Below are 72,089 nucleotides of genomic sequence, written 5' to 3'. Positions count from 1 at the left end.
TTTTGGGGATCGTTGATTAGTGGTGATGAACAGCAAAGGCTTGTTAACTGGTTATCGGTCTCCATAACAGTTGTAAGTATGATGGATATATGGGAAGTTAGACTCTATTTAGGCTGTTTTGGGTGGGTAATAAATCTCATATACTCCATCTTGTTTTCTAATATACTGCACGCCTTTAAGCACAATATGACATATGCTCAAAATCGGGTTTGTCCAATCGCTATGCGTTATTCACGTGCAGTGATTTAACGAGCGCGATTATTTAGTCACGTGAGGACGCATAGTTGCCATGGCGCTAGTATTATCGTAAGAAAACCAGCCGCTTTTTCCGAGCCTACAGTAGAAACAGCCGTGGATGAGGTAAGTAATCTGAGTGTAATGTGAAATAGAGTCTAAAGCAGTTATACAGGCACATTGTGGAGTCTATGAAATTTATAAACCCTCAGGCCCTTAGTAGCGCCCTCGCTTCGCTCGTGCGCTACAGCCTGGCCCTTCAGGTTTATAAATTTCATAGACTCCACATTGTGCCCGTATAACTATTATTTTGGTGTTATTGCCATAGGGTTGGAGACCTGTTTAATCACATGACTTTGCTGATTGGCTTTCAATATAGACTGCATTGATGTCCTACCTCTTGACAGGTCACGTGATACCACCGAAACCACAAACAGGGATACCAGTGCCACATAAGCTGGTGAATGCCAGCATTGTATCCCTGGGTTTCCAGACTTCCCTTTCAGGTATTCCATATAAACAACATGTACTTTTGTTCACTGCTGGGACTCTACCTGTGAAATTGCTATACTCAAGCATGATGACTTACACTGATTGATGATTAGTACAAAAATTTTGTGACACATGTGGTTTCAATGATACCCCTACAGATACAAATGTATGACCTACTATATGGATTGTAAATTATCAGCTATAACACAGTTCAAAGTCTGGCCAGTAGTGAGTCAGATCCTGCATGATGATAGCCTTGCTGAGACAGCAGCCAGGTGTTGTGGAGCAGTCCTGATCTATAGCTGATAAGATGAACTCTTCCACCTGCCCAGAGTTTGTATAGCCGAATCTTGAATTCCCACCGTAGCTGCGGTAGTGGCAGCTCCTATTCGAAAACTGTGACCTGCATAGTCCTGAGCTGGGAGGCCAGCCTTAGTCAGTGCAGACCGAACTTCCTCCACAAATCTTGACTTCAGTAAAGGTGAGCCATCGTCACAGATGAACAGGGCACCTGGTTGGGGGCCTCGCCGTGCCAGATATGCTAACAATGCGGTCACTAGACAGATGTCATCCCCCGTTCTCCCTATGACAACATTGACACCTATTCTGCCCTGGTCAGTTTTTGAGTGTTTTAGTTTCAATGATATCACTGATGGATTGAAATTGTTGTCTGTCGAGAGGTCACTCAGGGACAAGTGTGTTCTGGGGTCGTATGTTGGACTGACTGTAATCTCTCCTGAGCGGCAGAAAGAGAAAAATGTCACTGATGAAGCTGCCCATAACATTGTGGTATTAAAAGAGGGTTCTGATTGAAACCAAACTCCCTTCAGTTTTCGAAGGATAGCTGGAGTTATTGGCAGCCGAGCACGGGGTGCTTTTCCCTTTTTTCCAGCTTCAATTTTGACACCTTTTAGTACCTGCCTTAGACATGGCATTTGGCCCACTTGAGGATCGCCTAGTCCATGAGAGATCTGTAGTTGCCGAACACCAGAAAGGTAGGTGCTTATGGAGTTGTGGGCCAAGCCCTGTTGACCGAGGCATGCTACAAAGTAACAGAGTGTACTCTCTTTGGCTGGTAGAGGATTGAGGTTGAAACTATTACAAAAAGTGAGATAGCGACGTTCAGCTGCAGCGTAGGTCTTGTGAGTAGAGGGAGCTAAAGCAGCTGCAAAGTATCCTCGAACAGCTTCATCCAGCTGATGGATGTCCAAGTGAGGTTCTGTGTCACCAGGGTGATTAGTGGGGGAGGAATTATTGAGGGATGAGACAGTACTTGGGGAGCCTGTGAAATGAAAGAAGATATGTTATTTCTAGATAAAGCATCAGCAAGTTTATTGTCTGTACCAGCTAGGTGAATTGCATGGAACCAGAAATTGTGATGGGCTGCAAAGAAGACCAATAAACGAATCAGGTGCATGAGGTGAAGGTCTTTGCAGAAGGTAAAGTTGATTGCTTCTACCACTGCCAAGTTATCTACTCTGAACAGCACTATCTTGCCTGACCAGAACTTTCCCCATATGGCAGCAGCAAAAATAACTGGGATCAATTCCTTGATAGCTATAGAGAGTGGCTGAAGTCTCTGACACCACTTTAAGGAAAACCAGTGTGGGGATCCGTAGGCTCCACAACCCCATGATCCTGATGCGTCCGAAAACACTGTCATGTCTGCGGTCTGTCTTTGCACATCCCACAGGATGGATATGCCATTCCATCTCTTGATGAAGAGGAACCACCACAAAAGATCTGCTTTTGCTGGAGCATTTAAGCGAATATTGTGAGATGGGTTGCTTCCAATCTCTTGTATGGAGTACAATCTGCAGAGGAAAGGTCTGCCTGGGCGGACCACTTTTGCAGCAAACTGGAGCATTCCCACCAAGCTCTGGAGTTCTTTCTTGCGAATGGACTTCTTCAGAATGCAACACCTTTCAACACAATCCCATAACAGCTCTTTAAGTATGATTAACTTTTCCTCTGGTAGTCTGAGCTGCAGTGCCACTGTGTCTACCTCTATGCCAAGGAAGGTCAAACACTGGGATGGACCTTCCAGTTTGGATAGTTCTAGTGGAACTCCTAACTCCTCAAATAAGGATACCAGAGGTCAAATCATTTAATGCAGAAAACACTATCCTCTGTATTGCCTATTCTACAAAGTGCAAGACGAAGCGCTGAAGTTATGAGAAGCCATATGACTGTGTATATGAATACTAATGCTGTTAGTGTATATACATAGCTGGTGCACTTTAAGAATAAACTGTACTACAGGATAAACTGTACTACAGGATAAGCTACATAATCTTATAGCTAACCATCAACTAATCAAACACCATAGATATTATAGTAACCACTCTGAAAAGTGTCTGAAGCTGACTATACATTTCTCAGCATTTATAGGCCACTTGCCTGCTACACTATGAGCATACTAGTCTTGTTGCCTAGCTACTAAAGTTTAGAAACATTGTGCAAATTCACCATGATGTATAAATTAAGTAAATCACTATTTTCCCTGAATATTTGTACGAACAATGTTTCTAAACTTTAGTAGCTAATCAACATAATGGGCTAGTGTGCTCATAGTGCAGCAGGCGAGTGGACTATAACCGAGAAATGTATAGTTAGCTTCATACACTTTTCAGAAGCACTTAATTGTATTTTCTAATTGGTTTAAACATTGTGTGAGACACCGTAACGGGGAAAAGGTGGATTGGCCATACAAGACTACTTGCAGAAATACCGAGTACAGGCATAAAATATATTGTTGTGAAGATTGTAAAATTCCAGGAAGAGTTGGATACCCTCCAGGTTCCAGATTCACTGCTTTTGCCTACCCCGAGGGGGGGAGGTATAAACAGTGACTGGGACCCAATGACCCACAGAGACTACACTTTCATGGAATTTTGCACACTTCACAATGTTTATATATATTCTGTACTTTTACTAGACACCTCTGCTAGTATGTATACACATTGAGCTGGATCCTCAAAATACCTTTTATAACTCATGGATGCAATTACACATGATCTTGAAATTTGGCTCATTTGTAGCACTGCTTGACGTGCTAAAAATATTTCATAATCTTTTTGTGTTAAATATCTGACACAATATTTCTGGCCAATTAAAATTTTCACCATACATTTCCTGTGGGAAAGCCATAAAATGCAGTGTCCATTACACCCCTTTCCCGAACTTGTAATGGAGCCAAACCATACGTGTTTGTTGTTGACACTTGCTGTCACCACTAATTATCTGGTTGGCTAAAATGTTAACTCTTGAGAATATATCCACTTTTAATTTTTAGCTGTTATTCAGGATCCATCTCAACTTGTACATACGATAATCAGAGTAGCTAATCTCACATGGCCAATCCACTTTCTGTCCATTGCACTGAATTATTTACACATTGTTTAATTCAATTAAAAATACAAAATGCCTCTGAAAATCACCTGCAATAGGCTACATGTGTTGCACCAGGTAAAGAGAATGCTAGCCTATCCTACATCACTGGTTAATAAAGTTCAGTACACAAGAAAATGATTTCAGTGAAGCGATTACTGCAAGATACACCAGCAACTCGATAAATGGACTTCTTGCCATTAAGTGCAGGGTAGAGCACAAAGGCAACGACCAAGCCCTTAATTAATTAATTAATACTACAGTTACTGAAGGAGTGAAGAATGAGTGGCCTATGAGGCACTTGTAATTTCTAGACATTGTACAAGGAATAATCATGATGACATTACAGAGGAAGACTGATCTGAGCTATTTGAGACTAGCCACTGTGACTAGCAAACGTATCTATGTAGTACTTGTACAAGGATAGAATGTATAAACATTGTGAAGTATGTGAAATTCCCAAAAATTCAACAAAATGTAGAGTCCCCTTGGATCCCCGATACCTGGGTCCACTGTTCATTCCTACCAGGATAAGGGAGATTCCAACAAATAACTGGATTTACAAAAAGAGTCTTACACTTCTATGAACTCACAACCTGAATATATTTCCATTTGTTAAGCTATGTTGGTGCTCATCACTGACCAAATTTCAAAGGTATAGCTTTATTCAAATGACTGTTAGCACACAACAAACACACTGATCATTATGAACTGTTAACAATTAATGATGTCACTATGACATGCTAGGTAAGTCTACTCTGAAACATTTGTGACCGCATTTGTGAAAAGAGGTCTTCCGCACACATCTAATTTACCAACTTTGACAATTTTTTGATCATTAGAGGGGCAAGTTGTACTAGTTTACTCCTTGGGTTGTAAGAATACAGTGTATCCTAGCAACCAAGTGACAATTGTTAGTAATACAAGCAATAAACCAAACAGGTTAACTTTATCCATTAGGCTCCATCTTTGTTCTTTGAAACATCATGTCTAACCAAACTATATTGCAGCATATACATGACCGGCTGAGCAAAACCCAGCCATTTTGCACATTCCTCAAATTCCATTTTATTGTATCTCTGCAATCTATAGTTACAAAAGAGTGGACAGCCAAAGTTTCAGCTTTTTGTGATCAATGGCCTTGGAGTTATAACACTTGATGGTTGGAACAGTGATAAACTTGATTTGTACAGCAAAAATATGGGAAATAAATTACAGGTGCTTAGATAATCCATCATACATAACTCTCTATTAAAACAAGCTACAAAGATGAGACTTGGCTCAATCTGTGCACCATGAACTGGTAAATCAATCAAAGTATAGTTTTTCCTATACTCCACCTTGTTGACAAAGAAGAATGCCATTCCAACTAGGAAATGACGACGGTGAACATTGTTTTTACCACATTGTAAAGAGAAACCCATAACTCACATATCCTTTGCTGTACAAACATAATTGTTAACATACTCTAAAGCATCAGAATACATTCATGGCCACCACCAGTTTTGTACCAAGGTTTTGTAAAGCTTAGGACCTGATAAGTGACCTTTTGTACACACTGAAATTAAAACTATACCACTGGATTCACCTGTTTATGGAGAGTAAGAAAGATTTTTGTTTCGTATCACGATTAAAGCGTGTGTAAAATTTTCATGTAGCACGCATATTTTTACACAGTGTATTTCAATAATAGTACCTTTGCAATAAAAAAGAAGATTTACAGGATAACTAAGGAAATTTGTTGTACCACCTTTCTCACAAGCCATAAATATCCATTTAATGCTTCATGGGAGTATACATGAAAATGTTTGTGGGTGCCTAATCGTCTGGATTGTACAATAGAAAGCCATGCTAGTTTGTTACACTGCTCCTATAAGAATACTGTGACTGCTCTATTAGAGTATCTTGATCTTGACTGCTCTATTAGATCTCAAATTATTGATGCTATTGTCCTAGGCTCTCCATCACAGCTATAGATAATTTTAGGGGGCTAAGCCTCCCATAATGTTTTCACATAGGCTACAGCCCCCCTTCTGCTCTGCCTCTGCCACTAATGGATTTACTGAGAGTGAAGTCCCACTTGTCTTTGTAATGCTTGGGCATTGTCTCTTTGAACGCTCTTTGTTCAGTTATCCCGCACATACCATTTTGTGCTGGGGATGGTTGGTAAGGACAGTCCATCAAGTCCAGGAAAAGAAACAAGCAAACAAAACCCTATATCAGTTGGTCCCAAAGTGTCCATTATATAGAGGTTCCACTGTGTACGTTTTTACTAATATCTGTATTATTGTGCATCCATCAATAATAATCCCTGCCTACCAGAAACCGTATTAGGAGATTTGACTTTTTTATAATCAAATTCCCTACTTATATGGTATCATTTGTCATCACATCTCCACCTTTACACTGGAGCTACATGTACTAAGGGGCATTGTTTGAATGCACTGTAGAGCTATACTTGCTATGATGATAAAAAAAAATATATATATATATATATATATGCTCTGAAACTATGACACCCTCTATTATTCCTGGGAGGGGAATATTATTGATAAGTGCATTAATACAAGTACACAAAAAATTGGTATTTTCAACTAGGGTAGGGACCATAGCACATCAATAAAAATTACTGAAACAAGCTGGAGTAGTGCACGATACTAAATCACAGTAAAACAATAAGAAGTGTTGTATCCCTACTGTGCTCCAAGTAACGCAAATGCACAGTAGGGATATAACACTTATTATTTTACTATGATTTAATATTGTGCACTACTCCAGCTTGTTTTAGTACTTTTTATTGATGTGCTATGGTCCCTACTCTAGTTAAGTTATTGTGTACTTGTTTGTTTACTTTTTTGTAAATAATTATTATGACTGGTGAACCCATGCATACCACTAACCACATCTCAAATGACACCGCGCCCCAGCTATATCAATTATCATCTGAAAAGTGAAGTATCCATCATCAGCTACAATATGTTCAATCCGTTACACAGCATTTCAAATCAAGAACTGTTTGAAAAACAGCTCTGCAACACGCATACCGAAAGAAAAAAGTAATGGTACCTAGTGCCCCAGTTATATCAATTATCATCTGAAAAATGAAGTATCCATTATGCTCTGTTGTCAGCTATGTTCAACCCGTTACACAGCAGTATAAATCAAGAACTGTTTGAAAAGCACATCTGTAGTCAAAGTAGCCACTATGAAAAATACGGACGATTTCCATTACGAAGGGAAACCATCATGTGCAACCGCCAAATTGACACTTTTTGCTGTGAGCAAAAATGAATGGGACACGAAGGAGGACACTGGTAAGTCGATGAAGAATGCATTGTACATACTGAGGTATGCCAAAAGGCACCTCTCAGGCCAAAGCAACATCGAACAGCGAAAAAATCAAGCCCGTAGCCTTAACCGTTATCGAGTTACGCTTGTCTGAAGGCATTAGTCAGCTACTTAGTCAGTCAGTTACTCTGTCAGTAGAAAATTCTGCTCAGTATTTTTGTAAATTCTGTAGCAACTTGTTGAAAGTATTTCGGGTCGATCTGAAGGCTTGGTTGGGCTTAGTTTTGCCTAACCAATACTGCCTCATTGTCGTCAGGGAAATTGAGGCTGGTTTTTGGTGATGTTATTTTGTGGTCCCTTCTACAATAGTACTGTATGATACAGACATCCACTTCCTGTTAAGAATATTAAACCTTGTCATCAGTGAGATGCATCCATAATAACAAAATGTAGTTACGTGGGTATGTAGGATCAGGGGCCCACAATCACCAATCTGCTATAATAGCTACACAGTGATCAAAAACATAATAATCATACTTTTTTGGCATTTTCAAATAATCAAAACGAATAATAGCTATTTCTCCAGAACAGATTAAGTAGGTGAGACTCAGTACATCGTGGCCAGAATTATTTTATATATGATGGTACAATGGGCACTGTGATTAAAATCAGTCTTTGGAGAGGCAGACTGTGAGCAATGTTTAGCTAAACAATAAAGACACATGGCATCAACCCTTTAAAAGAAGTGCTGCAATTTGGTAAGTGCTTTCAAAGGCAATATAAAGATGCAGCTGATGTAAGAAAGATGGTTCTTGCCACTGGTATTTAAATATGTAGTATTAGGCCTGAGCCTATTATGCTTTTAAAATTGCCTTTTATGCTTTGAGTAGTGCTCCAAACTTTTCCCTATCATTTGTCCAGTTGTGCCCCATTATGCCCCAAATAATTATGCTCTTAGAAAATTGTATCTTGACTGCTCTATTACGTTATCTAATGCATCTGTGAATGTTATATTAGGACATTCAACATGTGGTGACTGTTCAATTGGAGTATCTTGATCTTTAGCCATACTTCCCTTCACAAGTAGCTGTAAATTAGACCTAATTTATTACACTATCCTAATCTTCTTCTTACAAAGTATGCGTAATGTCAGTTTTTATATAACCATTAAACAAAATTTGTGCCTAATATACTGACATCAGTTACGCTCAATGCTTTGCTTACTATTATTCTGCTGGCATAATTGGCACAGGCATGTAGATAGTTTATAAACCAATGGATAAGCTGGCACCAGGGTAGGTTGAAATACTCTGAAGAACCAAACACCTGTACCACGACTTAACATGAACTGTTGATCTTTCAGAAATCTAAGTAAGGTTTATGAAACTGAAATTCCAATGATTCTACAAACACATGTAGGAGGATGTGAGATTAGGAACTAGCATGATGTAGTGAAGAAAAAGCGTGTAATCAAAAATAACTGTTTAACATATACTGTAGCTCTTTAAGACATGAAAGGTATAACAAAATGCGGTTCCTACAACAGTAGCTCCTTATCATTGAATAGGAGGCAGAAGCATGAGTGTTACTAGAGCTGTACCGATATGGGTTTTTGGCATGTACCGATATCTGATATGGATACCACCAAAAGAAGCTGATAACCGATAGTCGATCTGATATTTGCAATACAAACAAAAATCATAGATAATCTATGCAAAAGTGTAAATTTACCTACTCTACAACAACATGTGGATATATTCATTGCTCACTGTGCCTGTGGTGATAGTGGCTTGGGTTTCTATTGTGCAATCCAGACAATTAGTCACCCACAAACATTTTTATGCATACTCCAATGAAGCCTTAAATGCATTACTCCGCATTTTATTAGCTTGTGCGAAGGCTGGTACAGTAGGTTTCCTGTGACTGTTCTTTAATAATATGAAGGTACTATATAACTGCTTCATGTAAGACTGATAAGCTTTCCAGCAACAAACACTAGAATTGTGTGTATTTATATGGCTTCTCATAGCATAGCACTTGCTGTACAGTGAACAATAAGCCACTGCCACTAAACAGCCACATTGATAATGTAGAAATGCATAAACAATTGCTGTATAAATATCGGTAGCGATATCGGTTCTACTGTTCTGTATACCGATACCGACATTGGTAAAAACTGCTATATCGGTGGCCAATATTTTGGCCGATCCGATTATCGGTACAGCTCTAGTTATTAATGTATCCTAATTTTCCTTACATGCTAAGGGGATATGTTATGACTGTTAACAAGTGACCGAATTGTACAGGTGTCCTTGTTTTCAGGTGTCCTGGTTAACAGGTTCCAATACAGCTACATACCCACATGTACATGTATGGATTTGTTTCCATACATGACCCTAGTAGTTGACATGTTATCCTTATCAACATGTAGACACACTTCTAACATGATATGTAGTGGCTGTACAATGACAGCCATTATATGAATCATTTATGTAGACAAAGAAGATAGAATGATCTGCTGTGGTAGATGGAGGAGATGAACAATGGAGTAACCAAGAAGGAAATAGCTCAAGATGCAAGGTTAATCAAAGATAAATCTTATGAGGGTATATCTAAACAAGAGAATTGACTACATAAGCAATGGTAAGCTGGATGAGCGTTTGTAATTTAAAATACTGTACACTCACTTTCAGGCACCATCAACTAAAGTACACACGAGGCTTGTAGATGCTGTCAAGTGTTGAATATATGCTGCAATACTCAGGAGCTATTATATAATGGATAAATAAACCATACATAGTTGAGAGAAATTGTTCATCATTGGTTGGTATAACACAGTAAACACGATGTCATCAATACTGACTTTGTCTATTTTAGCCCTCACAAAGGGCAGTGAAGATGGCAACATTATACAGAATTCAAAATAAATTGTAGGAAGCAAAATTGGCTTACAAAACTAGCACATTTACAAATTTAAGTTTTCACTGTTTTGTTGGGAAGCATTTCAGAATATCGTATTCTATTTGGTCTCTATCAAATTAATTTTTCTGAAAATATACATAAGTGTGGAAAACAACAGAGCACGAAAATTGGAAATGTTAAAAGTTCAGTCGCTGACTAAAATTAGTTAAGAGTTAGAAAAACAATATTTCCCTAAAACTAACATGCTTGAATCTAAGCCACAAAGATATTAAACCTAGATGGTACAAAGTTAGACAGAGGGACTAAAGTTAAATAGGTCTGCACTTTGAAAAGAACTAAAGGAAGAAAGATAGCTAAATGTACAGTTAAGAAAAGACACTGAGGTATCAGTTAGGCACGTACTGTAAAGTTAGGTCTGAAACAGAAACACTTTAATTTAATGTTCAATAAAAAGAATTCTAGATGTATGTACAGCATCTAAAGGGAGGAAAAATGTTTCAGAATATATATCACAAGGTTTCACATCACCACTTCCAAGGTATCATTTTAATCCTTATTATGTCACAAGCATAATGACAAGATTAGCATAGGAAGAACACTTTGAAGGTTACAGGGCACTTTAAGACATGGATTATTTTTCTTTCAAATTTAACTTCAGTTTTTTGTACTGTGAGGGTTAACTGGGTTTCAGGGTTGAATTTCTCAGAAACATATGAAATGCCCATTGAATAGTGACAACCATGCATATGTGACCGGATTTACAAAAAGGGGTCTTCCACACATATCCAATTCTATGAGCTTGGAAGACTATAACTTTGTGTTCAAGGATGTAAGATACAAGCTTGAACTGTTTTCCATCCATTAACCTATACCGGTGTTCACTACTGACCAAATTTGAAGGCAATCACTTTTCCCAATATGAAGTTATGAATTGTTGAATTTGGTAAATTGGATGTGTGTGGAAGACCCCTTTTCGCAAATCCAGTCACATAATGTATATGCTATTGCTGGCCTTTACACACCATATCACAGGAGGGTCTATATCTACCTTACAAAAGTTACGTAGATTCTTTCTTGTACATTGCACTGTGTTCAGTAATGGTGAAAAATTTTTCCTTGCTGTTATGACAACCAGATGTAACTAGTTACTTTAGCAAAAGTAACTATATAGCTAGTTAAGTAGCTACGTAGTTACCCCAACTCTGATGACAACCATGCCACATATGGTTGTAAAGTATATGTCTACATATATATCTACAGAACACGACTACTAATAACCAGCAACCATTAGTGTTTGCTTCAGCATGCAATTCTAGTGATATTATTACTGTATGAATAGGTAGTGTGTAGTATCACAAACTGACAAGCCTTTCTGCCATGCCCATACATTCAATTTCACAATAATTTATACACAATTTTTTATACAATACACAATTACCAGTACACTAAACAATATAGTACGTACATACATTTGCATAACTACTAGTAGAAACATGTAAACACATTAACTACAAATCTACTAAATTGTTTTGCTTATGAAACTTGCTGGAAAGTATATCTAAAACTTCAAAGTTTTGAAGATTCATCAGGTAGAACTACCACAACCATTTGGCATATCATAATCGATTCCTACAACACTGTAAATAATCACAATTCCATGTATTCATTAATTTCTCACCCACCACTACACTAATGTGGACTTGCACACAGATTACAATTTTTAACTAGAAAGTAGATATTACATGACTTAGAGTACTACCTCCTATAGTCTTCCTTGATCTGGTCCTGACCAGCTGCTTACTATTGTAACTTTCTTAAGAGCTGTATCCAACGACTAATGGTCCAAAAAAAAAATGTGGTATCCTGCATGAGCGATGCCAGGAACTCTTTCCTACAATGATGAGATCAGAACCCTACTGACTACAAATACTACAATGCATATGCCATGGAAAGGTTTGATTATATAGGCAATACTACTTGCATGCTCTTTGACAGTCACACTCTCTCTAAGTCCTATCATACTCTTGGTCCTGTCATACTGCAATCACTGGTAGCCACTTTCATCAAACCTAAGACACTAAACATATGGTCTAGGAAACCCAGTGTCACCTCCCGAGTGGTAGATTCAACAGAGCTTAGTTTGCTGCATACTTGTAAGGTGGAAGGCTTGTGTCCAATGATGAACATCTGAAACCAATCATGGGAGTAGACTTGCACCACATGGTCAGCACTGCTTGACATCTCAACCCACATGGTCAGCACTGCTTGACATCTCAACCCACATGCACATACACTATTCCTGTTGTCACCAATTTGCAATGGTAGGACAATAAATATCCCAATCTGCTGAAGATTGACTGTCAGGCTGGCAGTTAATTATGATCCAAACTTTGCCTGGTATGTATATTGCTAATTTGCTACCCTGCACCTCACTCAAGCATGATAATATGGAACCACATCGCAGAGCTATGTAAATATCCATTGGAGTCATAGAGTGTTATATGCATATGTGATCACATAGGGTCAGTCTGGTCATCAATGCTTGACCATCCCACGCTAAACCCAAAATGCTGTCCACAGGTATAACCCATCTACTGGCCATGTCACTATGAAAGAGCTAATTGCTATGATGTAATCAGACTCCTACTGGAATATGATTATCTAGGGCAATACCACCTGCATTCCCTGTCCCTGTGACTATCACTCATATGCTAGCTAGTAACCGTCCTAACCTGGTAAACCTGCAGGAAGTTGAAAGGACTCTGAATGCCTCAAGGATTGTTGATTGAGTATGCATTAAGCCTGTAACATTACTGAAGAAACTCCAAGGAGAATTGAAAGATTGAGGAGTTGACATAGCTTGTAAAGAATTGTCCATGATATCTGAACGTAGTGTTACAGGAGCAGGAGACTTGTTTCACTGGCTGCTCATGATCATAGCCTTGTAGAACCAGAAAATCAACATGCTGCTTCAAGGTAACACTGTGACACTTCAGAACTATAATACTGCAGCACTCTACTATTGCAGCATTTTGTATAGTATATCAATAAAAGTCAAACCAGTTTGTCTCAAGTAATCCAAGGAAGGCTATGTCTACCCAAAGTACTAAATGTGAATAGTGGAATCAGTAAACATGTGAATCGCATTATCAATTTACCATATGACATTGTACCCTGAACGTGAGCAAAGGAAGGACTGCACTGAAGGCTTGAGTCTTGACAGAGGACACACTTTGCTATACAGATAATGCCAAAAGGCTGCTACCTTACTGCCACCGTAGTATCACTCTGCACATGCTTTAAATGCCCAAAGCACACAATACCTTAGCACAGTGCTAGAATAGCTACAATCTCTCAATTAGCCTTCAGTTGAACTATCTACTCCCACCCACTCACATAAATATGTATATAGCTACCCATAGTGTGTAGCAAGAAGTGACAGAAAAGAAATTATGGGGCAAAGAATTAAATCACACTTGTTCACTATTTACAACTGTACAATCTTCTGAATTTTCTATTAGGGTATAGCAAATATGGCTTGCAGCTGCTGTTGATGCTGAAAAGCTAGGACAAAATTTAACTGCAGTGTTAGTGGAACAAACTCTGCAGGTAGCTATCACTATGCATGCATGTAGTAGGCAGTGAGATAAAATAGTGAGAAGCAGGAGTAGCTAGCAGTAGCAGCATGCTGCAAACAACACTAACAGTTTGAAATCAGTGAACAAAGTGCACACATGTACATAGCTGCAGAGATTGGCATGATTATGGTAATTTTAATGGCAGATGGTATATGCATGCTGAAATAATTCTAGAAATTGGATTTTGTAGTAGTCTGAGAATAATGAAAAAATGTATTGTTTAATATGTCACACATTTGTGTGGCATATTAAACAATAAAATGTTATGCATATTAAAATGTCACACATTTGTGTGGCATTTGTCCAATCTAGTCATTGGCTTCATACTTCAATAAGATTCCATTCTTAATTCCATTCATGACTGAATTTTGTAAAATCACATTCGACACATTAAATGTTTAGCTCTGAAACACAGCATTATAAGTTAAACTCCTACCCAATTAAGGATAGAATAAACCATATAGATACCTTGAATTACAAGAAAAAATTTAAAAAGTGTTTTCTGCTATTAACAAATTTCAATTGTTTTGGGCACAACCATAAGAATGATTTCCCAAAATTTGGTCACATTTACCGAAATAAATACACCATGCAGAGAACCAACCATCCTATTATATTATCCTAAGCTGGAAAGGTCACAACTTATCGCGTCTTTTGACTGTATTTCAGTCTGTATTTCACATTTCCTTGCATACATGTGCATGTGGCAATTAATTTCTTTCAGATCCTTCAGCTGAGGTATTGTGTGCAAGCTTACGTATATTAAATCAATAAGCATCCATGCTAGAATAACGAATCTTCTCATAATACAGTGTTTGTGTAAAGTTGCAACATTTGAGTGTACCACTGATGCATGTCACATAGTTATGTACAAGACATGTGCAGTTCGGCTCCATTACAAGTTTGGGAAAAGGCTATGTACTTTTATGGGTTTCCCATAGAGAATGCTTATATGTTGAAATATTTGGCAATTGCAGTACTGTTTGACCCACTAAAAATATTTCAAAATCGTTTTATTTTATGGCCAATCAAGGCCTTGCAAATTCCAAGAAAATGTGTAAGTCGTGACCCTATTTTGGAAAACCATACATTTGGGCACATAGACCAATTTTCTTGTTTATAGCTACAATGAAGCACTGAGTGGTCATCTACCTTGTGTGAAAGTTTTGTGATGATACATTGAAGCATTCCAAAGATATGGCTAATTTACTATCTAATACATAACAAACTAACTTCTCATTATCAGTTTGTAGAGGTGTATAGCGATCAGGTGTGACAAATTGATGACAAATCACTTTGTTAACAAAGATCTCCTTTCTCACAATCTAAAATGGATGAAAAGAGATCCTTGAGAGTTTAATCATGTGTTCTTTTTGCTTTTCCTCAATTAAATCACTTGTATTATTGCCTAAAGACAAGAAAATGTTTGGTTTTGGGAATGAACAAATCACCCAATTTGTAAGATAATTGCTGTCCCACGCATTGTGAAACTACTACATGGCCTGATATAATTGAGTATATCTCCTAGAATAAAGAAGCTATGGGTGTGAAATTTCACAGCAAGAAGGCTTAATAGTTGCTTTATCAGAATATGCAAAAAAGTTAATTTTAAAAAAATTGCTGAAATTTTCAATTGAGGATTCCCACAAATTTTGCATGTGCCCAAATGTATGGTTTTCCAAAATATGGTCACCATTGTTTTTTAACTATTAATAGGTGTGTGTATGTGTCCCCAATGAATACCACCTCCTAGTGGTCGAGGATGGGCAACACCTTTTGGTGGCAGAAGTACTCACACAAGTTTGGAGTTTGTGTGTTAAGCCCAGGACATCATCTGATGATGTCACTTAACATTCACCACTCCTGTGCCCCTTTGGATGTGTTGTGAGCCTCCCAGGGGTGATTTCCACCAATATCAAAATAAAAATAACTGTTTTAACAGATAGCATGTGGAACGCATAGTTCTCCTTACCATAAACTTTCAAAACATTAAAACTATGCTTTTAAAAACTTTCCCATGTAGCAATCCCTCAACACTCCATGGACTTGTTTAACTAAATCCAATTGGCACAGACTGGTATAGAAATTGTAAAGGCACAAAAAAATCTATGCTACGATGAAAATTGAGACACATGTAAAGATGTTGAAATGTACACCCAAGCAAACAAACTATGTTAAAATAGCTCTGTAATTTTTATACAAATAAAATATAAAGTCTGAGTAATGTTGATATCTGCATGTATGTGGTTGTTGTTATTTTTAACATTTTCCCCTGATTTTCACATGACCACATGAACTTTAAAAATCACAGCAGCTCTAGATCTTGAATGCTCTATTAGAGTATATCAATCATTTCAACAGGTATTCAGCCTGCACAGGCAGCTAATATTGCTACCAGTCAACCTACTTTTTGTGCTGTTTGTAGCAAAACTTTCAACAGATCTGACAATTTGAAGCTGCATAAATGCTTGAATGAGAGATCAAAACCAATCTGTGAGCAGTATCACTATGGAGCTATCCAATGTAAACATTGTCAGCAAGTGTTGGGGGCTTATAATTACAGCAATACACCAGTGTGACCACAATTTTTGCATCTTCCTTTTGTGGAGGACCATGTGACCCTGATGGGCAGTGTGCAGACAGGACAGGAGTGTGTGTGTTGTGTGTGTGTGTGTTGTGTGTGTATGTGTGAGGAAGCATAGCCAAGTGGCTAGGGCATCAGCCTGGTAACTGAAAGGTTGCCAGTTCGATGCTCAGTTATGCCAAATTGGTTTTGTTGTTGTTTTCTTGAGCAAGAACTTGCTCCAGTCTATCCAGCTGTTTTAATGGGTACCTGGTGTTAACTGGGGAAGTGTGGTTCACCCAGCTGCAACATCATTTGGTACCTGATAATAACTGGGGAAGCAAATACCAACAGTCCATGTCTCACACACTGGGTGATGGAATTTTAAGTGCCCACACCTTGACCTGTGGGACATGGTGCAGTCTCCTGTAGGTCAGTAGTTCTACATTCATATTGCTATATATGACACTGTACTCCCAATGAAATGGACACCAATATCAATGCATCAGGCCTATAAAAATGTGCAGAGAAACAAGTTGCTCAACAAGTGTTCACTATTACTGCACTTTAATTGTCACACGGACTTGCACCTCTTCTCCATCAATGATAACTAAACTACGTAACTGTCATACTGACCCTCACATGCTGTTGGATCTATATGCCTGGTCTTATAAGATAAAGTTTTGCTGATTTGAAAAATGATGAAACTTTTGTATGTTAATTGTTGAACGTTATTTGGTACAAATTTAAATTAGATATAGTTTAAAATTAGGAGGTTAATTGCTAGAGATATGCAGCTATAATTATTATTATTTTGAGCATACCATATATTACATCAAGACACACGGTAGTGTGTCGTGCGGCCCAAGAAGCCGGCGCGTAACACCCGTGAGTATATTGACAGGAAGAAAGAAAACGCAATTTTCGCACCTCCGTAGCTCTGTGCTTCCTTGATGAAACAAGACGATTTTTGCTGTGGACATTCCCTCCAACTGCAGTACTCCACATTCCAAATTTGAGCGAAATCGCTTCACGCGTTCCCGAGATATGCGACTTCAAAAATTGGCTCAGTTTATTCGTGTTTTTTTCTTCTTATTTTTCTTTTTCTTGTCGCACACTTACAAAAACTGCTATAAAACTCGAACGCCATATCCGATTGCCTTGAAATTTGGCACACAGAAGGGGGATATAAAGGCGCATCTCGGTACCAACTTTGGCTGGAATACGATAAATAGGCAAAGAGTTATGAGCGATTATTCACGAAAAATAACACCAATATGTTGTCACGCCTACAGGGTAAACCGCGTATGGGAAGAAGCTGAAAATCGGTGGGTGAATAAGTTAACTATTGAATCTAAAACCTTTTGTGGTTTGAAAGAAATCGAGCTAAAAACCAGGAAGATACAACGAAAAAACCAACAGTGTGTAACAATTACGCAATCGAGATCAGCTAATAAAAAAACGACTGCTTGCCACGCCTACCAGATAAACCGCTTAGGGTAATGCTTTGAAAATCGTTGTACAGATGGAGTAATCATCTTAGAAAGGCTCATCAATGGTTTAGAAGAATCAGACTTAAAGCCACGGAGTTATAACACGAAATCCAATATGGTGCGGCAAGTGCGAGATCGAGATACTCTAATAGAGCAGTCATCCTAATAGAGCAGTCACCCTGAAGAGAATTCAAGAGATCAGCTAGAAATAAGAAACCTGTATAGATATCAGCTACACACAAGTCACCCTATAGAGAGATCAGCTAGAAGAAGTTACCTTGTAGGGAGTTCATGCAACTATGGAAAGAGATAGTTCAGCTAGAAAAAATCACCTTGTAGAGTTCAGCTACAAAGAAACCACCATGTAGAGAGTTCAGCTACAAACAAATCGCCCTGTGGAGCGATCAATAGAAGAAGTTACCTTGCAAAGCGTTCAGCTACAAAGAAACCATCATGTAGAGAGTTCAGCTACAAACAAATCTTCCTGTAGAGAGATTAGCTAGGAGAAGTTACCTTGTAGAGAGTTCAGCTACAAAGAAACCATCATGTAGAGAGTTCAGCTACAAACAAATCTCCCTGTAGAGAGATCAGCTAGAAGAAGTTACCTTGTAAAGAGTTCGGCTTCAAACAAATCACACTGTAGAAAGATCAGCTAGAAGATGTCACCTTGTAGAGAGTTCAGCTACAAAGAAACCATTTTGTAAAGAGCTCAGCTGCAAACAAATCACCTGTACAGAATTCAGCTACAAACAAATCTCCCTGTAGAGAAATCAGCTAGAAGAAATTACCTTGTAGAGAGTTCAGCTACAAAGAAACCACCATGTAGAGAGTTCAGCTGCAAAGAAATCACCCTGCAGAAAATTCTGCCAGAAACAAATTGCCCTGTAGAAAGATCAGTTAGAAGAAGTTACCTTTTAGAGAGTTCAGCTACAAAGAAACCATTCTGTAAAGAGCTCAGCTGCAAACAAATCACCTGTACAGAATTCAGCTACAAACAAATCACCCTGTAGAGAGATCAGCTAGAAGAAGTTAACTTGTAGAGAGTTCAGCTACAAAGAAACCATCATGTAGAGAGTTCAGCTACAAACAAATCTCCCTGTAGAAAGATCAGTTAGAAGAAGTTACCTTTTAGAGAGTTCAGCTACAAAAAAACCATTCTGTAAAGAGCTCAGCTGCAAACAAATCACCTGTACAGAATTCAGCTACAAACAAATCACCCTGTAGAGAGATCAGCTAGAAGAAGTTACCTTGTAGATAGTTCAGCTACAAACAAATCTCCCTGTAGAGAAATCAGCTAGAAGAAATTACCTTGTAGAGAGTTCAGCTACAAAGAAACCACCATGTAGAGAGTTCAGCTGCAAAGAAATCACCCTGTAGAAAATTCTGCCAGAAACAAATTGCCCTGTAGAAAGATCAGTTAGAAGAAGTTACCTTTTAGAGAGTTCAGCTACAAAGAAACCATTCTGTAAAGAGCTAAGCTGCAAACAAATCACCTGTACAGAATTCAGCTACAAACAAATCACCCTGTAGAGAGATTAGCTAGAAGAAGTTACCTTGTAGAGAGTTCAGCTACAAAGGAACCATCATGTAGAGAGAAATTACCTTGTAGATAGTTCAGCTACAAAAAAATCACCCTGTAGAAAGATCAGTTAGAAGAAGTTACTTTGTAGAGAGTTCAGCTACAAAGAAACCATTTTGTAAAGAGCTCAGCTGCAAACACATCACCTGTACAGAATTCAGCTACAAACAAATCACCCTGTAGAGAGATCAGCTAGAAGAAGTTACCTTGTAGATAGTTCAGCTACAAACAAATCTCCCTGTAGAGAGATCAGCTAGAAGAAATTGCCTTGTAGAGAGTTCAGCTACAAAGAAACCATCATGTGGAGAGTTCAGCTGCAAAGAAATCACCACTGCCCAAATTTCATGGCAATAGCTCTTTCCAATCTGAAGTTATCAATTGTCAAAGTTGGCAAATTGGATGTGTGTGTGGAAGGCCCCTTTTTGCAAATCCGGTCACATATGTATTATATATATAATTTGTACATTTACTGATAAAATATTTAAAGTATATCTACTTCATCTTTACTTCTTCCTGTAGTAAAGAAAAAAAAACATAGGTTAAAAAAGTCCCAAAGCTGGCCATAGGCCGGCTTTGGGGTATTACAAATACAAAAAGAAATGAAATCTAATCCAAAACAGCCAAGCTGTAAAAAAAGTGTGCGGCCCTCAGAAAGGCTATGGTGAAAAAAGATGTGAAATCCAAGGTGGCGGACAAGAAATGGCTGTGATGGTAGGTTAATGGTAAAAATTTTAATAACGACAATTCAGGTGAATTTTTGTGCCGCTTCACAAAATTTACCTGAATTGTCATTATTAAAATTTTTACCATTAACCTACCATCACAGCCATTTCTTGGCCGCCACCTTGGATTTCACATCTTTTTTCACCATAGCCTTTCTGAGGGCCGCACACTTTTTTTACAGCTTGGCTGTTTTGATACTACAGTAGATATTTAATATATTTTTACACTCTCCCAAAGTAAAATACTTTTACGGACACGTCCACAGTTTATTGTGGTTACATACTGTGTAATTAATGTATTCTTAATATCATTGCAACTGGCTGTTTCTGAAATATTTTTCTTCTTCTACTGTATTTTCACCATGTTATTTTTTGTAGAGTGGTTCAATAAATAAAACAATTACATAGTTCTCCATCTGCTACAAACAATCATGAAACTGACTTAAAGGTTAGGATACTTACATAATTATCACTTTGATGACTGCATATCCTGGTTTTATTCTAGCACTATTTAAAATATGAAGTAAATTAATTATTTCCAAAGATCATACAAGATATCAATGCTACCCATTATTATTCCTGACATTATCTCAGCACATTTTGTGTCTCAGTTATTTGATTAAAATGCATCTTTCGTCTACAGTAAACTTCTTTGCAATTTATCTCTCATACTATTACCCTTTAATGCCACAACAGTTTATCCAGTGAATATGTCTCGGTATAAAACAGTTTATTTCTCTAAAATGGTTTGTGCATGAAGGCCTGATTTTTACTTGATGCGTTCACTGTGTATTTCTGAATCAGCCTTCAACATTAAAATTCTTAGGTATGATTATGATAACTAAATGATTGATGATGGTTTACTATTAATAGTTATACCATGGCCACGAGGGATTTGCCTGATATATATGCCCAAGCCCGAGGGCCGCAGGCCCAAGGGCATGGGCATATATCAGGCAAATCCCGAGTGGCCATGGTATAAGTAATATATACCACTCTGTTATACTCACCTAATAGGTAAAGGAAGACAAACCTGCATTCACCACATTACTTTTATACAGAGGTTTTCAAACATCGATTGTGGGTTTAAATTGTAGGCACAAAAAATGATTGTGGGTTTCACTGGTTGTAGTGATACCATTTGAAACCAAATAACCACTTTGTGGATGAATAAAGTAACCTAAGGTGCTAAAATAAACACTTAGACATATAGGTTGTGAATGTTTGAGGCATCTTTTCATGCAGTTGAAATGTACTCTGTAGAAAAACAATCCCCACATTGCAAAAATGATTAATTTTAGTGATGTCTTGTAACTGAACTATGCAATGCTGACTCACTCAATTCTTTTTGCTTCACAACAATGCCCCTAACTAAACCAACATGTTTAACTCAAACCCACAATGCAAAAACTCTAATTCAAACCCACAATGCAAAACTTTAAGCATCTCTATATAAATAATCAAAGGGAACTGATACTTTGTAGCTGCCTCAGCATCAAAGGCAGTTGTGGTCAGGGCTATATCATGATATTGCCCTAACCACAGGGCGATATCTAGATATTTCCCTGTGGTCAGGGAAATATGTGATATATAACCCTGTGGTTTCCTTTGATCTGAGGTGTCAAAGTGGTATATAGAATAATAATTGTATTTTCAGGAAAAAAAAACATCACTTAAAGTCATACTGTGCTGTCAACAGCTCAACCTCATGTACAGTATCTGTAGCTATTAAGCTACATGTACAACATGTATGATTTGAAAATTGAAATACACGTCATATAATTCAGTAACTGAACTTGCAGCAAATAGTGTCTTCCACACACATAAATGATAATTTATGACAAGCCACTAAATAAAACTAAGTCATAAGGTGAAGAAAATATAAAAAGAAGTAACATAGAGTATAAAAGCATCAGTTTGTACATGTACACATGTGCAACACTGAAAATGAGACAAATAACAAAGAAACCAGAAATGCATTGCACTGCAAATAAACTTTTATATACAACGTAAACAGTTAGTTAGGATTCCATAGTGTGCTCATGCTGATTACACCAAATTATAGAGCTTGCTATGCAATTCCTTCATATTTCATATTGGCAAAGAATGTTAGTGTACAGGTATATAAACCATAGTGGGTGGCTGACACATTCCTTGATATCTCAGTGTTTGCATCATGTCAGGAAATGAGCTGACAATGTTACTGTCTAGCTTGTATATAGAGTGAAGCACACAGTAGCATGATAGCTCTTGTACACGTATCATGTATTTTTGTAATCCAAAGACTGATCATGCATTAACACCAGTGGTTAAAACATGTAGCTAGTACACCTGTAACACTTGTGCACACACTACACATTCCTCTGTGGCATGTGATATGTGTAGGAGGTGATAGTTTAGGTTTGCTCCATATGTGAAATATCATCTCCTACTAATCACATAGCCCACAGAAAGAAACATTATACCTTAATATTCACTAGACATGTTAGTTATTGTGACTTTCAATTCACCATAGAGGTAGTAGCAGAATTTGAACTTTTGACACAGTACTTCAACCTCTTTTCTAGGAAGACTTTAAGTATGCGTTTTACAGGCTCTTAAAATAGGTAGGTAAGAGTTCAAGCATGCAGATCAGGGGACAGATGGATATCAAGGGGCTCACTCTAAAAGATTTCAGTATATGCATGTCATCTGGCATAAATATCTCAACCAATGATATTTTATCTTGACACTTAGCCAGATGTTATAAGTAGTCATCACTATCCGGTGGACATAGATTGCCAGTTTCATTAGATACACCTGTATTATCTTCATGGTTAGCATAATTCTCAGTATTTGTCACCTTAAAAACTACAAACGTAATTAGTGGTCATGCAGTCAGTGACACAGGCCAAGCCATCTCTAGATGCTTAACCACTATCTTAGATTACACTGTGAAAAAAGAGGGATATAAGATGGTATTTCCAGTTAGGCATGAGGCTATTATGCTCCAAAAATTGAGCATTATGCTTTTGAGCAGTGCTCAGAAAATCACCTATTATGCTTTTGAGAATTGCCCATTATTCCCAAAATTATGCTACCATAATGCCAGTTTATTGCTGTACCAGACCTTTTTTATTGATGTTTAAGCTTCCAATAGTCTTGCTGGTTGCTGTATTAGAGTATTTCGTTTCAATGTGATTGCTTTATTGTAGTACATAATATTCAGTGACTGTTCTATTAGAGTTTCTGACTGCTCTATTAGAGTATCTCGATCTTTTTTAACGGAATTGTGCAATCTGCAGATTTTCCTACTGTTAAAGCTTTATAATCACTTGAAAATGCTAGCATAATTCCTGATTCCCACACATACCTATTATGCCCGAAATTATGCCGGCATAATCGCCGCATCCCTATTTCCAGTGGCTTATTGAATACAAAAAAGCTTGATATAACCTGTAATATGCTAACAATCTCATGTAAGGCTTTAGTAATGTGTTAAACATACTGAAACCATATATGTGATGGTATAGTATGCATTATACTAAAGTATAACATGAGTATAATACAGGGTTTATAGTAAGGCTTATTTGTATTCAATAAGCCACGGGAAATACCATCTCATATCCCACCTTTTTCACAGTGTTATTTGTAAATTAGAACCAAAAACCTTTAATTTAAACAGTGACATTGTACATGTACAGTATCAAAGCTTATGTCATATATGAGTGATAACCCTACACACGAACATAACTCTAAATATCCAGTTGACTACTTACTGTAGTTTTGACATTTTTCAAAAACTAAGAAACTTCATAGCTGCATGCTACAAAACTTTAAGAAAGTGTACTAAGGTGTTTCTGAACCTGTTCTGCATGCAGTCTTACCATATTCATAAAATTTAATTTATATTTATACAACTGTGGGAAGTGTTCTAATTAAAAAATTAATGAGGATCCCACACCATATTTTATATCAGCAGCAGCCAGATATACCAACTGTCAAATCAAGATCATTGCAAGGGTTGACGTCACCGTTTATATGTGTAACGGCTAAGCAATACATTTTGATGAAATTGTTCACTTTGTGATAAAAGCACCAAATTTTCTGTGGAAGTTGAGTATGATATACTAAATCATTTGAGATATGGTGCCACATCAAAATCATTGCCTTAGGGCATGTTTGAAAACTTTAAACTAGGTTTATAAGCCTATTTCTAGCTGGTCAGGAAACCATACATTTGAAATCCATTTTTTTTTGCTTAAATAGCATGAATGTATTTCACATTTACGGAAAATCTTTCATAAACTATTTTTAAACACTTCTAATCGAGCCAATATTTTAGCGTAAAAAGTACATGCACAATCCAATAGAAATAGTATAATTATTCCACATCTATGGCTTTTTATACCTTGACCCTTAATGCAAGCTATTGACTTGGATGGACACCTCCCTTGATCAGCTTTTGGATGTGACCATCCCTTGACTGTCTATGCAGATACAAATATTCTGCTACTGGACATTTTATGGCTTCCTTTAATGCATTTTTCTATTGGTTTTATTTGTCATGATCTTTTAAGCATGATATGATTGGCAATTTTAATGACACCATATCCAGTATGAGTCATGCAGGCAAATTTTGTACCAAGTTAGGTGCTTTTATTAAAAAGTGAATGATTTTTTTTGCTTGGCCACTCTACTAGATGAGATTGGAAAACCATGTATTGAATTTCATCACATTTATGTGTTCACCAGTTTTAACTATTCTATTGTGGTAAGTGCTGTAATATATTGATAAGTATAAAGTAAATACACTACTATTCTACTTTTTCTGCAATACTAACATGTTTCATTTTTATTTTGATATCACTAAATAATTATCAATGGTGGTAGAGCAAACCAAATGGTGGGGAAAGGTGGAGCAGCTTTGGCATTGATGCCATTCTGGTGGTGGGTCTTCAGTATTCTTCAGGGAATATCTTTAGATTTTAGGAGGTTCTGAGATAGTATTTAAAACTATCTTCACTGTGCTTTTACTAGTAGCTACTCCACGGTATACTCAGTGCTTCCAAACCATAAACATGACTGTTCAATTTAGACAGTAGTTGAATGCTCACCCATCAATTTTCTTATAAACATTGGGTGGGAATCTTTGCAGAATTTTTTTATCAAAAAGCACACTATACTTGAAGAATTAAAAAAAAATCCTGCCGAGTTAAGTAGAAAACAGTATCACTTATTTGTTAGCTACATGATGATATTAGTTATAAACCATAAAAGAGTGTTTTGTCTTCAAGTACGTACATGAAAGTCACAAACCAATGGTTTGAACCTGTGAATGCGCTGCAGATTAAAGATACTGCGATAGTCAGTTATGAAACAATAATGGTAATGCACTTTAAATCAAAATAATACTTGGTTATAATAACCATTATCACTTCTATATGTAACCATAGGATAATGAATGAAACTTTCAACTTTTTAGCCAACTTGAATATATACATTATCACAACTTTTTGAATCTGGAAAGAGGCAGGTACATGGAAACAAAATTAACGATGAATTAAGTATTGTATCATGTGATCAATTCATGTGGTTCATGGTGGAAATGAGGGAGGACTAACAGGAAACTATAGTTACAAGGCAGGAACTACAATAAACTTGAGTGGTTGTGTTGCATATACATCAGGTTAGCACAAGCTGTTTGAACAGTTAGTTGATGCATACTTATGCTTATGTTTTTAACATGTGGTGGGCACATGATGTCTTGAATATGTTGGAGTACAAGAGTCGAGACATATGAGGTTACTTTGATCATTGACCGTTGACTATCAACAAGAGGACAAGAGTTTTGCAAACTATAGCTACTGAGGAACTTGAGTGTTGACGGTGCCGGCTTGCTAGAAAATGCAGTTTGCTATCAGTATACTGTCTGAAAGTAAAGATTAGTATTACAGTAAGTCTACAGTGCTCATTGGCCATAAACAGCAGTGTGTAGGTTTTAGCTAGCCGGATGCACACAGCTCATTTTGATGTTACTGCCTAAGCTATGTAGGATGCGTTTTGTGCATGCATCTCATCATATCTATGATCCAGGAGAAGCATCCAACCTTCCACCAAGACATTACACTTCAAATCCAAACCCTGTTCCAGAAAATTCCTCAGATTTTTAATTGAAAATGTATATAAATGTTTAAAAGTAGTTGACTACTCTATTAGAGTATCTTGCATGAACTCGCAAAGTGGAGGCTAAGCTCCCTCTAAATTAACAGTGGAGGGGTTCTAACTCTTGTCCCTCTGTTCCTACACCTATGGAAAAGGGATACACAAAACCACATGTACACCTTTATTGGATCCACCCTTTGACACAGTCTTATCGTGGTTCATAATAGAGGTCACCTATGTTTTTTTCCAAAATCCTAATAGAACACTCAATTAAACACTAACTTAGAAAATCTCTTCCAACAGAAAAAGAAGCCTTAGGAGTCAATTTGGAAGAAATTTAGGTCCACTAGCAAAGATGAAGTCAAAAGGACCTGATAAAAGTACACTTTTAAAGAACTGAAATCTGCTATTTTGTTCATCAATTTTTTTTCCTACACAGCTAAAGCAAAGTTTGAGTACTTTTTGGGGATAAAAATTACACATTCGTATGTCTTTCTTCATCTCCATGACTTATTTTTAACAGCATATTGCAATGTTAACATCAACTTTCAGGCAAATTAATTTGCTTCTTGGAGGTTTACTTTGTCATTGATCTTCTGACTTAGTCTCTGCAAGCGAAAATATGTGTTAACTATTCCCATTAACGTGCATGTTCATTTGGAACTACATTATTAACCTAAGTTCATACCAGAGCAGCAATGTTGTTGTGTACGGCCAGCGTTTATTCTGTAGGATTTCTCTTTTGAGGGGAATCAGGAATTTGGGGGGTGACCAGGTGAAAGTCTACTTAATAGTTGTCCGAGTTCACAACTATATTGAAACAGTTGTCAAACTGGTTAGTCATTTAAGGCTATGTCATGAGTGTTGATTTTGATTTTTGGAAGAGCTTGATGCATGAGTGTAGTATAATGTAGGATAATACCATACCTGTTTCACCACCTATACAAAAGTCTCAATAGTAGCAGTGAAATTTATCCCATATTTCACTGGTAGCAGTGAAAAAGTTGTAATTGCAATTCCATGGGCTAGAATTTATGTCAACAATGTAATGCCAATTAGTGTTTACTGCGTGTTTAGTATATAGTGACAAATTGCGTACATAGCAACACTAATGCACAGCATGCGAGTATGGTATTAACTGGGAATAGCATGTGTGTAGCAATGAAATTTGGGATAAATACCACTCTTGTTGCATTGAAAATGGAAATTTCAAAGCAACACTCATGGCATTTATCCCAAATTTCACTGCTACCCATGCTATTACTAGTACTAACCATATATGTGCACCTCATGCACACAATTTCCGTTATGAATCTGTTGAATACACAATTTGTGTGAGACCACTGAGATAGCTATTGTATAATAATTATCACTGTATGATAACACAAAGCAATAAAGGTCTGCATGGGTGGATGTCTTCCAAGAAACTTAGCTAGTTTTAAAATTAAATATTTATATAGGGTATTTTCAAGGGTACGGAAAGTTGTTGAAATTAGGCTTTCAGAGATTAAATCTGGGTGTATTTTTGCTGGTTCTGCATACCATTTTGAAACTGGTTTAGACATTTTTACAAAATTACACTGCTATTTATATTTCGAAAAAAAACCTAAGAAACTTGGTGGGCTCTCAGATATAGGCATCACTATTATGTAGGGATTTTTGTTAGTCATATATGTACCTTAGGAGATTGTAAAATAAATGATCTGATAAAGAATCTGAGGTTGTATTTGCAATTGTCAACCTTACATATTAAACACTCTGAGATTGAATCTTAGAGCATTTTTGATAAGTTCTTTGTGCCAATTTAAAAACAAACTTAACCTAAGCTAAGTATAATAGTGTAGTATAGCCTCTCACAATTTTAGGGGGTGAATTCTCCTCCTCTAACAGCCCTATAGAATAACTGTGCACTTGACTTATTGTGATCACCTAGCTGCACAATATCAGAAGCCATACTATTGCTGATAACAGCATATCCCTACTCAACTGCCATAGAAAATTTGGTGCTTTTATCACAAAAGTGAACAATTTCATCAAAATTGCTTAGTCGTTCTGCTATTATTTTGAAAGTACTTTGTATTATACAGCTTTGATATATCCAACTTATAGCATGGTGCCACGTCAAACTCATTGCCTTAGGGCATGTTTAGAAACTTTTAAACTGGGTCATAAACTGGTCAGGAAACCATACAAGCGCACCCTAAAATTTTCTTTTATGTGCTTTAATCACTTGGAAGTATTTCAAATTTACTAATGCAATCAAAAAAGCTTCAAAATGTGGTAAAATAAACTTTTTTTTCAAACACTTCTAATGGAGCCAATATTTCAGTGTTAAAAGTACAAATACAACCCAATAGAAATAATACATTGTACATCTTTGGCTTCATATGCCATACTTCTTAACATGGCAAGTTAATGACTCGAATGGGCACCTAGCTGTCCCTTGATCAGCTTTTGGATGTGACAATCCCTTGCTCGTCTATGCAGATGCAAAGTTTCAGTTCATTACCCGAAGTACTTTTATGGCTTCCCAAATACATTTTCTATTGGTTTTACTTGTCAGGTTTTTTGAACATGATATGATCAATTGGTAATTTTAATGGCACTGTATCTAACATGAAATAGTACGAGTTAAGCAAATGTACCAAGTTTTGCTTTTATCAAAAACTGAACGATTTTTTCACTTAGCCGCTCTTGGTGTTATAATATGTTAACACCGATAGTAGTAACGTACATGATGACTGTCTTGATATACATCTTTAGTACTATGTGTCAAGCACCACCAGCACCTCATGTTAGCTATTATTAAAATAATGGATTTATAAAAAGTAAACAAACCAATGGGAATAGAGATTGCTGAAAAAAGTAAAGAAACAAGGGTCAAACAAGCCAGCATGTTATACACACTGAGATCTTTATTTGGACTCAAATAAACATTTATATAGATCTGTAGTATTCTTGGTACCTATCTGCCCTTGATTTATGGAATCTACTGACAGTGTTTTTTCCTTATCCATTGAGTCCAAATAGAGATTTCTGTGTGTTTAACATACTAGCTTGTTTGACTCTTGTTTCTTTACTTTTTCAGCAATATATGATGTTTTAAATCTTAATTTTTTTACACTGACTAATATAATTCAGTTTGGCATAATAATTTGGGGAAGACACCTTAACTCTGATATTCAAGGATATGTATACATTTGATGGTTTCATGATGATCAACCACTACACATCTATATCACTTTAACAATTACACAAACAACATTTCAACCATCTATATGTATAGCTACCTATACTACACAATATTTAAATAGGATGGCCATGCCACCAATGCATGGCTTAGTTATTGGTAATCAGATGACCTGTTTGAGCCTCTAGATGAGATGTGGGAAGTTTGTAAGGCATCCAAAAGGCATGAGATTGGTGTGTACCTAGTGATACCATCACTGCATGGGGTTGGTACACTGTAATTGAAGGGGTCAGTGAAAAAGGGGGACATGTGCCATTTTAGATTTTTCAATTTTTAAAAATTGGAATGGCTTGTTTTAGCCATATGAATAATGTTGTCACTGAGTAAACAACAGGATTTTAAAACACATGGCAGTCTCAAATAATTTTTTACCAAATATTACAATAATTCAATTATGTACCAAACTTCTGTTTGATACCCACCACGTGGTCACCTAAATTTTCAAATGGCACTTGTCCCCTTTTGCCGCTGACCCCTTCAATTGAATACTGTCAGTAAAATTATCACCACTTCCCAAGGTTTCAACCCACACACATGCGCGCACGCACACTACATGACACTGCACAATACAGAGATGTCAGAGCCAGGGGCACCATGGAACTGCACTTTGTCTCAGATTGAAAAATCAGCCAAAGCTAGCTCCTTATTTAGTTACAGGACCATGCATACCTCCATATGAGAAGATATACAATTAGCATATAATTGTCTCTAAAATATTCAAGCTACCAGCTGTTAACCCAAAGCACCTGTAATTTTATTCTGTTGTATAATTATATGTACAGACCTCAAATTGAATAAAATGTACATGATTAGTTACAACTACACAAGTAAAAATTTAAGTGTCAGTTTCCTACATAATTGGGTAGGCGATTCCATAATCTAACTGCTGTGGGGAAGAACAGAAACATGAATCAATTCTTGAGGGTACTAAGAACTTTTTGCAACTACTAAATAGGTGTGGCCTGAAGGATGTGATGACAGGGCATATCTCAGTACTTGATAATTAATAATTCTTTGCCATTCAAGTTGAACTAACATAGCTGAAACACTGGAAAATCACTGAATACAAATCTAGCAGCCTTCCTTAGTACCATCTTGAAGTATGTTAGTTTGTGTGTAAATGGACCAGATGATATATTCAAGAATTGCATGGGCACAGATATGTTTGATAGTATTTGGTTTTATGTCTTGTGCACACTGTCCAAAATTTATCCTGAAAATGACAAAGCTGAGTTTGCTCAACCAATAACCCCTGAGATGTGTGTAGGCTAGACAATTAATTCTGAGAAATAGTCACATGCACACACATACACACACGCACAAAGCAAAGCCTTCAGCTGCTGCTATGTAGTCATGCTGCCCACCTGTGCGCTACTCAGGTGCCAGCAGGAATGATCTCCTAGGGCAGGACTAGTAACCCACAGGAGGCTGTACCATGTCTCACAAGTGAAGGTGTAGGCACCCAAAGTCCCACCTCAGCCTGGACCTTCAACTGCCACTGTGACAGTATATGAGACATGGACAGTTGAACGTTTGCTTCCCCAGTTTACCACCAGGTACCCATTGATGTTACAGCTGGGTGCATGGAATGCTGTAACACACACACACACACACACACACACACACACACACACACACACACACACACACACACACACACACACACACACACACACACACACACACACACACACACACACACACACACACACACACACACACACACACACACACAGTGGCAGATCTAGAAATTTTCAGAGGGGGTTTCAGGTTCAGGAAGTTTTCAATAAACTGTGATTCCAGACTGCTACATAGATCTATGGTGTAAACTAGCTAGCAATGAATCAGTAAAAAAAAGTATTCCATAACATTGTTTCACAGTTGAATCTTACCAATGCCGGCCTTCACAGAAAGCTCTGAAGCAAAACACCACTTGTATTCATTCAAACTATAATTATTTTAGAGGCACTTAACACACTTAAATGTAGTAGTGACATTTTCAGCGATTTCATAGGCTAAATTATACAATAGAAAAGTCCTAATGTAATACACTATGTATAACTCTAGGTGATATATCACCCACACGAATCGTAAATAAATTTGGGGCACGTGTTATTTTAAAGAGGGGGAAAACCATTGCAATCCCTTGTACCCGCCACTGCCACACACACATATGTATGCAATGTACTGATATATGGTTAACACAATTGAATATTTTTCTTGGTTTGCTACATTAATTTTAACCTATATATCACTGTGAATAAGGTGTATAATAGAGTAAGTAGCTAGTCAAGACTAGAACAGATAGCTATATAGTGTAGCTGTGTAGTGTTATTGGCTAATAATATGTAACACACATGTAGGAACTGTGCTGTATGTACGTGTTGAGCTGGATCCTCATGCAAAAGCATTTAATATCTTACAGATGCAATTACACATGATCCTGAAATTTGGCTCATTTGTAGCACTGCTTGACCCGCTACAAAATATTTCAAAAACTTTTCATTCAAATTCCTGACACAATATTTATTAGTCAATCAAAATTTTCACCATACATTTCCTATATGGAAGTCATAAAAGTACAGCATCTGTTCTACCTTTCCCCAAACTTTTAATGAGCCAAACCGTGCATGTCTGTTTTGCTGTTCACCACTTATCATCTGGTTAGCTGAAATGATAACTCTCGAGATAGAAATCACTTTTATCATGTGTTTTTCAGGATCCAGCTCAACTTGTACACACTATAGTTACCTTACCAAATTGGGCCTTCTTGTGTCTACATGGCAGGGGCATAGCTAGCCAGAGGGTGATGGAGGGGCAGGCATGCCCCCACGAAACGCTCGAAATCACTTACGATTGCAAAAAGGGCTAACGACCCAATGGTGGGCTAGCCAACATACGGTGTTGTATTATTACAGCTTACACAACTAGCTACGTAACTATTTTAGTACTGATTGCTTATCACTTATCAATGGAGGTATATTCGTCGAACATCATCGCACGTGCCACAACTGTAGTCCAACAAATTCATCCACAGTCCGGTAGAACTATATTGTTAATATTTTAGTGCTAATACAAGTTACTTTGTTAGCCACAGCTTGTACTGCAGTCCTAGCACACTGACATGTTCACTCACTACACTCCGCGAAATTCAAATGCCACGTATTGCATGAAATCCCACCTGTCTCTCTTGCTAGCAGAACTTGTAAGCTTGTGATCCGCCTGACTGACTGATAAAGTAAAAAAATAGACTGCACTGCCGTAAAAAGATCCAGTGTGATCGACTCGAGAAAATAAACTTGGTACATTTAACACTTTATCACCTCGTAGCGAGCAGTAGGTTCGTAGCGTCACTCGGTCTCCTTCGTTACTTGTGAGTTGCGACTCCTGCCGCGGCGAGGATCTTTAGAGCGGGTCACTCTTTAGATTCGAAAATGCTCTATCACGTGAGTAATCTAGGCTAAATATAGAAGTGTGTCTCTAATATTTTCGTTCGGTAGATTCACGAGCGAGTTGAATGTTGTGTGTGCGCGTTCACTAGCAACCCCCTGGTGATACTGCTGAGTAGCGCACATAATTTATAGTCATTTGCGTGTCAGTTTATTACTGGTAAGCTTGTGACGGAGGTTTTAAAAAAAAAACCCATTACGGTGATGGGGGGGCAATGCCTCCCCTTGCCCCTTGGCTACGCCTCTGCTACATGGATGTTGATTGGTTTGTGTGTTGACTAGCTTTGGTCAAAAATTGTTCGTAAGCCCATACTACACTTCGTACTACACACACCACACCATATGTCACAGATGCAAGGGATAGTCACTACCAAAGTATAGTCCTGTAGAATCATCTGCGACTGGGATCAAAGTTGTTGATTGACGAAAATATACCTTGGTCACTTGATTTTGCCTTAAAAACAGCCTTAATTGCTTGACAATTTAGCACGTAAATTCTTGTTTTGTTTGCAAGCTAGCTTTCTAGGATATCTTGATCGCTTGATTCATTCCTAATTTACCTCTTGATTTGATTTTGATCCCGTTTGCAGATGGCTCTACAAGACTATTGGTAGTGACTACCCCTTATGCCTCTTGAGATACACTGACACCACGCATACCATATACTAGTCTCCCGTCAGGGGCGTAGCCAGGATTTTTTGAAGGGGGGTTCCAGCACCAGCATTGAGTTAGTAGAAGCAGGGGTCTGGGGGCGCAGCCCCCAGCCACTGAGAGACTTTCAATATTTTAATAAATCAAAACTCAGAAAATTGCTATATTTTATGCAAAAAGTACGTTAATTATGATGCATTAAGTGCCCCTGGGATGAAGGTAGTACTAGATAAAGCCACCCAGTGGAAACAGACAGCATAACACATAGAGACACATATAGTAATCTGTAAGTGATGGTTATATCTCACTGTGGTATAGGAGCCATGAATCCACTGATACAAATGACAATCAAAACAATATAACTCAGTATACAAATATGCATAGCATGAATTCATCTTGCATAACACAAGTGATAAATTACTGGAGCTCTATATCTTTAAACACTGCACACCAAAGCTATAGCAGTAGCTATAAGGTCAGGCTAAGTTTTGCATTTATTGTTGGAATATATGAAAAACTTCATATGGACATGGATGTTTACATGCATGTATTAGAGTATACTCAGTTGACTGATCTATTAGAGTATATACCTGACTGCTCTATTAGAGTATATCGATCTTTTTAACAAGTTTTGAAGAGGGCTCATGTTACTCCTGTGAATCCTTCCCTGAGAGATGAATGCCGTAAGTTATATCAATTGTTGTGCTGTGCCATTACACTATATTGCTCGCTCATTTTGTCCTACCATACTAAATGGTGTGTTAGGATCCTGCTTGCAGAAGTTTAAATTTTACGGAGGGGGGTTCCTGAACCCCCCCTCCCTACGCCCCTGCCCGTGCCAGACGGTTTGTGTGGGGGCGGCAAATAAATAATATTTTGTGTGGGGCGAGGTGTGGGGGCGGCAAATAAAATTATTTGCCGTCCTCACACAAACCGTCTGGCACGCGAAGCCATATACGTAAAAGTTTCAAGGTAGAAAACTCTTGTAGATGAGCGACTAGCTATGGAGGAAATTTTTCGTAGGTCACAAAGGTGCTCTACGAAACTTTTCCACCTCGAAAAGTGATGTTTGCGCGGCCGCGCGGGCCTTCGATTAGAAATCAATTAATTAATTTATCCCTCTAGGGACCAGCAACGAATTAGGCTGTGGCAGAAACCTGGAACAGAAAACTGCGCTGAATGCAGAAAAAAAAAATCCCAAAGGAGAGGCCGCGCCATCTCTACCACCTATGCATGTTCCCCCATTATAATTATACTGAAAAATTGTCGATTGTTAGCATGTGTCAGCCTTCTTGCTGATCCTTAGAACTACAGTAACAGGCTGCAGGCGCACGTGCATATAACTCAGTAACCACGTGCACGTCCACCGGCATTTGCTCGGTGCTGAATGTTCAAGTGTGGGTGACCTTAGATGCTGCTCTGAAGTTTCGGAGGAAGTTCCCTACGAACGTTTAGAAGTTCTCAGCCTAATACAAGAAGATTAGTGATCGATTTTTGAGTGACCGAACCAGGCGAGTAAAACTAGAGGTAGTGGTAGCAACCACCTGTCACTGCCTGTCCAGTAAGTTGTAATATATTTTATTTATTTTCCAACATAGCTAGTTTGTAGAGAACAACTGAATTTGGGCGCGTTTGGTTGTTGGACTTTTTTTGTGAGCAGATGTGTGGTACGGCAGGAGTATAGAGCGTTTTCATTTCCATGGTAACGAATGATGACGTATAGGGCACACCCACGGTCGCCATATTGTTGAACCGGAACTGGATCGTGATTAAGGATATGGCGGCTGATGAATTGCCATTAAGTGACTATGCTCGGGAGTTGTCTATCAGTAATAAGAGGAGGTACCTCGAGGAACTATCTGGAATTCAAGACCCGTATTTGATTCTACTCTCTGAATTGATGAAAGGCGTTTTTCCACCTGTCACGAACACAGATATCTTCAACTACTTGGTCCTGGGACTCAGCTTTTGTACTTCACAATGGTTTAAAGCTCATAAAAGTCTTGATGCGTACAAATACTTATTCGTGAACTACCTGGTTCAAAACGATTTGACAAAAAGTTTGCTGCAGTAGCAAAGGTAAATTTTAGCTACACATGCAATCACTTCACTTATATGTACTATAGTTGAGACACTCCCAGCGTGCTAATGATCCACCAGTGAACACTTGGGTGACATGTGAGCATGATGGCACAGTTGAGGCACGTCACTGCACCTGCATGGCAGGCTTTGGTGAAGTTTGTTCCCATGTTGCAGCTATTTTATTTTATCTTGAATCGGCATCACGGGTTTCCACAACTTGTACACAGATAGGTTGTGTGTGGAAGGAGCTGCGCTTAGTGGAAACGATACCTTATACTCGAATAATGGACATAACATTTACGAAGCCTAAAGGTTCTATTAGCTGCAACAGGAAAAGGGGAGCACATTTATACAATGACTCATTGCCTGATTCGACGAATTTGTTATCCAGAGATAAATAATTTCTCCTCTAAGGCTACTAAGTGGGGGTGTGAACACGAGACTTCAGCAAGGTCAGCACATGAAAGATGTTCACTCTGGCTTTGTTTGCAAGGAAAGTGGGCTTATTATTAGCATCACATATCCCTTCATTGGGGCTAGTCCGGATGGTAATATCCAGTGTGAATGCTGCACTGGAATAGGGGTACTGGAAGTCAAGTACCCTTATTGCGTTCGTGATGTTCAACCATCATCAGCTCCCTACATTCAAGATGATGGTAACCTTTTGAAAACACACATGTACTACTATCAAGTACAGACTCAGCTCTTTGTGTGTTCTGCTGATTTTGTAGTTGCGACTTTTCGTGATGGTAATGCAAGCATCTCAATCCAGAGAATATTTTGAGATGAACACCTGATCAAAGACATAGTTGACAAAAGTTCTCATTTTTTTGAATTATGTATTCTTCCAGAACTGCTGGAAAAATGGCATTCTCGAGAACAAGTTATACCAGCACAGACTGCAGCAGCTTCAGCTGTTAGTGATACTTACACTTACTGCAAGGAAGACAAGGGCGGTGAGATGGTTGGATGTGACCATGATGATTGTGAGAATATTCAATGGTTCCACCTCTCATGCCTTAATCTTGAAGAATCCTCCACGTACCAACAAGTGGTATTGTGCAAACTGTTGTAAGTTGCTTCAATTTACACAGAAGAAGCAAAAGAAATAATGTTATTATATTAATGTACAATTACAGTATTTGTCATGTAATGAAATTAATTATTAGGAACTACAGATTTACTACATAAATTATTTAATGCTGAACAAATAATTATAATTTTGTCTATAGTAGCTTTTTCTCCATTTGCCTTAGGTTTCACAAAGTCTATGGGGATACAACTCATCAGAATAGAGTATCTCTGCCTCATAGCACCTATCACCCTCTCAATGTGTATACAGACATTTGCCAGTTGGCGAGTTTTCTCAAGATCTTGTGGAGACAACTGCACACATCCACGTGTGAATGCGGGTATTTGTAAAGTTGCCTGCATTCTGGCAACATCCTCATCAATGTCAAAACCGCGGTCAGCAAGGACAATGTCTCCCGGCAATAATTTTGAAAGAAAGCCACAGTTGACAGTCAAGTGTTTATCACTTACTCTTCCTCCCCAGGCACATGAAACAAAGGTAGTTACTCCTTGTGGACACATTGAGATGAACACTTTAGCAGTGTTAGCATGTTTATATTGCGACCATGTTGCTGACTTAGCTACTAAATGAGATGGTGTTTCAATCTTTATCTCATAACAGTCAACAATTGCCACTACCTTAGTTCCATAGCAGGCACGAAAGCAGTTTGGCATAGTTTTCCACAGCTGCTCCTTCTCTGGCCATTTTATAAGCCACTGCAAACGTACCATCATAACCTCTAGTGTTGCATGGAATGAACGTGACACAGTAGCTAGTGATACATTCAATCTATATGATAGGTCTTGCAGTCCCAGATTAAGCCTCAACTTTAAAAGAACTATGAGGAATGAACGCCAGTAGAATGCTCGTTTCTCTCCATTACAAAAGGGCTTCATCACAAACTCAAATGTTGACAGCAGCAGTGCGCACTTGGTCAGCCCAGTGTAGTAATGTACCTTGGAATCATCTGACAAAAAAACCTTCTCATTGAAAAAATTCCAGTCATCTGTCTGAACCCCAACATCACAAGTCTGAGGTGGAGTTGTTTGCACCATTTTACTGTGACACAACACTCCTTGATCAGTTCGAGTACCATGATGGCATCATTAACAAACACACGGCCAGTATCTTCCTTTGATACTTGTGCAACAACACTGACTGGAAGAGGCAACAATATCTTCCTCTGATACTTGTGCACATTTGTAGCACTTACCGCTTTCAAAACGATTACTGCAAACATAAACATTTTCTAAACATGGCAAATCGTCTCTAGAGATGACTGATAACCAAACTCTTCTCCTTTCCGTCGTTATTTCCACCATTTGAGGTCCTTGATTATGGTTGGTAGCTTGTGAAACGAGCAATTGTTCCTTCCAGGCTTGCTACTGTCACTAGAACAGCCAACAATAGCACAGTTAACCATTGTATTCACAATACAAACGTTGTAAAAACAACAATCACTACCGCAACGTGGTTCAACAATATGGCGACCGTAGGTGTGCCCTTTACGTCATTATTCGTTACCATGGAAATGAAAACGCTCTATAGGCTTTGAGCACCGGAGCACCTAGTAGTCATGTTTATGGCTGATGAAACCCGCGCCAAATTAAACCGGTGGCTGTGCTATGTTTTAGGCCACTCCAAATAAATCCTCTGTTTCCCGTCCTGGACTCAGGCATATTTGCATGCGGGCGGGCGGTCCATTTCCATTATTTCATTATAAGGTTGGCTAGCTTTTCAAGCCATTATTTGCCTGGCACTGCCACAAAGGCTGCATAAAAACATGCTTAAGCTTGTTCCTTCCTTTGTAAGTTGCAAAAATAACACAAACGTGAAGTTTGTGCTGACTTGATAGCACTGCTGACACTGTTTCAAGATAGCCTGACACTGTTTCAAGATAGCTTTTACTGAGCCTATCAGTATGCAAGAATAACTGGAAAATAATGGAAGAATATGGAATAATGGAATATTTAGAGCTGGCAGTAACCAGATGCGGGCGGTGGACAGGAAACAGAGAATTTATTTGGAGTGGCCTTATATAGAAGTTGTGTAGATTGTGTGACAAGCTACAGCATTTCTCAAGGGGGTGGTACACAGGCACTCACATCTGTAGGCCAGTTATATAATTATCGAATTCAATAAACCCACTGGTCAATTCCCAGGTTGAAATATCAATAGAGCAATAACTTTTACGTCACAAAATTACGTTAAAATGTGTAATTGCAACTTCCACGGGGAAAGAAGTGGGGCAAATTCAATGGCGGGACTCCTTTAAGAGGCTACAAAACGGCTTCTGGTGATTGATTGCGCATGAAAATTACTCAGGACATAGAACAAAAGTTAGGAAAGATGATGAAAACATTTTTTTGGCCATCGGGTTAGTTTTATCCAGGTTAAAGGATAAAACGGCTGTTTTGGACTTCACTCAAGAAAGCGATTGTCACCAAACAACACTTTAGTAAGAAAGAATGATCAGTAATGAACTATTGTATGTCGATTTGTCGGTATAAACGTTGTGGGACTCTTTATCGTACTTTTCAAGGTATCAAAATGCTAATGCCCACATATTGCCAGTTATCAGCCGTAACTCTCCCAGCACGGATCAAACTAACTTGAATATCAATACAAGAACATGGTTGGTTATGCAGTAGGTTAGACTCTTCTATGGTCTTCTGTTTATATGATATACTTTATTAATTTTGCAGTGAAATAAATGCATGTATATGCAGTATGCTTACCTGCGACATATGTGACCGTCTTGGCAAAAATCCGACTTGTTTGCACAAGCATGCGTATTGAGAGAATAGAAATGTAAACATAATTTGTAAAATTACACATGCTACAAAGAAAAAATTGATTAAACCTATATACCATCTTATTCACCTGCTCATGGAGAGTTTGAAAATCTTTGTTTTGTTTCTGCAGCTCCAGCAGCATGCATGTTACGTACATTCGTTTATGAAACGGTAAACGTAAACAAGGCTGTTATTGTTTCTTCTACCAAACTGCCTTCATATCCATATGCGCAAGTGTCTATAGGGCTAACACTATACCTTGGCTGTTGTGCTAATCCATTTTGAACATTTTAAGCCAAATTGCAACATTGTAGACTAATCCAAATGGAAGTTATGGCTGCAAATGTAAGCACCTGTAGTTTATTTTCAGTTTAGTCACTGTACATATCAAATATTTTACTCTTTCTACTGTCTAGCACTATAATTCCAAAACTACTCACCACAGAAGGCTGAAACTTTGTTGATCCATTCCTTGAACACTGCAGATAATGCTGAGAAAATTTAAAAAAAAAAGATATATTAAAATTGTGCAAACAAGTTGGGTTTTTGCTGAGACGGTCACTTATACCAAGAGTTCATAATATATATACTAAGGAGAGTATCCTACTCTCATATACCCCTGTAAAAAGGCATATCGTGAAGTTATGATGTAATGACAAGGTGTTGAGGTTTGTGACGTACATGAAGCCATAAAAGTGCAAGAATCGTTAGCACCGTTTCACACTTGCGACTCTCAGGATAGCCGTATTCGCGAATGGCCTAGTAAGAAACGCCTACGAAGCGGTCTTAACCCATGAAGGAACGATTGTAGTTGGGTGAGAAACGCTTAGAGCTGGAGTTAATTTGGTTGCTAGCGACGTTGGTAGGCACGCGTTCAATCGATACCATGTTCAACTAATGACATCATTAATTATACAAAGAAAAACGGGCGAACTCAGAAGTGTTACGTCATAACTTCACGATACGCCTTTCTACAGGGGTATATGAGAGTAGGATACTCTCCTTAGTATATATATTATGAACTCTTGCTTATACATATAATCTATGTCATGTTTAATAGTTATCTGCCTGTGTGTTGGGGTGTCATATTCATTCTAGTCATTATGTTAATACAATTATTTTATAATGAACTGATCTTTTCTAAGTTTTGTAAATGCATTGGTATTAGAAAATAAATAGGGAGTATGGGGCCACACCTGTATAGCCAAGTATGTATGTTCAATGAAATCTGGATGGAGTACAGGTCACTAACTTCCTCAGATGTCTATAAATGTATACAGAGGTTTTCTGGTTGGTTGTCTGTGACTACATTGTGCATGTGTAATGAATTTGAATATAGCCAATGACATTTGAGCAGTAAATTTGAATTCCATTGGCTATTTATTGCAAATGCCCTAAGGTATTCATGTAGCTTCAGACAACCAACCTGAAAACCTCTCCAGTCTATCATTTTGAGAAGCCAGTGTAATAGACCGTTTGGTCAAATTCTGTTGGCCACAAACACAAAGCTATTGTGTATCTGGCTCCATGTTCTCCATGCCCCTGCTTTTAGTTTAGTATTGCTGACTGTCTCAGCTAAAACACATGCCATCTAGTTCTCATGATTTCTTTTTCCAAATTCTTTTTGTTATCGTAGCATTATCTATGGTGTCCAAAGAATGGACCACCTACCTGCAAGTTTCAGCTTATTGTGGTGCATATCAAAACATGCTATTGGGATTTGTAAAGTCAAATGGCAAAAATGGTAAAATCAAATTTACAGCCAGTAATCATTTTTATCAGCAATACTGTACATTACCAGTAGGCATTCCAGTATCCGAGATTTTTTAATAGAAAAATTCTCCGTATATTCTCCAATAGAACCCTGGCATAAATTGACAACTCGTGTTTAACTTGGGAGTTGCTCCATCATCTGAGCTCCAATGAGGATGAAAATTGCTGTGGGTTTGTCCACATGTTGATCATCATGAAAATCTTAGTTTTATCGTGTGCGTTACATGTAAGTACGTTTTTGTGTTGTTTTGTAATCTTTTCAAGCCTTGTAATATATGTAGAATACTTTAAAACTTTAAAAAACGTACTGTTGGGTGGAAGGTAGTCACTGGTGCTTACTTTAAAGTGCGTAGTTACAGTACTTCACTCGGGTTAGCGATTTTCAGCTCCAGAGCAATTTTCTGATGGCTGAGTCATCAGCTCAAAAGTATGAACCACTTCAAAGTCGGCATAACAATGCCATAATTGAACCACAACTCCACCTTAGGTATTGTTGCATCACTGTGGCACCTCCACTTTAGTTGTTTACTTTTATAAGGGCAACACATCTAGCCCTGTACTGAGGATTTATTATTGCTTTATGGCAAGAAGTCAATGGTCAACCAGTGCCTACAGCCCAGTACATGAGTGTACAGTAATTAAATTAACTAATTGACGTATAGTGTCTGATTGGTGGTGGAAGTTCTTGACATTTGCTGCATGGGCACAGGTAATGATAAGTATAGTGGTTTTCAAAACGAGGCAACTGATGATAATAGGAATTCCTATTCAAGTTATTGGTGTGTATAAGATGTACACGTTTATTGCATATTGAAGAGCTGATGTGTCCCTGAGTAAATGTAACGTAGTTGTTGATATCAAAATTCCGTGTGGGTGACTTGAGTGACTTGATTGCGAACAAAATATCCTGGATCTCATTAATGTTAAAGGTAAGAGTCTGAGTTCCAAATCTTTGCAACACCTCAGCGCAATGCGTTTACGTGTGCTTCTATTATGTGAAATTTCATTATTATGTGAAATTTCAGATACCCGAGACATGCACAATGGTGTATGGCTGATTAAAAGTTAATATGAATGAATCACACCTATAGTATGTTCACGTTGAGCTGAATCCTGAAAAACAGCTAAAAATTAAAAGTGGATTTTTTCTCAACAGAGTTAACATTTCAGCCAACCAGATGATTATTGGTAACAGCAAAGGTGTCAACAACAGACATGTACGGTTTGGCTCCATTACAAGTTTGGGAAAGGGCTGTAATGGACATTGTACTTACATGGCTTCCCCATAGGAAATGTATTGTGAAAATTTTGATTGGCCGTAAATATTATGTCAAACATTTGAACAAAAAGATTTTGAAATGTTTTTAGTGGGTCAAGCAGTACTACAAATGAGCCAAATTTCAAGATCGTGTGTAATTACATCCATGAGTTATTAAATGTTTTTGAGGATTCAGCTCAACGTGAACATACTATAGTCCAGCACCTAAATGTCCAAAAAATAGTGTGTAAACAGCGAAGTGGACTACTGGAATGGTGGAATGGAATTTTTTAAACTTCAATATCAGTTTTTACATCCAAATAAGTACAACTCCTCCCCTTAAGTAAGCAAACAAATAGGATTTCTTTTGAAGTCAGCTCTTTTAGCATAATTCACCTCAGCATAATTCACCTCACCATAGACAAAGTTTACCAATGTAATGTACTGTAAATTCAGTTATGAACATGCACAATAACAGTTTATTGGGAATACCAAGAAAACTCCTAGTTCTCAAATGATAAATAGTTAGCTAGCTAGCTGATTACATGTATGCATTGTAAAGTACATTCACTGTATAATGAAATATTCATTTATTTACTATCAACTTTGCCAGTTATAAGCACTGGAGGGCAAGCAGAGCCTGTATGAGGTGTTTACCACTAACCAAGGAGTGTAAGTGAAAATCTTTGATTAAAGTGAAACGGCAATTAGAGTGTCTTAGGCACTGCTCTAACCGGTTCAACAGTCACGTTGGTATAAAAGGTAGGAAGTGACGTAGAGGATCACGTTTTTCGTATAGGCGTGTTGAAAAGATTTGGAAATCCTCGTATTCGTACACACACGTGACTCGGGAATATCTCCAGGTGCGTAGCTGGTTTCAAATTTTTAAGTTGTGTCAACTGTACTTTTACTATAATGCTGCGAAACGGTTATAATACTTCAGATATGGCTATAGTTGCAGTGATTACCTAGTCACAGTGGTGGCACTCTCTAAGGTTTGTGTTAAATGGCTTAAATTATTAAGGGTTAACCAGCTATGTAGCAGAGGTATGTCCATTAATGCATGCATGCGGTGTGTATCTAAATTATAACTATAATAATTACTTGTCTGGGATGTCCTCGCGCTGTAGTGTCTTCTCACTCTACGTGTCCGGTTAGCTACCCATGCATATACTTACAGAGAAGCTCCTTGACTATAGTAGGCTTCTCACCCGTATTTTTGTGTCATGTCAGATTATTGTTGATCCCACTCGTAATAATCTATGGTAGTGCCAGGCGGTGTGCCAGTAACATAATTATAGGTGTAGGAGGGTGAAGCCGTACTAATTTTGTGGTTTACATGATGTAAATGACATTGTTTTTGCAGTTTACACCCATCACTGGCCCACTACAAATCATTGTTGTTCATGTACTAATATGGGGTTGCGTTATTACAGGATGATAACAGTGTCAGCTGGACAAGAACTTCATTTAGAAGGAATAGAAGTAGATGTAGACCATATCTACGACCGTAAGAAGATAGAGCCTCTCAACCAAAGCGAAATAGCCAGTTATCTATGTGTTGTATGTGGGAAAATTCTTCGCAATCCCCAGCAAGTGTCATGCTGTGGAAGACGATTGTGCCGTGTGTGCGTTGATGGATTAAGAAGGTAATCACATGTGTTGTAATGTATATTGAGTGTAGAGCTAGAATTGCAATTGTAACATTTTGTAAATACTGTAGCTACACATCATATGTACATGTGGTATGGTCTGAATTTCATCGTAATCCTGCTAGTGTGTAGCAGTTTAGCAACAAAAGAAATTATGTGGCTTTATAAAAGTGAGTGTCGATAAAAAGCATTTTCCATCCAGTTGATTTCTAGATTTTTCTCACAATAGCATGTATGCAGAGGTAGTCTCGTGTCCAGCTGGGCTTGCCCTAATGCGCAAACACAGTCTGATTTTCTTGAGTAGTTGATTTTCTTGGGCCCAGAAGTGCAATCCAGCCTAAATATTTCAAAATTGATGAGTTGCACTATTACATGAATGTATTGGAAGTAGGTGAAAAGAAGCAGACGGGTTAAAGCCATTTATTAGAATTTGTTGGTTGTTTTAAAATATTTGTTGTCAAGTTGTGTATTCCTCATGAGACTGAGGAACCGTGACTTGACATTTCACCACAAGTGAAACACTGTCCTCTACTTATACAATAAATTAAGGTATCGCATCAAGTAAACTTTTTTGAACGGCTTTTTGCTGTTTGTAAGCGATTATGCAACTTGATTCTAAGTAGTCAGCCAATGCTGAGCATGAGACTAATATTGATTCTTACAACATATGTGTTATAACTGATGACTAAATGCAATGTCAAAGAGCAGATGACTATTGTCAAGAGTTCATATGTAATAGAAATAAGAGAGCTTCCAATATAGCTTGTACTTTGCACTTTGTCTTTGATTAAATTTTTACTTCTTCTGGTGATAGAGAACTGTTGATTGGTGCCTATTAGTGTTGATAAGGTCGAGACTTTATTCCATGAACAGTCTACTTGACTCTGATTTTCCTAGTTAGATACTCCCTCTCTCTCTCTTGTATTATGAACTCTTTGAGTTTATTATTATAAAATTAACACATTATCAGATATGTGACCGTCTCACTGACTTGTTGCACAATTAAAGTTTTTTTTTTTTCTCAGTATTATCTGCAATGTCCAAGAAATGGATCACCAAAGTTTCGGCCTTCTGTGAGTAGTTCTGGAATTATAGTAGGAAGAGTAAGATAATCGATTTGTACAGCAACTATACTGAAAATAAACTACAGGCACTTACATTCACAGTCATAACTTCCATTTGGATTGTTGCAATTTGGCTTAAAATGATGTTCACCATGGATCAGCACATCAGCCAATGTATAGTGTTCACCCTGTAGACACTTGCACATATGAATATTAAGGCTGTTTGGTAGAAGAAACGATGACGATCTTGTTTACCGGATTGTAAACAAATGCACATGACATGCATACCACTGGAGCTACAGAACAAAACAAAGATTTCGAACTTCCCATGAGCAGGCAAATAAGATGGTACATAGCTTTAATCAATTTGAGCCTTCCTTCTTCAAGTACTGGCTCGATAAAAACTTGCTTATTTTTTCTCTGTGGCATGCTTAATTTACGAATTATTTTTATTTCAATTTTCTCAATATTCATGCTTGTCAGTTTTTTGCTGAGATGGTCACATATAATTATCCTCAATTGCACAATTGAGCACATTCCTGCCCCCATCAAAGTGTGTGGTGTGTTATGATTAAAGTACCTGGTAAAGGCAGAGCCTGTATACCAGAAGGCCTTATAAAGGCCTAAGATGTTTATATTAACTGCATAATGACTGTGGTATGTTTCATAACATTTCTTGTCTGTTTTCATGTTTTCAGTTATTTACAAATACATGACATGACCACCCACATTTCAGTGAAACAATGGGATACTTCAGCAGTTTTTTTCTTCTTTCTCCATTGTATACTTTTTGTGTCATTTATGTGATTTGTGGGAAACTAGTGATTAGCCACTTATAATCACTTTAAAGTATTAACTCTTATTTGATAGATTGAGGCTAGGGTAACCATGATGTGGTCAAATGTAACAAAATTCATCTTTTAAAAAATAGAACATTGATTTGTGTATTAAGGTAGACATTTGTATTTTTTTTGAAATTATGAACGCTTGAATTGTTGTATGTTTGCTATATGCCATCACCCAAGGATTGTTTGTGGCAAATATATTCTAATGCTGAATTATTAACAATTGTGTGTAAACACTTTCCTTTCGATGCAACCCTTTTGTAACTATTGTACTGCTATAGGTATCAATATACACTATATATTAATGGGTACCAATGGTATGATACTGTGTAATGCATTCACTATGTGCTATGTATCACTTGAACACTGTATAGGAGGGTTTTATAGAGGGACATTAATTTTAGCATAGATTCATATTCCATTATGGACTGTAAACTAATTTTACTGATGGTACAGTGTTATAAAGTTTGTGTTGCTACTGTTTCATTTCTTGGATGATATATGTAGTACTGCACCTAACCAGTAGTAGTGTTAACACTAGCTAAACATGCTTGTTTATTTAATACAACCAATGGACTTTACTGTTTTGGTAAACATGATGGATGTCATGAACAGGAGCAAAACCACCATGTCTGTTAACTGATGGACAAACACAGTTGTTATTCATGATCCAGATCAGACTAAGCACTACATAATATTATGTGATTGGATTTGTCTTCCACTTGCATCGACTTTACCAACTTTCAGGATTCATAACTTTAGATGTAGAGCTATTGGCATTTAGTCAACTGTGATTGACAACATGGCTTTGATATAGATGATCGGTATAAGCTCATATCTGGATGTTAAATCCAAACAAAACTATGCTTTATCAAGTGAGGGAGATCCTTTTTACAAGCTTGGTCACATAATATGTGGAGTGATGTTGTACAGCTATTAAATTTTGTTAATGCATTTTGAATGTGTATAATTGAGTGGTGGAGCTAACATGTAAGACATGTGGTAACACAATGGAAGTGCTACTGGGCTGTTGCTGTCCAATAGAGTGCTTTTGGGAACTGGTGTGTAACCGTTTTCTAACCAATTATCATCCTTGGTCATATGCTTGGTCATGTATTGTAGATGTATTTGTTGTTATTAGCTAGCAAAATGCAGAGCAACTAGTTTTATGTATAAATCCTGTGGTTAACTTAGTGTGGAACTTGTATGCAGCATTCACAAGATGACATGCAGAGTTAGCAGAAGACAAATAGCACAAAATCAGCTGTAGCTATTATATGCATGCCCAAATATTTAAGCATGCTGTTTCTATGCTTGTTAATCTGGTAGACTTGCTGGCTATGTTGTGTGTATAGTGAATTAAATAGTATAAAATCTCTAACAAATCGACCACTATTAAATAATATAGTGAAAACTGAGAAGCTATCAGATATTCATAGGCTTCTTGGAAATATGATTGTAGTTGGTATATATGCATAATATATAAATGTATGTATGAATATATGTGGTCTAGGACATGGCATTCAGGTGTGCACAATAAAATGGGCAAAAAAAAAACAGTTTATCACTGGTATTTGTATAACATGTGTAATCAGTGTGTGAAATAACTTTTCAGACATGTCCTGTTGTACTGTCAGGGCATTGCAAAACTTGAGTGGACATCAAGCAATTTGACTGGACATTTTAACTTTTATTGTTTCTCCTTTCTTGTGTTTCTACCACTTGGGATATTTGTTTCAAACATTGGGGCCACCAATGTACTGTAGATCTGATTACTTATCAACCACTCACTGATACTGATAGTACAGCATTTTAAAGGGTAGCTACTGGCCACATGAAAGAGCTTCTATAGAATCAATTGGGCCTTTGTAGGAATGGAGTCATAAGGACTTCAGTCAAGGCTTGCCTTGGAATGATATAGCTATGTGGTCAAACTTTGCTTATGCTGGCAGCTGCCATGGCTTAGAATATATAGTAGTTCTATCCCTAATATGAATAGATGCACTGATGCCTTGTTCATTCTAGCTTAAAAACTGGTTGTACAGGTGATCATGAATACCACAAGTAAAACTACTAATTGCAATCAGGTTATAAATACATTTTACTACTGCAGTACAGGTGACTGATACAAGTAGGCTGGCACAACATTAGTAAACTGTTAACCTCAGAGGTTAACTTAGGCATACCCTTGTGGTCAGTACAAACCAAAAATACATAATTTAATTACATGTCAATACCATCATGTCTGGCCTCCTCCTAGCCCAATGCTAACACTATATAATACTTTGAAAGGACACTATTTCTGGACAAATTCAATGATGGCCTGACACCTGGTGTAATTGACCTGTCCAGATGTTATTTTGCACACTGTACAATAAGTCACTACATCAGATTTCACAATGTTTTGTGAAAAAGTATCATGCAATCTATTGTAAAAACTATCCCTGAGCATAACTTGTCACAGCAAGTATGTTGTGTAGTAACTTCATATAATAGCAACATTTTTGTACGTAGGATGATGCGGGTTCTAAGCATGCTATAATAAATTATGTTTCCAAGTTTTTAGAAGTAGCATGACATTGATTCTAATAGTTTCAAAAAAAATTATAACTACACTGTATGTGTGTGTGTGTACATATTGAAACATCATAGAGTGGGGCAAACATCATTTACTTATCAAAGTGCTTAACATTCATTGTTAAACTCTCGAGTCTAAATTGATTATGTACTTATAAAAGCATTACTAGTATTAAAAAGCATTACTAGTATTAAAAAGCATTACTAGTATTAACTGCCTTTAATAGCATATTAAATAATATATGCCTCACACTGGTTGTAGTTGCATAGTACCAAGATGTTCATCCCACATATCACATACCTACTTTAACCTGATCAGGTCATTTATTATGGAGGAAAGAATGTTCGTAGGCTAAAAAGGAATTTTACTCCTGCATAGTTTTTCTTGATACCAACAATAGTTTATTCCGTACTGGGTAAAAACTCAATTGTATTCATGTATATGCAGGGACGCCCACAAGCCCCATGAATGCCTGTTTGAAAGATCAATATACTTTAATAGAGCAGTCAGATCTAGATACTCTAATAGAGCAGTCACAGTATTCTTCAGAGGAGCAGTGTAACAAGCTTATAAATAAAGGAGTATGGTTGGTGAGGGGTAGCTATTGCCATTGTCAGCATGTAATGACCTTTTTTTTTTTTTGGTTTTCAACTTACAGCTTGGGTGAAGTTGTGATTCAGAATGGAAACCTCCTTGCCCCTGGGGCCCAACTTTAACTCTTTGCCCTGGGCCTCTTAATTTCTCTGGGTGGCCCTGTGTATATGTGATATTCATGAAGTCTTCCAAAGAGTGTGGTGTAGCCTCTCTTGGAGAAAAAAACTACCTTTGTATGTCTGAAGTGAAGAACTTTGATGTATGCAGCGTTGTGAGTATTGTGATTAGTGATTATAAAATTCTGTTGACTGTATATTGTAAAAAGTAAATAGCTGACCAACTGTTTACTTTTAGTTTATTGTTAGTTTCACTATTGTATATACTGGATATGTGCATTGCCCAACTAATCTTGCAGACCATAGCCTTATGTGTGCAACTACCACCTTATCGTGAGAACAATGTGTAAATCTTGATTATAATTGTATTCAAGAGAAAGTAACTGGTCATTCATTATTACAGTGTAATTCCAGGTGAGCTTCCCTACTTGTTACTTCTTGGCAATGAGATTAGTAACTGCAAGTAATATTCGAGTAACTTCATTACTTAGGTAACGTGTTACGTTTCAGTGTAAATAAAGTAACTTGCATTATGTTACAAATTTTTTTTATAGCATACTTTGTTATATAGTTACCACAAAAAGTACGTAGCACATTATGCATTATCCCGACACTGTATATACCAGTGTTAATTACAACTGGAACTTTAGCTAGTGCATATATAGAATATCTCAAGTTTACAATAATAAACTTTCCGTGTGGAGCATTATTCGATGAATGGTAGTGGAAATTGTATTTCTTCTGACAGATAGGAATTTCTTTAAAACAGATTATTGTCCTTAGGTAAATATGACATAAATGTAGTGATGCGTGATATACCTGAAAACACACTGTCATAATGCAAAAGACAAGATTTCAAAAATTAATTTAATGCATGGGTAACTGATGGTATTTCAGTAATGTAGTACCATCCGTTCCTCCATTGTACTATTACATTACAAGATTAAAGAGTCTAGGAAACTGGTACATCTTGATTATATTCTGATAGTCATAAAACACTAAAAGCCTGTCAGATAAACAGAAGTATCAATCCACCAATGTTATCATACAGTACAGTGATGATAATACTGGTGACACAACTGTGATGGTGAGGATGCAAATAATTGTCATCTCTCTTCATTACAAAGTGTGGAGTTTGCTGCTGTGGTCTGTTAAGTACTCACAGATAAATAGGGTACATGCAGACAATGGATTTAATAATCTATGCGTAATTTTGTGGAGCTGTTTGACCTTCCATATTTTATGGATGATAGTTTTACTGAAAGTTTATGTTTGAACAAGAAACAGAGTTACATGGAGATCTTTTTGATCTAAAGCTTCTATATATTATACTAAGCTTGCAATATTGTTTGTGTAGCATTTCAAATATACCAGCCATAGACTGGAGATTGCCCAGCATCCATTGAAACAGCCTGCTTGTGATGTATCTGTAAAGAGCTAGCTGGAACCAGAGATAAAACTCAATACCTTGGGAAACTGTTTGATATACAATGACATGTTCAGCTCCATAGTTTGGTGTAGTAGGTCTGTGTTGCTGGCTCATGATTACACATCTGTGTCTAGAAGTATTATGCAATTCAATCATGTTAATCATGCAGTGCTTGTACACTGCAGATCTTAGCTATACAGTTCTTAGTATTGTGGCGTGTGCGTATAACAAGAATTTACAACCTTTAGTTTGTGGTAATATCACATGATGGGATGATTTCAGTTTGTTTTTTAGCTACCATAGTAATGTAACCACAAGCTTTGTATAATGTTTTTATTTTAATAAGGTAACTTGTTCTAGTGAATGCATTGGCTACACACTCTTCCCTTTTTATAATTATGAATTGCTCTGGTTTACAGGGGTGTAGTTGTACATGTGTACTTGTGTAATGTTATTTTTGTCTAATGTAGAAGATTTGGCAAAGTCTTTAATTGTCCACAGTGTGGATCAAGAATTGGAGATAGCTCTGATGATGATGTAAGTGCTCCATTTACTGTTTAATGTTCTGTGAATGTGCAGCTCTTAAAATAGTAATATATTGTAGGGGAGAATTTTAGGGATGAGAAATAGCTAAGCTGTGGCTTGTCAACAGCTGGAATAACATCAGCTGAATTATTAGTGAATTATTGATAATATTTGTAAAAAGCAAAAATAATATTTGCTCTAGCCAGTCACATATCTCAGTACATAGTGTCAATTATGTAATGTCAACTTTTATACATGTTATTATCTTTTGTTTGTTTAATAGAACTATACATTCACTGATCAAATTTGTATGAACGACATAAAACGTTTTGCTGTACCAAACCATGATGCAATTGGAAAGGAGCATTGTTACAGATAGAGGTGAGTGGCAGACCAAAATACTAATTGATTGACACTCACTGTACACATGGCCGAGGGTTGGATTGTTGTGTGTTTGTTTGTGAATAAAGTTATATATTTAAAGCCTTTATTGTGTAGAAATTCAGATAGGGGCATATTTATCCTGGAAAACAAATAAAAGTGATAGAAAAAGCTCTCAGGCTTTATCTTATTGTCCAACAAAGATTTCGATGTATATATATGCTTAAAGAATAATCAAATAATCAGTCATTTTGTTCATCAAAAAAAATTGCTATTTGTTTCAGTGCTATCAGAGAATGACAACTAACCTACCTCAGTATAAATAGCAGCTGTTCATAGACCACAATGTGTGTGTGTGTGTGTGTGTGTGTGTGTGTGTGTGTGTGTGTGTGTGTGTGTGTGTGTGTGTGTGTGTGTGTGTGTGTGTGTGTGTGTGTGTGTGTGTGTGTGTGTGTGTGTGTGTGTGTGTGTGTGTGTGTGTGTGTGTGTGTGTGTGTGTGTGTGTGTGTGTGTGTGTGTGTGTGTGTGTGTGTGTGTGTGTGTGTGTGTGTCAGTGCGTACATGTGTGCGAGCATGTGTGTGTCAGTGAGTGAGTGCGTACGTGCGTGTGTGTGTCTGTGTGTGTGTCAGTGTTAAGGCTCAAATGAATAGTAATTCTTGTATTTGAATATTTGCTTATATTTAGCTGTTGCAAAATTATTCAAATATTCAATGCGAGGGGTCCGCAAGTCCCTTGAAATCTTGTACAGCTTTTTTTGAAATCTCTGATTTTGAAGTCTGAAATCTTTGAAAATTGTTGTAAAGTTCCGTGTATTTCCTGCATACTTCCTAGTGCTGTACACCAGTGTACAGACAATGGTTTATTAACCAGTGTTGTATAGGTCAGCCAATAACTGTTAAAAAGCCTGTAATAAACAGGTTTTTCCCACCCACTTGGTAAACCATAAATTATCCCTGCTACAAGTGTTAACATCATAACATAACCTCAAAGCTTGTGTAAATATGTGATTGTAATAACTGTTATTGCAAGACAGGATGTTGATGGTCACTTTGGTACCTCCCTAAACCTTACAGCAAGGTTGTTGAGTACACATTATGTCTGCCAATATCAATTTACTACACACTGCCATTTTTTACTGGTTATTGCCAATTATTTGTAGGCAATTACACTGTAACCAGTGACAAAAAGGTGTACAGCACCCGTATGCTATGTGAACATCCTTAGCGAAGAAAAAGCAAAGAAAATATGAGCCAGAAAAAGAATTTTGCGTATTTCCGTATACAATGTATCACGTGATGCCACTATTCTTGATATCTAAGATTTTAAATGCCCTGAAATATTGTCATTTATTAATTATTAAATTAATTGTTTGAAATCTAGCCAAATCACAAACATTTGAAATCTCATACGGGAGTTTTTAAAGTTGCGACCTCCTTTGGGGGATGGTATATTTAGCAGAAACAGCAGAATCATCATTTACAGATTATGGACGGCCTTAGAACATCCACTACCAGTTAGCTACTCACTGTTACATATATAAATACAGCTACATAGAGCTCACCACAATTGAAGCTCGTGGTCTTTGTAGCACCGAGTTTCTGTCTTCTTGCAATTTACCATCACCTGTGGTAATCAATTCTTAGACAGTAGTCTTATCTCTATTTTTTTTGTAAAAATCAGGCTTTACAGGCTCTCCAAGCCTATACAATTAATATTAATAATAATCTTATGTGACTGATTACCACATTTTGAGTTGCAGAACAATTGGTGTTGAATGGTCAGGCTTAGTCTTGGGTAGCCATACTCTATTTTCTCAGGGTAGCATTTATAGATTTTCAATTATAAGCCCACCGCCCCCGAATGCACTTCTAGTAACATGTGCTTGAAAAAGAAAAAAAGGGGTGTGAGGGTTGAGATATGACTACACTCTAAGACTACCACATGATATTAAGCTGCAAGAAGACAGAAACTCGGTGCTACAAAGACCACGAGCTTCAACTGTAGTGAGCTCTATGTAGCTGTATTTATATATCTAATCAAAAACAGCCAAGCTGTAAAAAAAGGTGCGGCCCCCATAAAGGCCATGGTGAAAAAAGATGTGAAATCCAAGGTGGCGGCCAAGAAATGGCTGTGATGGTAGGTTAATGGTTACATTTTAATCACAACAATTCAGGTGAATTTGGTGCCAAGACCAAGCGGCACAAAATTCACCTGAATTGCCGTTATTAAAATGTAACCATTAACCTACCATCACAGCCATTTCTTGGCCGCCACCTTGGATTTCACATCTTTTTTCACCATGGCCTTTATGGGGGCCGCACCTTTTTTTACAGCTTGGCTGTTTTTGATTAGATATCACCTCTTTTTGTATTTGTATACTGCAAAGCCGGCCTATGGCTGGCTTTGGGGCTTTTTTAACCCATGTGTTTTTTTCTTTACTACAGGAAGAAGAATAGAACTTAAAGAAGAATTTTAGTACTTCAATTATTTTTGATTTTATTAGTAATTATACAAATTATATACATATATTTATTACATGCTCATTATTCCCCACAGGATTTTTCTTGCAGCTGATCTCTCTACTGGGTGACTTGAAATGTAGCTGAACTATATACAGGATGGTTTCTTTGTAGCTGAACTCTCTACAAGGTAACCTCTTCTAGCTGGTCTCTCTACAGGATATTTTGTTTCTAGCTGAACTCTCTACAGGTGATTTGTTTGCAGCTAAACTCTCTACATGGTGGTGTCTTTATAGCCGAACTCTCTACATGATGGTTTCTTTGTAGCTGAACTCTCTATAAGGTGACTTCGTCTAGCTGAACTCTCTACAGGGTGATTTTTTTTTGTAGCTGAACTCTCTGCAGGGTGATTTGTTTGCAGCTGAACTCTCTACATGATCGTTTCTTTGTAGCTGAACTCTCTACAAGGTGACTTCGTTAAGCTGATCTCTCTACGGGGTGATTTGTTTCTAGCTGAACTCTCTACAGGTGAATTGTTTGCAGCTAAACTCTCTACATGATGGTTTCTTTGTAGCTAAACTCTTTACAAGGTGACTTCTTCTAGCTGAACTCTCTACGGGGTAATTTCTTTGTAGCTGAACTCTCTATATGATGGTTTCTTTGTAACTGAACTCTGTACATGGTAACTTCTTCTAGCTGATCTTTCTGCTGGGTGATTTGTTTGCAGCTGAACTCTCTACATGGTGGTTTCTTTGTTGCTGAACTCTCTACAAGGTGAATTCTTCTACCTGATCTCTCTACAGGGTGATTTGTTTGTAACTGAACTCTGTACAAGTGCGTTATTGTGGGTGATCTCACTGCAGGTTGATTTGTTTGTAGTCGAACTCACTAAAGGGTGATTCTGCTTGTAGCTGAACTCCTTGCATTGTATCTAGTTTCCAGCTGATCTCTCTACAGCGTGATTTGTTTGTAGCTGATCTCTCTACAAGTTGATTTGTGTGTAGCTGATGTCTCTGCAGGTTGATTAATTTGCAGCCGATCTCTCTACAAGGTAATTTGTTTGTAGCTGAACTGTCTATAAAGTGATTTATTTGTACCTGATCTCTCTGCAGGTTGATTTGTTTTAGCTGAACTCTCTACAGGGTGATTTACTTGTAGCTGAACTCCTTACATTGTGACTAGTTTCTAGCTGATCTCTCTACAGGGTGATTTGTTTGTAGTTGATCTCTCTACAAGTTGATTTGTGTGTAGCTGATCTTTCTACTGGTTGATTTGTTTGTAGCTGATCTCTCTACAGGGTAATTTGTTTGTAGCTGAACTCTGTACAAGGTGATTTTTTGTAGGTGATCTCACTGCAGGTTGATTTGTTTGTAGCTGAACTCACTAAAGGGTGATTTGCTTGTAGCTGAACTCCTTACATTGTGTCCAGTTTCTAGCTGATCTCTCTACAGAGTGCTTTGTTTGTAGCTGAACTCTCTATAAGGTGATTTATTTGTAGCTGAACTCCTTACATTGTGTGTAGTTTCTAGCTGATCTCTCTACAGGGTGATTTGTTTGTAAATGATCTCTCTACAAGTTGATTTGTGTGTAGTTGATCTCTCTGCAGGTTGATTTGTTTGTAGCCAATCTCTCTATAGGGTAATTTGTTTGTAGCTGAACTCTCTATAAGGTGATTTGTTTGTAGTTGATCTCTCTGCAGGTTGATTTGTTTTAGCTGAACTCTCTACAGGCTGATTTGTTTGTAGCCGATCTCTCTACAGGGTAATTTGTTTGTAGCTGAACTCTCTACAAGTTGATTTGTGTGTAGCTGATCTCTCTGCAGGTTGATTTGTTTGTAGCCGATCTCTCTACAGGGCAATTTGTTTGTAACTGATCTCTCTACAGGGTGATTTTTTTGTAGCTGACCTCTCTTCAGGGTGATTTGTTTCTAGCTGATCTCTCTACAGGGTGATTTTTTGTAGCTGACCTCTCTTCAGGGTGATTTGTTTCTAGCTGATTGCTCTACAGGTTGATTTGTTTGTAGATGAACTCTCTACAGCGTAATTTGCTTGTAGCTGAACTCCTTACTTTGTGTCTAGTTTGTAGCTGATCTCTCTACAGGGTGATTTGTTTGTAGCTGAACTCCTTACATTGTGTGTAGTTTGTAGCTGATCTCTCTACAGGGTGATTTGTTTGTAGCTGATCTCTGTAAAAGTTGATTTGTGTGTATATAGCTGATCTCTCTGCAGGTTGATTTGTTTGTAGCCGATCTCTCTACAGGTAATCTGTTTGTAGCTGAACTCTCTATAAGGTGATTTGTTTGTAGCTGATCTCTCTGCAGGTTGATTTGTTTTAGCTGAACTCTCTACAGGGTGATTGCTTGTAGCTGAACTCCTTACATTGTGTCTAGTTTCTAGCTGATGTCTCTACAGGGTGATTTTTTGTAGCTGAACTCTCTTCAGGGTGATTTGTTTCTAGCTGATCTCTCTACAGGTAGATTTGTGTTGATTTGTTCATTGCTGATCGCTCTAAAGGTAATTGATTTGTTGCAGTTGAACACCCTGCAAAGTGTTTTGTTTGTAACTGATCACTCTAAAGGGTAATTTGTTTGTAGCTGAACTCTCTCCACAGTGACTTGTGTGTAGCTGAATTCTGTGTAACTGAATTCTCTAGAGAGTGACTTAATTGTAGCTGAATTCTCTACACAGTGCATGACTTGTTTATAGCTGAACTTTCTTCAGTGTGACTTGTAATGTTCTGAATCTCTATAGTGGTATATTTGCTTAACTCTCCACATGGTGACTGTCTTCTTGCTGAACTGTCTATAAGATTAACTGTTTGCAGCTGAACTCCCTACAGAATAACTTGTGATGTAATAAAATTCTATAACGGTGTAAATAAATTAGCCGAATGCTCTATTAGGGTGACTGTTCTATTAGAGTATCTCGTTCTCGCATTTGCTACACGGAGTTGGCTTTCGAATCATAACTCAGTGGTTTGTAATCCGATTCTACTGTACTACTGCAAGGACTTTCTATGAAGATTATTCCAGCTATACACCGATTTTCAGCTCATTGCTCTAAGCGGTTTGCCTAGTAGGCGTGAAAACTAATACTTTTTTATTCATAAAAATCGATCGCGTAATTGTGACACAGGTTGGGTTTTGTGTCATATCTCCGTGGTCTTTATCTCGATTCCTTTCAAACCACCAAAAGGCACTCCTACGATGGTTAATCCATCTACATAGCAATTTTCAACTCATTCCATGAAGCGGTTTACCCTGTAGGCGTGACAACAAATCGATCTTGTTTTACGCGAATAATCGGTCATAACTCCTGAACCATTCATCAGATTTGTACCAAAGTTGATGCTAGGATTCGCCTTTGGACTCCCTTTCTGTGTGCCAAATTTCAAGGCGATCGGAGCACGCGTTTGCTTGTTATAGCAATTTTTGCAAGTGTGCGAAAAGACGAAGAAGAAGAAAAAAAAACAAAGAAAAAAAAACGAAACTTTGGCAGCTCGTATCTCGGAAATGGCTGGAGCGATTTCCTTCAAATTTGGAATGTAGACTCCCTTGGCTGGCGGGCAACTGTGTAGCAAATTTGGTTCCAATCAGATAAGTGATCACCGAGATACAAAGGTGTGAAAATGACGTTTTCGTTCTTCCTGTCAATATACTCACGGTGTGGCGCGCCGGCTACTTGGGCCGCACGACACACTACCGTGTGTCTTGATGTAACAGTGAGTAGCTAACTGGTAGTGGGTGTTCTAAGGCTTTCCATAATCTGTAAATGATGATTCTGCTGTTTCTGCTAATTCCGCCATTCCGCTAAATATACCATCCCAGTAATTATAAAGTCTATAAATAACCACAAAAAAATTGTGGCTTCCATGAATATATTACTGAGAAGAAAAACATAGAGTAGTGCCCTTTCTGAAAGGATTATCACAGTGATATTGTGATAGAAAATGTTAATAACAAAGTAGAAGTACCTGGAGTAAGCACTTATGGTGATTCACCAATTAGTGGCTGCCCAATGCTATTTTAATTCTTTGATTTGTCACCACTTGTTTTCCTTTCAACAGTTAATCACATGCCACTGTATAAATCATCATGTGTGGATAATCACTGGTTGATTTTATTAATGCAAATAAATATTAATCCAAATATTAGGCTATCAGTTTGAGCCCAAGTCTGTGTGTGTGTGCGTGCGTGTGTGGTGTGCATGCATGTGTGTGTGGTGTGCGTGGATGTGCGTGTGTATGCGTGCGTGGATGTGTGTGCGTGCGTGCGTGTATATGCGTGCGTGTGTGTGTGTGTGGTGTGGGTGTGTGTGTATATGTGTGCACACACGAGGTGGTTAAGAGCACCAGCCTGGTAATTGCTTGTAAGGTTCCAGGTTTGAAATGCAGTATTGGTCGGTTGTTCTGATCCTTAAGCACAAGGAACACATTGTCAGGGATTTTTCTAGAAAATAAATTCAGGGGGGGGGGCAATCCGAGTTTTTCAGAAATTGAGGGGGGCAGAACTTAAATTAGGCTAAATTGTAGCTAGCTAGCCATTGACTGTAAATTTTATGATATCAAAACAATTTATCATTATTTCATCATTGGGCTGGTTGAAGCAGAGTTTAGGGGGGGGGGGGGGGGGATGCCCCTGCCCCCCCTTAGAAAAATCCCTGCATTGTTCCAGTCTATCCAGTTGTATGATGGGGACCTGGTGGTCTGATGTCAACTAAAGAAGCCAATGATCAATTATCCACTCAATTTAGCAGTGTTGGGGTCCCTGTGAAACTTTTGTGTTCTACAACCTCTATGTATCCATAACACTTGGACACAGTGCTTCTGTGAGTAGTCCTGTATCATGGGATTTGACTCTAGTACTTGAATCATAAGTACCCCAGTACTGGCTCACTGCTGTAAGTCGCTGGGTAGTAATAGCTGTGCATATTTGACCGGTTAATAGCTGAAGCTTATATTATAGCCACCTCAGAATAGTAGCCAAAGAGCCACCCTCAAACAAAAGCCGTGGCTTGTATATGAATATACTAATGCAAGTGTTTATAAGACACATTTGAAGTAGAAACCAGATAAAGGAGTTGAGGAAATAGTATTTTTTTAAAAAGTTGAAATGAATAATTGTAGTGAAGAATGATTAATAGAGGTCAGTCATTCACGGATCCATTTAAACACCACAGGATTCTGCCACACAAGCCCATATTGGATAGTAATGCTACCCACATGGTTTTCCTTGCTGAAAGTTATAGTAGCTGTACGTGGCTATTAACCAGTCAAATATAGTACATGTCTCTGTGTACAGTAGTCTGCATATACATTCATGTTTATGGGGTAGTATGTTTGTACTGTATGTCTCCTATAGTGTGTATGTGCAGCCTTCATATATGTATGTGTGCAGTTACCATGGTTGCAATGTTTACAGGTTGATAAACGAAGCCACCAAGTATTGGGTAGATGACAGAGACAGTACACAATTAAGACTGTGTTGACAGAACTGAAACAGTGTAGCAGTGTTAAGTTGTGTACATTGAGACTATATAAATGTAAAGTGTCATTTGTAGTGTAGATACCAATTAGATATGTAACATTTTCTGGGTTAGTGGATGAGAGTCTGTCCCTGTATACTCCCATACAGTGGGTGTATGTTGCTTTTCTAAAATAACATCTTTTGGGAAACTTTGTCTGTGCACATGTTTAGTTTTCTATCTGCACCAACATGAAGTAAGAAATTTTTAACAGTGTCTGTACGTGTGATGTGAAGAGCCTATATAAATGTTGTATTGGATGCCATGGCATATTAGCTTTGTTATAAGATGTTTTGTTTAGCTTGGGGGGCATGACATGCCATGTCTCTGTATATGACATTAGCTTCATAAATAGGTGGGTAGTGTTGTGCTGTATAATCAAGTGATGGCTATAAATATTTGTACCTAAAATAGATTTTAGCCGTACATGTATTTGTATGGTGGTCTTTATCTGGAAAAGCCTTGAAAGGGACCTTCTAACTGCTATTTTTTTTTCTGGGTTGGTTGGGGAGGGCAAGTGTAAGCAAGGTAGGTAAGTATCATTCTACAACCGGATACTCTAAAGCTCAACCAGCTACATGAGCAAACCATTCTTTGTGGTTGCAAGAAGCTACAACTTTAATTCCAGCAAGACATTTGCTGTTTAAATTATTATTAAACTTCATGTCTTTAGAGGATGGGGTGGACACTGATCAAGTAATGATCCACGAATAAATTTTAAATTTGGTAGTCCCTTGGTTATCCGACCCTGAAATTGGAAATGACTGTTCTATTAGAGTATTTTATGTAGACTGTATTTCAAGTGTATGTTCTATTAGACTATTTCAACAGAGCCCTGTACTTTAGTTATCCAAACTATTCACTTATCTGAAAACTTTTATCATTGTCTGAGAACAAAGGGGTTTGCATCACCAAGGGTTCACTGTAAAAGGATAGAAACAACCCTTAGGCTTTACACAGACAGATCAGTGAACATTATCTATCTGGTGGTTATCATAATAAATAACTGTTCAATTAGAATAATTTGTTTGAATGTTTCTTTTATTAGAGAAGGTAAAGAAATATTAACATGTTAAGACTTCATTTTCAAGTTTTTTTGCTTTTTAAATCCTTACACATACCTCAAACAGACCATACACTGGCTATTTTTATCCTTTGCATGTATTGACACAATTAGAATGTTCATTGACTTGAGTATCTTATAGGAAGCTGTGTCCTCTATAGTACAATGAAAGTTGTGATGTGACATTCCACTGTAAACCACAATGTTAGTAACAGTTCCATTTGTTGCAGCTTTCTGTTGTCCATAGACAGCAGAGGGGAAGGGGATCCCCCCAAGTCCATCAAGGGGGCTAAGGTCACTGTAATTATTTTTCTTGGAGTGGGCTGAGAACTACAAAAGATTGATAGAACATTCAAATACCCTAATAGAGCAGTCAAGCACTTCATAAAAACATTTTCTTAATAGTTCAAAAATGAAATCATTCTCCACACATCACATGTTTACTGAACTTTATTGCTCATGTGATGTGGTCAGATGGACACACACATACAAGTATACACATGAGTTTCTCACACTAACCACAACAATCAATCCTGGCAACTTCAAGCACATGAAATTTTAAAAGTTACATTTTATAGTACATGGCAGCCATGTTGGAATTTTGCTGTTTACAGTTACATGCTCCCTTGTCCATAGGAATTTGTTAGGGAGCACATTAACTTGTTTTTTAGCTGTTATTTGTTTATAACACCCTATGCTTTTCACCATGACAACTGAAAAGTGTATAGTACATAATGTATGTGTGTACATTTATAGGTGGATGTACACCAGTCTGTATGTGTGTTTGTCCCATGCAAGTGAATAAAAGAGTCATTGGAAAATGAAGAACCAAGTGGTTTGTGAGGGCTGTGTTTACTCGCGTCAGCTGATTTTCTTTATTATGACATCAAGTTGTGACCGGCTGAACAAAAACCCTTTTTTTTGCACTTTCCTCAAATTCCATTTATCAATTCTCTGTATTAAATGAATTAATGTTTTCACAGGACAAATTTTATTCAGTCAATCTATAATGCTTACAACAATGATGTGACAAAGTTGATACTTGTTTTTTATGCATCACCACATGTTGCCAGAGAAATCATCAAGTAGCTTTTCACTAAATAATTTGTGTTTTTTATATCATGATAAAATTATAACTTTGTTTTCTCTGTTATGAAATGTTTCAACCATGATTATTGCAATATATGATATCAGGAGCACATCGAATCCTATGGACAAGGGAGCATGTAACTCGGTAAACAGTGGAATTCAAACATGGCTGCTGTGTAATAATAGTGAATTTTCCTAATTAGGATATTGTGTGGAGGCACATACTCGAGTATGTCACGTTTCCACTGTGACGAAGCAAGGCTATGGAAATGAAGTTCAATGGCACAATGGAGGAAAAGTAGCACAGGCTTAGCAGGACAGTCTTTCTACAATCACTAATCACACGAAATTACTCCACTTGACTATTCCAAGCTCTACATTCAACTCGACAATCTTCCTATCAAAGCAGCTTTACATAAGATGATGGAGTAGCAGCCCATTCAGTGTATCCCTGTTGCTCGTAAGAATGATGTAACCAATTATATACATAGTACACTGGATGCCATGTTTGAATTTCGCCTGTAGTATTGGTAGTGTAAAGAGTTACACGCTCCCTTGTCCATAGGATTTGATGAGCTCCTGACGATATAATATCATGGCATCACTATTAGAGAGTGAAACTACGGAAACAATTTTAGGGACATGACCCCAGATGCTATGTGCTTCCGCACAAAGATCTTTACACCATCCCCCCTCCCCTCCCACTTTCATATAGGCCTGTTATTACTGACAAAGGCCAAAGTCCCAGCCTTTCTTTTTGGGAGTTAGAGCACTAGAAAGTTGGAACAACAAGAAATTCAATTTGTGTAGCAGCTATATGGCAAACAAATTACAGGCACTTAATTAATCGATCATAACTGAAGTACAGGTAAAGTGATTTCCTAATTCCTTTCACAATGGGCTGTATGGGTGTAAACCAACTGAAAAAATAGTGTATTTAGCCTCATAGACTATCAGGAATAATGAATTCCTTCAAGGTGAAGGGAGCATATCCCATACTTGTGCAAACAAAAATGAAGGGTAGCCTTGAGACTTTCTCTAAAGTATTTATGTTATGATTAATTGTCTATTAGGATTAAGGGATAGTATTAACTGCATGGGTATAGAGGTGGGAATTTTGTTTAAAGATAAATGGAACTAAACTGTTGACTTGTCCATAGATTTTGTAATGGTGTAGCAGTGTTAGTAGTTATACAACGGGCACAAGTGCATTTGTACTGGCAGAACACGTGTGCACGTTGTATAATTGTTATGTATCACTCACCTAATAGGTGGGGAGAGTCTCACAAGACAGCTGCACCTCTTATAAAGGCCAGGTTTCTAACATTGATTGTGGGTGACCAAGCTAAACACTGTGGTGACGTTCCTCTACAGTATCTCAGCTACCTGAGATAGCTACAGAGATGGGGTAACGCGTTACATAATATATATTACAATTCACGATTCAGAGTAATATAATGCGTTACTTTTGGAAATGCAGTAATATAACTTTAAGTTACTTTTGGAAACTATAAAAGTTATATTCTACTCCTCCCATATAGTAATCTATGATTTCTGGACAGTCCAAAGTAAAACATCACAATTATCACTCCACAGGGTTACCATTGTAAATAAAAGAGACAATACCTCTTGGCACATCCCCAAACTTTCCTTGAAGTATTCTGGCAGTTAGTATGCAAAGTTCCAGCACTAGTTGTTCCTGTTACAAAGAGATCTTTAAACAACAGGGGAGACAAGTACTGATTGTCCATATAAACCGTATGTCCTTTGCGCAAAACATAGAAAACAAGGCTCCATTAGCTTGAAAACAGCAGTATAAGTGATACCCTTTGATGTGTCGAATCTTTTGATAGAGTTAGCATCACAGCATAAGTCAAATATATAAACATGCATTGCATTCATCCTTATTACATCATAAGCATAATATACAGACATCCACTTCCTGTTAAGAATATTAAACCTTAGCCTGTGATAGATGCATTCATAGTAAAAATTGTAGTTAGGTATGTAGGATCAGGAGCCCACAATCACCAATCTGTTATATATTGCTACACAATGATCAAAAACATAATCACCATAATGTTTTGTCATTTTGAAATAATATAAAATAAAACTACAGAGTAATAGTGACTTCTCCAGATCGGATTATGTAGGTGAGCCTCAGTACATCATGGCCAGAATTATTTTATACGTATATTCTAAAAGATGGTACAATGGGCACTGTGATTAAAATTAGTCTTTGGAGAGGCAGACTGTGAGTGATGTTGAGCAAAACAATGAAGGCAGATAGCATCAACTCTTTAAAGGAAGTGCTGCATTTTTGAAAGTGCTTTCAAAGGCACTATAAAGATGCAGCTGATGTAAGAAAGATGGTTCTTGCTACTGGTATTTAGATATGTAGTATTAGACCTGAGCCTATTATGCTTTATGCTTTTGAGCAATGCTCCAAACTTTTCCTTATCATATGTCCAGTTGTGCCCCATTATGCTCCAAACATGCTCTTAGAAAATTGTATCTTGACTGCTCTATTACAGTATCTAATACATCTGTGAATGTTCTATTAGGACATCAACATGTGGTGACTGTTCAATTAGAGTATTTTGATCTTTAGCCATAGCTGTAAATCAGACCTGATTTATTACACTATCCTAATCTTCTTCATACAAAATAATACAGAATTTCAGCTTCTCTATAACCAATGAGCAAAATTTGTGCCTATTATGCTGACATCAGTTATCCTCAACGCTTTTGCTTACCTATCATTCTGCTGGCATAATTGGCACAGGCCTGTAGATAGTTTATAAAACTGATGGATAAGCTGGCATCGGGGTAGGTTGAGATACTCCGAAGAACTAAACACCTTTGCTACATCTCAGTAAGACTTAACATGAACTGTCAATCTCTCAAAGATCTAAGTAAGGTTTGAGATACTGAAATTCTGATGATTTTACCAACACGCAGAGGAGGATGGGAGATTAGGAACTAGTGTGCTGTAGTGAGAAAGCGTGTATTCAAAAATAACTGTTTAACATAATTTTATGGCTCTTTAAGACATGAAAGGTAGAACAGAATACACTGAGCTAGGTTCCTACAACAGTAGCTCCTTATCATTGAATAGGAGGCAGAGGTATGAGTGTATATTATACTTACATTAGTTACATACATATCATGTTAGTTTGCAGGACTACGTATCTTTATAATGTGCAGCATTTCTTTATTGTTGGTATAGTGAAGGGGAACTGTTCACATTAGCAGAATTGATTTGGTTACCTATGCTATACTAAGGAGATTTAGCTAACATTTTCCCTGTAACTTGGCTGAATAAATTCAACCATATAATTATACAACCATAAATTACAGTACGTCATAACAGATTTTATGTAGCATCTTATAGACAGGCAGGCTAGTTGTTTCAACTCCAAATGAAAAGGTGCAAGAAAGTTTATAACTAATCGATAGGTGACTACTTACCAATACTTTATATCCGGTGTAATTGCCAGCAGCAGAGCTTGGTGTCCTATTGAGTAAAACTACTAGCTAGCTATATATACCATGTCCACATTAGTTTTCAAAGGTCAGAATTTTCTTTGGCTTATCTTAAAAGCTATCGTCCTAAACACTAAGTATATAGTACATTTGTTTACACAATAAAGAAGTAATTTGTTGTGTCAAATTGTGACCTGATATGCAAGAATACTACATGTTTGTGCAAGCCTAATTTTACGATAAAATGCAATAAACGCAGGATATATATTTCATTCTAATTGTTAACATGACTATTTTGATGTCTCTGTCCACAGTACTACTCAGCCTACTCATATTTCCTCCTCTGCTGGTGTCCTGTGTTTTGGTGGCTGCTGCAGCTGAGAGGTGGCTAAGGGTGCTAAGTACCTCACTGCTGTGGAAAAAGTAGGAGGTGATTTCATTCCACTAATTGTGGAATCTTGTGGTCAGGACATCTTTTGCACTGTCAATTATTAGATCCATTGCTGATCGTACTACTACTCATAGTGGTGTTCCACCCATACATCAACAACTTTCAGTGTGTTTGTGGACAAATGTGATATTGGGCTCTACAAGGTTTGATGACTTTCCCTTAACTTTCTTTGCTGTATTTATAGTTTGTAGTTGTTATAGTCATAGTTTGTTTTGTAGTTTCATGTATTTAGCCATGGCTTCTTTCCTTTTACTGTATAAACGCAATGTCAACAGGTAAAATCTTCACAAAATTGAAAAAAATCTGCACAGTTTTTGAGTACTTGTTTTGCAAAGATGGAAGGCACTAACGGCAAACTCCTGATAGCACTGTGATACCCAAAACAAGAGTAGGTCAAAAGTCTTTATTCCATGTCTGTACCCCCAAGGAGACAGAAGATGTGAGCATTATAGTCTGCCTTGCATTGGACAAGTGGTTCACTATGTATAGTTTGTTTCCTCACATATTGCCTTCGTGCTGGACTTAGGAAGGGTCTGGAGGACAAAACATACCCAACAATGGATTTGCATGTACATTGAGTAAGTTGCAACTTGGTAGAGGACTGCATTCGTAAGTTATGACTATTTAATATATTATTAAGGAACTGTAGTTTCATAGGCGGCTCCAGGATTTTTGGTGACTGGTTTCTGATCAAAAGCACAGCTAGATTTTAGGTGAAGACCAAAAAAAAAAGGTCAACACTTCCTAAGACTGGTTATTCTCCACTAAGTAATATTTGTATCACTGCTAAAGCACATAAAAATCTTTATTCATAACTTCATAGTTTGCTACACTACTTCTCTGAATACTTGACAGTTATATTAGAGTGACTGACTGCTCTATTAGAGTATCTCAATCTAAACGTGACCGGCTTCCGGAAACCTCAGAAACCCCCCTGGAGCTGCCCCTGAGTTTATTACCCTTCTATTATCGTGTACTAATTGATTTTCTGTGCATACGCCAGTAAAACACAATCATCCACTAAGGTACACATAAGGCTTGTAGGCTTGTCACATGCTGTCAAGTGTTGAAGATGTGGTGTAATACTCAGGAGCAAGGCATATTATATTATAATGGATAAATAAACCATACACAGTTGAGAGAAGTTGTTGGTTAATGCATTTGTACTGTACATCACTGACTTATTGCTGTGTGGCATTATTAACAAATTAAACACAATGACATCAATATTGACTTTGTTTATTTTAGCCCTCAAAAAGGGCAGTGAAGAGATAGCAACATTCAAAATAAATTGTAGTAAATAAAATTGGCTTACAAAGAGAGCACATTAATTTTACAAATTTAAATTTCATTGTCTTGTTGGGAAGCATTGTAGGTCCCTATCAAATAAATTGTTCTGAAGATACTGTTTAGTTATAATATAAGTGTGGAAAAGAACAGATAATAAAACTGGAAATGTTGTAAGTTCAGTCGCTGACTAAAAGTTAGAAAAACAATATTTCACTAAAATTACTGTACTTAAACAAATATGTCATAAACTAAACAGAGATATTAAAAATACAAAGTTAGACAGAGGGACCTGAAGTTAAATAGCCTGCAGTTAGGTGAAGAACTAGAGGAAGACAGAGAACTAAATGTAAAGTTATGAAAAGACATTAAGATACTAGTTAGGCACTTAGCGTAAAATTAGGTCTGAAACAAAGGAACTTTAATTTCATGTTCAAGAAGAACACTTCTAGACATACATCATACAGCATCTGAAGGGAGGAGAGATGTTTATAAGTGCATAGTACAAGTTTTAGCATCACCACTTCCAAGGTATCATTATAATCCTTATTGCATCATAAGTATATTGACAAAATTGACTTAGGAAGAACACTTTGAAAGTTACAGAGCAGTTTTAGGAATTTTCAAATTTAGCCTCAGTTTTTATACTAGTGGGTTGTGGGTTGAATTTCACAGAAACATATGAAATGCTCATTGAATAATGACAAACAGAATTATACATATGTACACCTTTACAAATCACCATTATTACAGGAGGAATTATATCTGCCTTACAAAAATTATGTAGATTCTTTCTTAAGTTGTCTAGTATTGGTCAAAACAAATTCCTTGCCATTACGACAACCATGCCACATACAGTTGTAAAGTACATGACTACATATAGTACAACTACCAAATGACCAGTAACCATTAGTGTGTGCTTGAGCATGATCACAGAAAGTGATATTATTTCTTTTTGAATAGGTATATGGTGTGCAGTATCACAAACTGACAAGCCTTTCTATGACTCCCATGTATGAAATTACACATTTGTAAAAAAGTGATTGAAAACTTGGGTGGTTTACTTATACAATACACATTGCACTAAACAATAGAATACATACATTTGTACAACAATCGCAAAAGCATGTAAAACCTTTAACTACAAATCCACTTATTGTTTTGTTTATGAAACTTTTGTAGAGTATATTTAAAACTTCAAGTTTAGAAGGTACATCTACATCAGGTAGAACTATCACAACAATGTGGCCCTTAGGCATATCAGCAATCAATTCTACAAATAAAGAAAGTACAATCACAATACCACATAATCTGTGTATTGATTAGAGTCTCACCCACCACTACACAACATGTGGACATGCACACAGATTATATTTTTAACCAGAAAGTAAATATTACATGACTTAGGGTACTACTTCCTATAGTCTTCCTTGATCTGGTCCTGACCAGCTGCTTACTATTAGCTGTATCCAACGACTAATGGTCCAAAAATTTACCAATATACTGTAGACAAGAAACTAAAATAAGTTTATGTGCTCCAACTCTGCATCTTTTTACAAAGCCACAATTATGTGGTGGGACTAAAATGAGGATGTACTATGGAGCAGACAGAAAGTGTCCAGGAACAAGTATATAAAGTTTGGTTAAATAGTTAATAATTACCTTTTATCCCAGTATGGCAGCATCTAGATGAGAATAACTTGTTGATAAGTTCACCTGTGATATCTCCCATGCCATTCTCTTTGGTATACTTTCTGTTATCATAATTGAACATTTTATTGTTAGCACTGTCAGTTGCAGCAAAGACTGCAAGGACCACAGTCCACATAGTTTCCATGAACAAGTTCCTTTAATTTACTAGGATAAAATATTTGTGGTAAAATGGGGACCGTGTGTGTATCAAGCAAATACAGTGCCATTATTTCCTTGGTTAAATGCACATTTATTTCCATTCAAAAGATCGATACAAAAACTATCCAAACTTGACTTCTACTTGATGCTCAATGCATTACGTGTACATGCCCTTATTTCAAACTCAATTATGGCACCACTCAAGTACAGCTACTATTGAAGGTGCTATATAACTAAGGAAATAATATTATGGTATTCGTGACCATAATAATTATTTTGGCAAACCATCCTTTTTCACATATGGCAGGAAAACTCAATTGAAATTTTTTCAGCATTTTGAATTATATATTTGCACATTTGGGTAAAGCAACTTAATAATAGCCTTTTTTTGTGGAAAGTTTCACACCCAAAGCTTCTTTTAACTAGGAGATATGATGATTATATCAAACCATGTAGTAATTTCACATGTGTGGGACCATGCAATTATCTTTAAAATTGGGTGATTTATTCGGGTTATTGAATGGCTAATTATCAGCGTTTAGGCAATGATACATGTTATTTAATAGAAAATAAAAGACCAAGAACACTTGATGTAACTATCAGAAATCTATAAGGAGGCATCTCCAAACTGATTTTGGTACGTTTAACATCATAATGATGCTAACTTCAGCCCACCCACTCCCCTCCCCCTCCTTATTGTCTCATTATGAAAACAATACATTGACAATAGAAGCACAAAATGTTATAGTCTACAATCAGTATAGCTGCTTAATCACATCACTTTCGTTAAGCATACTAAAATCAGTTTTGAGGTGCCCCCATTATATTAAATAATTTTATAAGAATGGAATTAATTGTCAACAAAGTGATTTGTCATCATTAGTCACACTTAATCACTTGGAACTCAATGCATTACTACAAAATGTTAGTTTGCAATAAATTAGACAGTAAATTGGCCATACCTTTAAGATATCAAGCTAAATTTTTGACACAAGATAGATAAACTCCCAATGCCTCAATCGAGCTATTAAATCAGAAATTAACCAATGTGAGGGAAAGGTCAATTTCTGCTTTAATAGCTCAAAATTTTGCCTAAAATGTTTTTCCAATCTCTCAAAACTTTCCCCTATTACGTATGTTCTTCAGTATTCCTATTATGTATGTTCTTCAGTATTCCTATTATGCTTCAGAGTTCAACATTGTCTACTCATAGTGCAGAAGACCAAGGGAGTTTTCTCAACAATCTCTATATGGACAAAGCCTTTGTGAAGGAGTTGCATTATTGCTTGCATTATGCTCCTAGTTAAACAACATTTCTTACAATTATCTTGGAACATTCTAAACAGTGACTGCTCTATTAGAGTATTTTGTTACAAAGTGACTGTTCTATTAGAGAGTATCAATCTAAGGAGCTATGAACTATGCTCTATTGCAGTTTGCATTTCCACTGGCTACTCTATTTGGAAATATCGATCTATTTTTAAGGAATTAAACTTCATAATTTAAAATAACCCACCTAATATGCTAGCATCATGCTGGCATAGCACTCCAGCCTATTACGCTTTTATTATGCTGGCATATTTGATGCAGGCCTAGCCATGACCACTAATGCTAAGGCAGTACAAAGCATTAGTCCCTTTGTTTCCATATACTTTATATATTATTAAGTTGCTTAAAGTTTTATATTGCAAGTTTTAGTATAACATAGACTCTAAGCATTGTGCATAGTGTATGAAGAACGTTTTGCAAGTATCAATGTCCACACTTTAATCACATGATCATATGTATCTACTATTTTACTCTTTCCTGTTTGCAATGCTCACACTACTAATCCCGAATACCACAGCCATCCATCCTATTACATGTACGAATATTTCACAGAATTTGTTGTAATTCAAGGTATACTGACTAATGGTTGTAATTATTGTAAAGCTGATTGGTAGTTTGGAGCACCTCATTTTGATCATAAATATTTGAGTTGCAAAATGTGACATTAAGGCTGATTTTCCAAAATATATACTTTTGATGCAGTAATTGTAAGCAAGACTGCCATCATTTCTACAATAATATACATGCATAGGTATATGGCTAAGTGACTACAGGACTAAAGTCATACTTGGTTTATCTATCATTTTTAAAGTTAACTTCTAACTCTGTATATAGACTAAAGCAAGCAGAAGTTATGGCTGCAAAAGTGCATGTAATTTATAGTTGCCAGAGGCAGATCGGGGGGTGGGGGTTCCATGGAACCCCCTTTTGAAAGAGCTTATCTTACTCTAATAGAACAGTCAAATCTAGATACTCTAATAGAACAGCCACAGTAGTCTTTTGAGGAGCAGTGCAGCAAGCTATGTATCTAGTTATAAATAAGGAAATGTAGTTGGTGAGGGCATCTATGGTGAGGGGTAGCTATTGTCAGCAGGTGATGATCCTTTTTTTTTGGTCTTCAATTTACAGCTAAGCTGAAGTTGCAATTCCAAAGTGGAACCCCCTTTTTAAAAGTATGGATCCACCCCTGGTTGCTGTTGTATAATTTCCTTGCTTGACGTGTAGAGCTATAGTTTTAAACATATTCATTACAATAGACTGAACTTTAGTTAACCATTCCTTGGATACTGTAGATAAAGAAATTAGGAAATTGTGCAGGTTTTGTTGAGACAGTAACAAATAGAATAAACTGTATGAAATTACATGACTACATCTGCAACTAATCCACTGTCCAACACAGCATAGATGGCTCCAGTTTGAGTTACTGATTGTGTACAGAACATCTCCATAATCTGTTCTCATGCATGTATAATTCCACAACTCTTTATCATATTTTCTTCTGTACCACAAAAGTATACTAAGATTGGGGATATGCATCAATCCCCCATAATGGTTTTGAAATATTTTCCTGTA

At 37.3% G+C, this 72,089-nt stretch overlaps 2 protein-coding genes and 1 long non-coding RNA gene across 6 annotated transcripts in view; 2 read left to right on the top strand and 1 right to left on the bottom strand.

Moving 5' to 3' along the window:
- The window catches only part of LOC136246751 (uncharacterized), a 13,277-nt gene extending 2,884 nt beyond the window's left edge, over positions 1-10,393 (top strand). For both annotated transcript variants that reach the window (XR_010696803.1, XR_010696804.1), the window contains exons 2-3: positions 9,901-10,047; positions 10,098-10,393. This is a non-coding gene — a long non-coding RNA (uncharacterized lncRNA). The remainder of the gene's footprint in view (positions 1-9,900; positions 10,048-10,097) is intronic.
- A 24,779-nt stretch (positions 10,394-35,172) lies between these two features.
- LOC136246748 (uncharacterized) lies at positions 35,173-62,197 on the top strand. Of its 3 annotated transcripts, XR_010696802.1 has the most exons (6): positions 35,173-35,376; positions 44,232-44,444; positions 51,544-51,610; positions 51,882-51,979; positions 59,859-59,979; positions 61,781-62,197. XR_010696802.1 is itself a non-coding variant. In XM_066038308.1 (5 exons), exons 2-4 carry the CDS (start codon positions 44,233-44,235, stop codon positions 51,975-51,977), a joined length of 375 nt encoding a protein of 124 aa, XP_065894380.1. In that variant the 5' UTR covers positions 35,173-35,326; position 44,232; the 3' UTR covers positions 51,978-51,979; positions 59,859-61,773. The 3 variants fall into 3 exon arrangements, 2 of the variants coding, with proteins under 2 accessions (XP_065894380.1, XP_065894379.1); XM_066038308.1 differs by lacking the exon at positions 61,781-62,197 and having other exon boundaries at positions 35,173-35,326; positions 59,859-61,773; XM_066038307.1 differs by lacking the exon at positions 61,781-62,197 and having other exon boundaries at positions 59,859-61,773.
- On the bottom strand, positions 36,939-38,483 carry LOC136246746 (uncharacterized). Its single transcript, XM_066038306.1, has 2 exons — positions 37,326-38,483; positions 36,939-37,270 (listed from the first exon to the last, which is right to left on the bottom strand). Exons 1-2 carry the CDS (start codon positions 38,022-38,024, stop codon positions 37,217-37,219), a joined length of 753 nt encoding a protein of 250 aa, XP_065894378.1. The 5' UTR covers positions 38,025-38,483; the 3' UTR covers positions 36,939-37,216.
- Positions 62,198-72,089: the final 9,892 nt, after the last annotated feature.

The sequence above is a fragment of the Dysidea avara genome, chromosome 2 (assembly GCF_963678975.1).
Source record: "Dysidea avara chromosome 2, odDysAvar1.4, whole genome shotgun sequence".
Lineage (NCBI taxonomy): Eukaryota > Metazoa > Porifera > Demospongiae > Dictyoceratida > Dysideidae > Dysidea > Dysidea avara.
Note: the sequence above shows the minus strand (reverse complement) of the source record. Positions and strands in the feature narration are given on the sequence as shown.

Coding starts and splice junctions, on each gene's coding strand:
- LOC136246748 (XM_066038308.1), top strand. CDS start 44,233: ATGATAACAGTGTCAGCTGGACAAGAACTTCATTTAGAAGGAATAGAA. Junction 44,445..51,543: donor TGCGTTGATGGATTAAGAAG/GTAATCACATGT, acceptor TGTCTAATGTAG/AAGATTTGGCAAAGTCTTTA. Junction 51,611..51,881: donor GAGATAGCTCTGATGATGAT/GTAAGTGCTCCA, acceptor TTTGTTTAATAG/AACTATACATTCACTGATCA.
- LOC136246746 (XM_066038306.1), bottom strand. CDS start 38,024: ATGGTGCAAACAACTCCACCTCAGACTTGTGATGTTGGGGTTCAGACA. Junction 37,271..37,325: donor AGGATGTTGCCAGAATGCAG/GCAACTTTACAA, acceptor TGTCTCCACAAG/ATCTTGAGAAAACTCGCCAA.